Raw genomic sequence first — 72,089 nt, forward strand, 5'->3', positions numbered from 1 at the left:
AAGTTGACTAAAAATTTTATATAGGATTATTTTTGTTGAAATTTTTCTAGTTATTTTGATTGTTTTCAAATTAATAAACGAAAATTATATTAGTCTTGCATTAGATGCATATTTATTTCAGAATAAATCATGTTATATGATATATTTATGATTAAAGTTATTTAATATTGATTAAAACTAAGGCGTTGTCATATCTTATTGATTAAATATTAGACACTATCAAATATTGATTATAACTATTAATTTATGTTATTTATTAATTTTTATAATTAAAAAAATTATTGATATTTAAAAACTGAAATTTAAAATTTAATTTTGTAAAATTAAATCTAATATTGAAATAAAGAAACAAAGTGAAGGATGACAAAAGGGAAGAAGAATAATAATTTTGAAATAATTTCAGATTTAGTAAATAACTGTAATAATATCAGATTTAAAATGTTAAAAGTGTAAAAAGACCAAATTGCCCAAATCCCCCAAAACCCCTCAAAAGGGCATTTTCGTCTCAAAACAGTGCAAAATGACCATTTTTTATATTAACCCTTAGTCCAGGAACTACTGGTGATATTTTTTAAGTCCAGAGACCATTTTCGAGATAAGCCCATAGTTCAGAGACCATTTTTTAAGTTCACTCAATTTAGTTTTGTAAAGATACAATTCTCAGTTACATCTTAATACTTTACATTTTTTGGAAAGCTGACACTTGAGCTCCTCAACTTTATTCAGGACATCAAGAATATGGAAACTTTTTGAAACATACTATCCTCTTACATTATTATAAAAATTAGATTTTCTCTTTTTATTTAACACATAAAAAAGACAATCTCCTAAAATTATATGTCATCCCCAAATATAACTATGATTAATGGGACGGAAGAAGCACGTTACTTTATTTACAAACTTAAATTAGCATGCGTAATTGCATAAAAGATATCTTTATATATTCCTATTTGTAATGAAATGTATAACAATAGACACGTCATCAATGTTTATCATATTAAATTAGATTCCTGGAAAATAGAGTTTGCATCTACTTTAGTCTATATATTAGTCTATATATTTTTTGAAAGAGGAAGAAAAGTGATAAATAATTAAAAATTTATTATTTTTAATGTGATATCTAAAATAAAATTAAAAGAAAACAAAGCGCGTTTAAATGACGGATCAAAAGGAGCAATGTTGCCGTAAAACTATATCCAAAGCCGCAATGTAACGATTGGATTACCTTCGGCCGCTGCCTACGAGGTCAGGTAATCAAGAGCATATAAACCTATTTTTGGGCTAAAAATTAATAACCCTTTCCCTAACAACAATTTAAATTTATTGATTGCTACTGGAATCGTAAATGTTTTGACTTTAATTAAAATTGACTAATAGCCGCCGAAGGTTCTCCTTAACTACTCAAATTAAAATAACATATACCACACTTCTCCACAATAGTAGCTTCCAATAGACAATAAGTCGTGTCTTGCTGCATACATATTAAATTAATGATTAGTCATACTTGCGCACATTTTTATTTCGATTTCTAGACCATATATATACAGGAATTTTCCTTCCAGAAGTAAAATATTCAAACAAGTTTCTTTTTTGAGTTTTGACCGATTTGTTTCTCGTATTGATTGTGATCAACCTATATTAATTAAAATGTTTTACATCTAGTATGTTCGTCTACGAGGTAGCTACAACTAGTTAGGCATCTTGTTCTCAACATTAACAAATGGGTACGCAATATAATTAATATGTCTAATTTAATTGATAAACAGAACTTTGTAGAAGCTAACAAGGATTACTTAATACTTCGTCCGTAGTAATAGAGTTATTTTGCCATTTTGATACGTCGAGGTAGCTACAACTAGTTAGGCACCTTGTTCTCAACATTAACAAATGGGTACGCAATATAATTAATATGTCTAATTTAATTGATAAACAGAACTTTGTAGAAGCTAACAAGGATTATTTTATACTCCCTCCATAGTAATAGAGTTATTTTGGCATTTTGATACGTTCCATAGTAATAGAGTTATTTCCCCTTTTAGTAAAAGTCAACATATTTTTCCATACCTATTTTACTCTCTCTTACTTTACTCTCTCTTCATCTCTATACATTTTTCATTGTCCTCTTAATTCCCCCTTTATTTAACTCACCTAATAATTTTTCTTAATATTCGTGGCGAAAAGAAACGCTTCCATTACTATGGAACGGAAGGAGTATCTAATTGGCGTTGTTAGGATCTAGGAAGATTATACAGTAGTACTTTTGTAAAACTAGCTTTATCACACGATGATAAGTATGTCACACACATAATTACTTTGTTATATTAGTGATAGAACGGAAGGAGTATCTAATTGGCGTTGTTAGGATCTAGGAAGATTATACAGTAGTACTTTTGTAAAACTAGCTTTATCACACGATGATAAGTATGTCACACACATAATTACTTTGTTATATCAGTGAGATTAATAACATTATCCAATGAGAGAGCATAAATTTTCTTCATGTATAATTTCATCGTATGTCTAATTTGCTTCAAGAACTTTCTCTTACTTGTATTGAATCTACAAATCGGTAGTATAATCTTAGGAGGTAAAATTTGGCCATGTTTAATAGCCATTTTGTAATCTTTTATAGACCCCGATGTAAAAAAAACTTTTAATTGACATTTAGAGCCTGGAAACCTAGTTTTAATAAATGTGGTTATAAAGGTTAAATTCTATTGCATTATTGAGCGAAGGGGTTTTGTACATGTATAGTAGGTACGTGTTCCTTTTATTCAACTATTTATAAGAATATTTTCAAGAAAAAAGAGATAAATTGAGAATGTGTATTTTTTATTTACTTTTTTTAAAAAATTTATATATACCTTCTTAAATAATAGTGAACTCTAATGAAAGAAGGTAAATTATAGAAGATACTCTCTCCGTACCAAGGTAGATGTCACACTTGGGAGATGACACATGATTTTAGGAGATGTTATTTTGTGTATTAAGTAGTAAGAGAAAATATAATTTTAGAATTTATGTGAGAGGGAACTTTTTCCAAAAAAGGAAAGTGTGACATCTACTATGGGACGGAGAGTATAAAAAAATAGTAACACAATTATCTTTATCTTAAAAAGAGGTACACATACCACTTTAAAATTAAAGAAATTATAATATCTTCTCAAATACTATTTACATAAAAAAAAGGTAAATATAATAGTTATTTCTCTTTAGCTTTCTATTTGCATTCCTCCCTTGGAGATGCTCTAAGTTCTCACATTCTAAAATACTAATGATTAGGGATGTCAGTGTAGCTCGCAACCCGTGGGCTGACCCGAATAGCCCGCCAAATTTATAGGGTTAGGGTTGAACTTTTATAACCCGAAAGAAATCACAACCCGACTAGCCCGCACCCGATTAACCCGCAACCCGTTAGGGCCAGACCCGAAAACCCGATGGGCTGACCCGAAAACTCGATAAAATTTTTATTATTCCAAGTTTTACTCCTAATTCGACACTTCATTGATTGATTTTATAATTATAGACAACTAAAAAAAGTAACTTTCAATTTTATATTAAATATATAAATTATATATTGAATTTTTATTAATATAATAATGGATAAATAAACTAAAAACTTTAAATTCGCTAAAAAATTATTTAAATTTCTAAAATATGCATTAAAATTTACGAAATATCTCAAATATTTGTATTTAATTAGGGGTGGGTAGGTACGGTATACCTTACCAAAACCATCATACCATATACCTTACCAAAAATTCGGTATGAGAAAAAATCATACCTATACCTTACCAAAATTTTCGGTATACCGAATTTCGGTGTAACTTATTTTCGGTATGACGAATTTCAATATCGATACGTACCATACCCTATTTTCAGTATGTCATACCTAAATTCGGTATACCGTACTTTTGCGGTATACTAGAATTTTACGGTATATCAGACTATGGTATGACATACTAAAATCTCACTATTTTGCAAATAATTCTAAATACAAAAACAATGAAAATAATATTTCAAAATACTTAGAAAACATCCTATTTAATAAAACTCCAAACATATTCAAGTAATGTACGTAATACTTATTTAACTAAAATCTTATATTTGTTTGAAACTAATTGATTCAAAGATATCAAGCTTTCCTAATTGAGTTTATTTGATTTTATATTTATCTGATTAGCCATCAACTCTAATGAGACAAAATTTGATTTCTACATGTAAATATTTATTTGTTTGGTAAAAATGTGATTTACTTGATATAATTTTGTATATATATTGATATCGGCATATACCGAAAATTACGGTATATACCTGAAATTACGGTATATACCATATTTTCGGTATACCCCGGTATACCTCGGTATATAAAAATTCATACCGTTATCGTACCGAAATAAAACGGTAAGGTATCATACCTTACCGAAAATTGCGGTATACCAAAAATTTGGTATTTTCTGTATTTTTTCGGTACGATAAGGGCGATATTTCGGTATTTTTACTCAGCCCTATATTTGATCATGTTTATGATTGAGTTTAAACATATATCTCAAATTTATCATTATTAAATATTTTACATTTTATGAGTATAACTAATTTTCATCATTATTAATGAGATTGACCGCATGTTAATCTTATCGGTAGCAACCCGATTAACCCGCTGGGCTAGCCCGAAACCCGAGCTTTTAGGGTTAGGATCGAACTTTTATAACCCGAAAGAAATCACAACCCGACTAGCCCGCACCCGATTGACCCGCAACCCGAATAGGGTTGGCCCGAAACCCGGTGGACCAACCCGATTGAAATCCCTACTAATGATTAACAAATGGTAAATTTGGGTGTCGAACCAACGTGGAATGTCGTATCCGTCATGTATTCCACACTTAAAGGGTTTGGCGATATACGGGGATGGGAACTAAAAGTGGAAATAAAACGAAATTAAAGTGATTCAATTAAACCGGAATGCAGATTGGCTAAGTTTACAAACTGAGCAACTTGACAGTGACAGGAAATTTTTGCATTTAGCGAATAATAGAACTATTCGAAAATAAAAACAAAGCTGAAACTTACACGAATATTAGCACCTAAAAAAAGCTAGAAATTGTAAAAGAGACATGCAAAACGATGGTCTAAAAGCCTATCTAATTAGCCTAAGTGTATTGACTTCTAAAATGCTAATTGAAATCAGATGTAATGGAAGTTGAGTGCAGAGATTACTAAGCTAATGGCCGCCACAAGTGAAAAGAAAGTACTGAGCTAGAGCTAGTTGTCTCCTAACTGCTACATCTAATGTGCAAAAACAATGCATAAAAGACTGAATTTGGCTCCTAAATCTATATTAAAGGCTCGAAAATTAAGTATATAGAGATTAAATTGTTGCTAAACAATTAGCAATGCATGAGAAACACCAACTCAACACTTAAACTACCAAATGTGCATTGAAAACTCCAAGCTAAAAGCTAAAACTTGAAGATTCATTGAGGGAGATAAAAACAAGTTTAAGAACACTTAACAATGCTGAAAAAACGATACCCACAAGAATCATACAAACAAGCAAATCAGACCCGTCTAGGCAACAAAAATCTCAAAGCAATCGTATAGACTTCTAACACCCTTAAACACACCGAAATGAACAAGCAATGCAATAAGAACAAAAGGTAGGTGAAAACCCGAAAATTGAATATTAAGAAACAAGATTTTTGGATCTTTTTTCACACAACACAACAACAAGAAAGAAATCTTAACACAGTAAAACATTCTTAATGATCAGCAAAACATTAACTAGAAATTTAAGATTTTGGGAAATGAGTACTAAATAAGTGCTAAAAGAATTAGTAGTACTAAATAAGTGCTAAATTTTCAGCCCATGACATCTGAATAAAGAGCCCAAAGGTAAAATCATTTTAAATATAAAGCCCATCTCAATTCCACTCCATCAGTTTCAGTGAATGTTTGAATGTATATTGACAGTCCAACATGGTACATTTACTGTGACAGCCCTCCCTCCTAGGGTACAATAAATGCGGCGGCTGCTACCCGAAACCGACTCCAAAGAAGTAAACACAGACTAGGGTTTCATTTAAAGAGTACTGACCAGAATTGGAGGAAATATCAGAGTATTTAATGCAACAACTTAACCTAGAAGTTCAAAGAAAAGATAGGTATCATAAATGAAGGTCAAAACCTTAAGAGTACGACATAGTATCCCAGACAAAATCACGAGAAAAGGGCTAAGGCCACAACCGGAAGTAAGATGCAAATATTCCAAAAAGAAATTCTAGAGTGTATCAAAAATTCAGCGGAAAACGACCAAGAGAAAAGCATAGCTATGTATGGTGACACAACTACACTTAGAGTTCCACATATCCATATTAATTAGTTAAGCTGCTCAACACCCGCCACCGCTCGTCATCATTCAACCTGCACATAAGGAAAACACATGCAGGGCTGAGTATTTTGAAATACTCAGTGAGCTCGTTGCCAAAACATTTTATAAGTTATGCCACCCTTACCAAGTGAACTCGAGTTTTAAGCAGTTTAAAAGAATATCACGAGTATCACAAAATATTTTCATAGACTGGCCAGTCAAAATAACCTCCCATTTTCTCATCAAATTAACAATCACAAACATTCCATGGTGCGACGAAAGTGTGGCCACACTTTTCGCCCACGAGACCGGCCGACTAGCAAGGACGGCTCTCGATCCCATTGTGTACACAGCCTGGTAGGGCTTGCGACCCATACTCAGACCCGAATTCGTATAAGCATATCCAACAATCACATTTAAACAAACATAGGCATGGCATAACAGTTAAACCACCCTTATAACACCGAATAACATTTTGACAAAATAAAAGAGAGTTTTAAGAGTAAAGCCCACCTCGACTGCTTAGTTTTCAAGTAGATTCGCTTTTCCGTTATCCGGCTTCGCAACCAAAGTTTCACCTTTTAATCACATAGGCACATATCACAAATTAGGTTCAATACTACTCTTACTCATGCATGTCTCATTACTTTTCCCTCTTCCCAACGATTTATCTTATCATTACTAATTAATCAAGATCATGTTTATCGCACACGAAGACTTAACCATCAAATACACACTACACAACACATCAACACACACACACGCCACACACACACACACGCCACACACACACACGCCACACACACATACACATGTCCCCACATCCCTTTTATCCCTCTTTCGCTCAACCAAGATGCATGAGGGTTCAAGAAGACCGATTAATCGGTTAGAAGAAGAAAAAGAAGAGGTAGAAGAAGAACAAACATAACTCTTACACAAAAATACCTTTTTAGCGAAAAACAATCGGTAGAAAACAAGTATTAGCCTTGATTCTTCAAAGTTCTTGGATTAAACTTCAATTTCTTCTCAAAGGATGAAGGATTAATGGAGTAATGTAGAAGAAAAATTGAGAGAGTGTGTGGGAGGGTGGGGGCCGAAAATATGGGGGCTAGGGTTGGGGTTTTGGTTCTTATTTATAGAGTTCAACAAGATCTTTAGGTAATTGGAATAGAATATTTGGTAAGATTTCATTCTCCACAATTAAATAATAAATAAAATGATATTGTGAAGTAGGGAAGAAGAATTAACAAAAATAGATCCTAGGGCAAATATCTCTAGTTTTCGAAAATTAGGCTCTCAAAATAGCCAATACTTTGTTTTGGTATTTTTCCATATAGAATAAAATATCATGGAGCAAAATAAAATAAGAAAAATCCTCCATGAAGCAAGGTAAGGGGCGATTTCTATGCCTTTTAAATAAGGCATGGATTTTTGAATATTTGACTAAAATAAAGTAAGGCAAGATCTCTTGAAGTATGGAAAGATTTGGTAGAATATTTAAATTCTAGGTATGGAAGGAAATCAAGTAGGGAGTCAAATAAAATAAAATAATTCCTTCCTTCCCAAAAATAGTGATTTTTGAAAATCACTAGAAAAATAAGGGGGCTCGATTTTTCCATCTCTAAACAAGGAAATAATTGGCTCTTGGAAATAATTTGGATAAATATCCCAAGGATTAAATAAATTCCGGAAGAAATAGAATTTCTCTTCAAAGGGGTCTAGGGTTCGAAAATCACAAGAATTAGGGTGACAAGTATTTATGAAAATTTTCTCTAATATTCTCACTCACCCTTAAACAATTAATTTACCACATAAATCACACAAATAAATAAATCACATGCCACATCATAAAGTCAATAAGTTTGACTGTTCAAACTTTCAACGCAAACCCTAAACTCAACTCGGCCATAGCACCACATGCAATAAATACATTCACGACTCCACGTCATCAATAATAAATTTTAGGGCTCTAAAATTAGGGTTCTAAATTCGGGATGTTACATTTATAGTCACAGGTGCTTTACTGATAATTGCCCTTAAACAAACATTATGATATACGTATAAATTTGGGCCTAGCAATCACATACATATGTGCTCATTCTTTTATCACAAAACAAGTTTACTCTTATCAACTCGGTGCGCGATTTAGCAGACTATTCGAAGACGGCGAGCTTTGATCACTCTGCCACGACTCCGCTGCAGAAACAGGACTACAGTCGGTGACCGTATCCATCGAATTCGTGCTGCTAAAGAAGCCGACGACGTCGTACTCATGCTTCTTAACCATCACATTCATTAATCCCCATTTACTCATCCTTATCTGCTCCAACTCAATCGCCACTTCCATCATGGTAGGCCTCATGTCCCTATGGAAAGCCAGGCATCTGAACGCCAGCTCAGCCACCTTATGGACTGACAAATCAATGCTCGGTCGAAGAAACGGGTCGATGATCTCATCCAAACACCCTTTCCCAATCCGATCCACAGCCAGAGCAGCCAGATTGACCTCATTCTGAGGCCGGGCGAAGTCCACGACTCTCAGCCCGGTGATGATCTCGACCAACACCACGCCAAAGCTGTACACGTCGCTCTTGTCCGAGAGATGGAAATGCTGATGGTACTGCGGATCAAGGTACCCTGGGGTACCTTGAGGCGCGGTGGAGATGTGGGAGGACTCGACCATCCCAAGCCGGGAGAGTCCAAAATCCGCCACCTTGGACCGGTAGTCCCCGTCCAAGAGGATGTTGCTTGACTTGATGTCCCTGTGGTATATGGGAGGATTCATTTCATTGTGAAGATATGAGATGGCCTGGGCCGTTTCCGCGGCAATGGTGAGGCGGACGGGCCAGGGCAGGACGGGGCCCTTCTCTCGGTGCAGGTGCTGAGAGAGGGTCCCGTTGGGCATGAAGTCGTACACGAGGATCTGCTCCTCGTTGTCGATGGAGCAGCCAAGGAGGCGGACGAGGTTGGGGTGGCTGACGGAGGAGAGGAGTTTGATCTCGTTGATGACTTGGTCGACGCTGTCTCTGTGGCGGATTCGCTTGATGGCGACCGTGGTGTCGTTGTTCAGTTTACCGCGGTAGACCGTACCATAGGCGCCGTTGCCGAGCCTTCTCTTCTCGGAGAATGAGTCGGCGGCCTTCTCCACTTCCTTGTAGGAATAGATGGGGATTGTTATTCCACTTGTTTCCAATAGATTTTTGCTTTTCTTGCTTCGGCTTTTTAGTTTTGATCTTTTACGAATGAAGTAGAACAAGAGACTTAAAGTCACCATTAATGAGGCACCTGCTCCGACACCTAAGAAGCACAAGGTTATGTGTTAGTACTTCAGTTTTGAAATTGCAAGAGAGAGTGGTAATTTTATGCCTCTCAAATTGGGTACCCGCGGATACCCTATCCGAAATTTTCGGGTATCCGATCCCGAAATTCCCAAAATCCAATACCCAATACCCAACCCGAATTTGATTTCGGGTACCCGGATACCCGACTCTGGTATCCAGTCCCGAAAAATCGGGTATCCAGTCCCATTTGTGATTTTGATTTTTTTATTTTTTTTGAAAATTAACTACAAACTTTTAGAATTTATTTAATATTATTTAATTCAAATTCAATACAAAGTTGAAGTACTAGTATTCAAGTAAAAATAACTACAAACTTTTAGAAATACTAAATTTTTATAGTAGCTCGAATTTAAGAGAAAATAACTACAAATTTATAGGAATACAAAATTCTTGTAATAGTTCGAATTTAAAAGAAAATAACTACAAACTTTGAAAAATACAAAATTCATAAGTTATACATATTAACATCTTTTATCCATCCACAATAATTCAATAACCATCAAAATTCATAAGTTCAAACATTCATCCTTTATAAATTCACAATTTAATAATTCATAAGAATCAAGATCTAACAATAATATCATTAAAAATTCAAATATCACAAGTCAAAGAAATTAAAATATAATTAAAAAAATTAAATTACATATCTTATACACTAACTATTAAGTTTTAATTATATGGTGGTTAAGAAATTAAATTACATTTAATTATAATAAAAAGTAATTTATTAATTTTAGAAAATAAATCGGATAAATCGGATAATTCGGGTATACCCGATCGGATATCGGGTAACCCGATACCCGAGAATCCAAAATTCTCACTACCCGATCCTGATCCGATACCCGAAAAATCAGGTTTCGGGTATCCAATTATCCGACTTTTTCGGGTTTGGATATCGGGTATTCAATACTCGATATCCATTTTGACAGGCCTAGATAATTTAGTCAATTCATACCTCCAACTAGAACAACAACTCTGGTTGTTCCTCCACATCTGCCGGACAAGTAGTTCGAAGGATTACATGCTTGTGATTCTGTCGTGCCACATATAATTAGTTTCATTATATAGAAATTCATAATAAATATTAGAACAAGTAAATATATGAATAAACACCTGGTTTCAATTGAAGTAATGTTTACTAGAATAGCATGTTTACTAGAATAGCAAGTTTACTATACTACTCCCTCGTCCCCTATTATTTGGCATCAATATCTTTTTTCGTTCGTCCCTCATTAATTGACACTTTTAGTTTTTACTACATTTAATAATGAATCTCACAATTCTACTAATTCATTCTACTCAGATTTCACTAATTTTTTCTACACACTTTTGACTATATTTTCTTAAGACACGTGTCAAGACAAACGAGGCCATTTAATGGGGAACGTGAGGGAATATTGATTATTAACATAAAGAAGATAAACAATAGTCCATTATATTATTTTAACTCTTAATTGCAAAGAAATAAAAAGAATTTCTCAATCAAGCTTATGAAAATGCCCTGAAACTAAACTTAAATCCGTAATCACCAACTTATAAACTCATAAATTTTTTCTTAATCAATTTTACAGTTAAGAACATAAACCAGTACATTGACTAATTTCTACTTACTTCATTTTCCAATACAAGTGATTGATAATCATTTTCTGATTGTCTCACTATAAATTACACTTTTAGTATAAAAAAAACACATTTACTATCTCATACTACTTATTATCTTATCCAGTTTATTTTGTTTTACTTATTTATTTTATTCTCTTATTTAATTTATCTTTTCTCAATTTAATTTAATAAATACTACTCCTTCCGTTCCTTGTTAATAGAAACATAAGAATAGTGGGTTAAATGGATAGGGAAAAGAGTAAGGGAGAATAAAGTGAGAGAGATGAAAAGAGAATAAAGTAAAATGAGAATTACTCTTTGCGAGAGGAAGTAAAAGAGTAATATAGAAAATGACTCTATTAACATGAAACGAAGGAAGTATTTTCTAAGATCACATGCTTAAAAGAATTCAAACACTATAGAATTCAGTCACTTATAGTGAGATAGATGGGGTATTTCTGATCTTTACATAGAAATGTTTACAATAAGAATATTTTTATCAAGGATATTTAAGGTGAATTAATTGCATAGCCAATTATTACAAAGATAAAAATAGCTACTATGGTGAAAATGATAAGGATTATTATTATTATTATTATTATTATTATTATTATTATTATTATTATTATTATTATTATTATTATTATTATTATTATTATTATTATTATTATTATTATTATTATTATTATTATTATTATTATTCACAGCTCAAAACTCATTAGCCGTAAATTGACCATATTTTACCTACAAGGCTACAACTCATAACCACAATGCTTAGTTCTTAACCGCAAATTAACTTTATTTTGCCTATGTTTTACAAGAACTTCTTACAACGTAATTATCATTTTATTCATAGAAACAGATATCAAACGGTCTAGACGGATTGATGCTGAATCTAATTAATCATCAAAAACTCTCCTAGCATAATAAACATCACAATTCAACTGCCCCATTTTAATGACTTTTTCTCCGGAAACCTTTTATGATTGTAGTAAATAACAGTAGTATCAATTAAATTATGTGTAGTATGATGAAAATTACAAAATTTCAACAATAGGATGATGGAAGAAAATTTGTCATATTAGATAGTGGATCAGATTTACACAACCACCAAATCACAATATCAAATTTTAAAATGCGCGTAGACTTCCAATACCATATATGTCCACCAGTCAATATTCCACGACACTCATGATATATCTCGGTGACAATTCTTATTATTAAACAATGAGAAATTTTAATCAAAATAATGATTTTAACTTTTGGAACTTAACATTTCCATTTAACCTTAAAGATGCTAATCTCAATCTTTATCTAACAAACAAAAATAAGCAATTATAAATGTTTCTCGAATTAAATTGTTAACATCTTCTGATTATGAGTGGTTACCTAATAAATTATCACATGTCATAACAGCAAAAGGCAATTGATTGGTCAAGTCAAATATAAAGAAAAGAAAAGCCAAAAGAAAGCATAATTAACGGAAACAATAAAAAAAAAAAAAAAGACACGTCAGATTTTACCTTTCCGGCATCCAACTCCGTCGAGAAAGCCATCACCGTCGAAGCCCTCAAAGCACTCGCACCGATACGCCGTCGTTTGATCAGGCGGCGAGACACGAACGCACCTGGCATTCCTGGAGCAGCGGCAGCCCCCGCGGAGCCACCACCCGACTCTGACGACCTGAACATCCAGCGAAACCGACGAGCTATTCGAATAAGCCTCCATCGAAATCGCCGAGAACAGCGATCTGCATCCGCTCCTCTTGAGACTAGCGTAGTCGATAAACGACGTCGTATTGCCAGGCTCCGAGTAGCAGCTGACGGTGGCGTTCCCGGCGTCGCAGTCGAGCCGCTCGAAGTGAGTCTGCACCATCGTCGTCGGGATCAGGCAGCCGCTGCTCTGATTCCGGCAGTCGTGGAGGAGGACGGCGTTGTGGGAGGTCGGGGCGAGGTTCGCCGTGAAGAGGCGGCGGAGGGCCTCCACGGGGCGGCCGCAGACGGCCGGGAGGTTGACTAGGATGGTTTTTGAGTTGACCGATTGGACGGGGAAGTCGGCGGCGAGGATGGTGCCGTTGCCGGAGCAGTTGAGCTGGATTTGGCAGGCGGAGGAGAAGCCGAAGGGGAACGGGAGTTTCCGGTGGCCGCATGTGTGGTTGCACAACGCGGCCGATGAGTGTGCGATCGTCAGGATTGTGTGAATTGCAATCAAGAGGATACAATTGTGGAATCTTAATTTCATTTTTTGAGGAAACAAGAAAGTGTGTACATGTATGTATGTGGACTCAATTGCAATATGTTTAGGTAGGTGGAATTTTTAATTTGAAGAAGAATCAATGGAGAAATTTGGACATATCACATATTCATCTACATCGCATCTGGATCGATGTTGATCAGGTGGCGAGATTAAAGATAAAAATATATGATGATAAATAGTACTTCCCCTCCGTCCTTATTGAGTGATTTAAATTTCATTTTTGATGTCCTAAATTGAATGAATCATTTCCTTTTTATTTTCACTCGCTCTCTTATATTTTTCTCTCTATTTTTCAATCTATCTTACTAATTTTCCTCTCTATTTAACTAACAAAATTTATACTCCATCCGTTTAATAGTAGTTGAGTCATTTTGCCATTTTAGTATGTTCTACACTAGTGGAGTCATTTTTCTTTTTAGTAAAAGTTAACATATTTCTTGTCACTTACTTTTGCCTCTCTTTTACTTTATTCTCTCTACTTTTTCATCTCTCTTACTTTATTATCTTTTTGTTTAATACATTACACATCATTTTTTAAATTTCCGTGCCGGAAATAAATGCCTCCACTACTATAAAACGGATAAAGTATATTTTTAAAACTCGTGCTAAAAAGTAACGTGTCACTTAGGGAGGACCGAGGGGGTATTTAGTATGTATATGTCAATCAATGAAACTTTTCTTCCTTCTACACTCCATTGTCGTATGTTCAAACTTAAACTTTGAAATTTAACAATAGTTTCCGAAACAAGCTTAAATTTCAAAGGCGATAGCAATTATTTAATTCATTAAGCTAAAACACACACTAACAACATAATTAAGTTAAGAGTTAATATGTTGAATCGACACCATTTTAGCTAAAATTAAGAGTTCACTTGCAAGATATTAACGAGTCTTTAGAGAGTATTTAGTAACGTTATTCACCTTAGTTCTACCCCGTAGCTGTTGAGTGGATGCCCTAGGACAGGACAACTATTTGAACTCTTGATTGAATGTATAATATTTGACACATGGTAACAAAATTGGGGAGAGGATCCCCTGCCGTGTTAAAAAACACAGCAGGGAGTGCTGTGGTTAAAACGCAGCCAATTCCACATGAAACGCAGCAAAGCTTTAGAGAGAGAAAGATGCAATTCCGATTATTATTAATACCGCCCACTTTTCTTTCTCTGATTTTATCCTTTACCCTATTTCTTTGATTAATAATTTCAGGTGGGGCCAGGTTAATTTTACATTCATATTAAAAACATTACACAAATTAATATTTATAGCATTAACTTCATTCGTGTAATTATTAACTGATTTTCAAGTGGATCATATTCATTTTTCACAAGTTATTAAATGCAGCGTGCAATTTTTTTATTTTCCAATATTTCTATAATTTAGATAAACATATTATAAAAATCAATTAAGCTTATAAATTATAACACTTATAAATGTAGATCATATAATAAATTATTTATACATTTTATGAATTGTATCATTTATTCTATTTATATTTATATTTATTTTTAAACAACTTTTATTCAGAAATATTCAAAGTCTAGAAAATCTACAAATAATTTATTATATCTGAGGTATATATCTAGATGTACCAATAATGAATACAAATAATGAATTAAGTTGTTAGATTAATTAACTAATACTTATCAGTAATTAAATTAATTTAACGCTATGTTTGTGTGTTGATGCATCAATAACAAAACTTACAGCTAGTGTTTATATGTAGGATTTAATAAATAATTTATTCATGATTATAGTAGAGTATAAAATACAAAGCCGTGCATATATTATATTGATACAAAGTCCTGCATAATATAAGTATGATTGTAAACATGACCTGGCCCCATCTGAATATATTTAAACAAAGAAATAGGATGAAAGAAAAGTGGGCGGTATTAATAATAATCGGAATTGCATCTTTCTCTCTCTAAAGCTTTGCTGCGTTTCATGTGAAATTGGCTGCGTTTTAACCACAGCACTTCCCTGCTGTGTTTTTCAACACAGCAGGGATCCTCTCCCCAAAATTGTGACTCTTAGTAATTAAATTTAATTAAAATGAGTATTTATGTAACGGATGAGATTTTCGATTTTTACCTATTTTCCTATTGTTTCGCCCTTCATTATTTTCAGTTATTTATTAGAAAGAGTTGATATAATAATTGTAGTTTAAAAACATAAACAAATACTTCCTTCGTCACACTCTAAGTGACACCTTTTTTGTTTAAAGATATTTCCCCTCTAAGTAACTCATTTCTAAATATAGAAACATCACTCTTTTTATTTTTTCCTTCCTCTTACTTTATTCTGTCCACTTTATTCACAAAACAACAGTACTTAAAGTCTCGTGCCGAATTAGAAATATTCCACTTAAATTGGGACGGAGAAGTGTAGAATTTTAAGAGGAAAGGTCGATGTTGCATTTTATTCCCTCCATCTCAGCTACTAGGATGATACATTTCCAATTTTGTAAACAGTCAATACACCTACCATTTTTTCTTTCTCAATTAAAGTAGTTCATTCAGTTCCTCTACCATATTTCATTTCCTCTATCAAAAAGATGTTTCAAGTCTTCTCCCCCCATTCACGATCTGCATTCCATCGCTAATAAGTGGTCCCTCGGCTTATCCCAAAGGTCATATCTTTGTTCTCTATTGTGCTTGTCTTATACCCTTTCATCCCATTAACTATAAAACATTAGCTTTTCAATACTGAAATTTTTATGTAGCGTCATTTGTGAATTGATATAGAGAGCATAAAGTAAGATAAAGAGGAAAAGAAGAGATCATATTGTTTACATATAAGGAAAATGTTATATTTTTAATGAAAAAATTCAAAAAGGAAAACATTTCAGTTTAATGGGGACAGAGGGAGTATAACATAAACAAATATCATGAAGGAAAGATAATAATCCCTCTGTCTACCATTAAGTGTCTCATTTTGCCAATTTCGTCAGTCCACCAATACAAGTAACATTTACCTTTTACCATTATTTAGTAATGGACCCCATATTCTACTAAATTTATCTCACTAACATTTTATTATAAAACTAATATATAAACATAGGACCCACCTTCTACTGACCTTTACTCATCAACTTTCTATTACATTTCTTAAAACTCTTGTCCGATCAAATGTGGCCTTATAAAGGTGGATAGATGGAGAGCAGTTATCTTTATCTTTACATGAATAACCTGCTATGGGTCATCCACAACCTCAATCTTTCATCTCTCTAAGCAAAAATCCAAGTCTTCCCACTGACATTGAGCATGCAAACTAAAGACCTAGCCGTCTACTATAAGTAACCGCCTAGGAATACGTTAGAGGCTCAATCATTCTAACAAATAAAATCTTATAATCCTAATCATGTTCTTAGATGGATACGGTTGTTCATCACGCCCTGAGCATTCTATATCAAGAATTGACTCGTCACGAGGATACCAATCTAATGGTGCAAGGTAAAAAAACCTTGCTTTCTTCAATATTATGTGTGAGCTGAACGTTGAATAGTATGACATGTGCCAGTCAAAGTTGAACATTGAGGAGTACAAGGGAAATTGCTCCATGATGCACATAAGACATTTGAAGAACATTAATACTCATTTAAAGTTGACCATTAAGTTGTGCAAGAGACATTGGTCTATGAGGCACATGAGACATTTGAAGTCCAAGAAGTAATTTCCTAGAGTTATGAGTTGGGTACCTAAAACAAAATATTACTCCAAAATAGTCTAGGTACAAATTTTGCTAATAGTAGTGGACAAATTTGCCCCTGGGACTGAAAAGAATAAAATGAAAAAAATAAATAGCGTCAAGAGTAGAAAAGTAGTTCAAACGAATTAAAGTCTTTATTAGAAAACATATGTAGTTATCCAGTTTTACAAGGTACCACAAATATGAAATTTGCATTTACTATATACTCCTAAATTTTGTAATTAACTCTAAAATAACAAAACAGAGAAAGAGGATTAATCAATACTCCACCTGCATAATGACAAATATTTTTATTTACCAGGACGGAACGAGACTAAGAAGAAAAAACAACCCACAAAATATTAAAAAATGATCATACGAACATGCCTACAATATATTCCCCTCGTTCTCAAAAAATAAATTAGTTTGATCATTTTGGATCGTCCCCTAAAGTTATATCAATTCTAAATATAAAAAGTTTTTAACCAATTACACAACATTAATAATATGGACCCTACAATACAATAACACTACATTTACTAATATTTTTTCCTCTTTTTTTATTTTTTCTCATATTTTACTTATTTTACAAATTAGACATTAAAAGACATGTTATTTATAAATTTGTCTATTCTAACGGAATGAGTATTAGTTCGCTACCTTAGTTGTGAAAGATTAGATTATAGCAATCAAATCAAATCATAACAATTTACAAATATCTATTTTCTGTAAATCAGGAAACTGAAAGTCTTTGGTATGGTAGTTATTCAATATCCAGTCCGCATAGACCGAACAGAAATTCGTTAAATTTTAACTTCATTCACACACACAATAAATCAATAACTCATGTAGTTGTGGTCGGCCGATTAGCAATGCCCAACACGGTAATCCAATGTATTTTCAAGGTCACATCACATTAAATAAAATGTAGGCAGTAATTCTATAACAGTGAAGTCGTTTTGTCATTTTGGTATATTGTCCAATATATTTATTCTTATTTATTACTATCTCTTACTTTATTCTCTCTTCATCTCTGTACTTTTCGATCTACTTTGTTTTTTTTACATAACTCACTTAACACAATATTTCTTAAATGACGTGCCGAAAAGAAACGCCTCAATTACTGCAAATCGGAGGGAGTATAACATAACATGTATTTCATATTTGTATCCATTTCTCTTTCAAGATTAGTTCCCTTCGGTGGAAGTTATTCAACAATTGGGATGGGAAGAGGAAAATGAAAAAAAAAGAAAGACATAACATTATAGAGTATATATAATATTTTCTTTGTCCATTACTAATAATACTACTCCATTTATTTCTTTAAAAATAAAATATTTTTTTTAGATTGTTTCGTTAAATGTAAAATATTTCATAAAATAGAAACAACACAATTTCTATTTTTCATCTCTTCTACTTTATCCCCTTCTCATTAATTTATAAAATAATTCTATATAAAATCTCGTGCTTAAAAGTAAATATTTCATTTTTAATGAAATGGAGGGAGATAATATTTTTTGAAAGAATGTAAATTTTAGTAAAGTGAAAAAAGAATATGAGAAAAATAGTTGGGTGTGTGTACATGAACTGCTCGGCACGTTTTAGAGTAAACTAATGTTTTGTTATGTAGAAACTTTTTCTTGCTTCATCTTTATTAATCTAATCATCGTCGATTTTCGTCCATATAATTCGTTCAAAATTACAATTTGTTTTCGTTTTTTTTTCAAAATCTTTATCTTATGTCGTTGGACTTTTGTTGCCAGCTCTCATGCATATAAATAAGTACGCTTCCAACATATAGTATACTCCTATTGTCCAATTTTAAATTTGCATTTTTTTAGTCCATAGGCAAAAGAATAAAGTATATTTCTTTCAACCTTTGACCACGAGAATTGTTGGTATCGTCGACAATAAAGTTTGATAATATGTCACTTATGGGTCAAACTCGCACAGATTATGTTTTTGTGCCACTTCTAAAAGGCCTCAAATTAATTAGGGTTAGACAAGAATTATTGATATGCTTAGATTTTACACTGTTTTAAGCCAATTATTAGATTCACTTTGAGTGTCAAAGTGCACATGTCCATTAATTACATATTTTATCTATTTTGGTATTTTGACGTGTTTTGTTAGAAATGTGCAAAATAGAACCTAAAAAGATAACAAAAAGTCGAAGATGGAAACTGGTGTATTCGAGCCGTCCATCAGTCTGCTGCAACTCAGCCAGCGACCGCTGGCTGCCAACGAACGCTGAACCAGTAGGCGTCCGCTTCGGAAAAATTGAGCTGACCAAGTCTCCACATGGAAGGATATATTTGCGACTTGCTTGATAAATACTATCCACCTGGGACCAGACATGGCCACGGTTCAAAAACCGCCGGTTCCGGTTCGTCGAATGCTTGAACCGTAACCGGCCCGGATACTGGTTATCCGGTTCCGGTTTAACCGCCGGTTACCGCCGGTTCCGGTTCCGGTTACTAACCGCCGGTTTTTCAGCGGTTCCGGCGGTTCCGGTTCTTATTTTTTTTTATTTTTTTTATTTAAATCTTATAGTTATAACTTTTAAATTCTATAGTAAAATCCAAAGAGACTTTGAACCGGCCGTTTCCGACACCTTTTCAGACCCTACGCTGCAACCCTACGCCTACGCCTGCAACCCTAGCCCTGAACCGTCGAGAACCGGCGGTTTTGTGTCAGAAACCGGTGGTTTTCCAACCGTTTTCAGCCCTACGCCTGCAACCCTAGGAACCTACCGGCGACGGCTACATTTTCCCGGTTAACCGCCGGTTCCGGTTTCATATTTTTTGAACCGTAACCGGCCCGTTATAAATCCTAAACCGGATTTCGAACCGGAACCGTCATTCGGTTCCGACCCGCCGGTTATGAACCGACGGTTAACCGCCGGTCCGATTGGGTTTGGCCACCTCTACCTGGGACCATCCTTAAGCTCAGGAGTGAAATCTTCCAGTTCGTGCAAGGACATGACAAACCCCTCTATGAAGTTGTCGCATGTTTTAAGGGTCTCCTTCGCAAATGCTCTAACAATGGTTTTCCGTGGACCATTCGGTAGGCATAATATATAATGGATTTACAGAAAAGATTTCTGTCATGTTGGATTCAGGAGCTAACGGAGGATTCATATGGAAGAGTGGACCAGACGCCATGGTAGTCATTGAAGAGTTTGCTGCGAATTGTAAGGGTGGTCGAAGGAGAGACACAACTATAGGAAAGTGGTTGTTGTTGAAGCCGAAGAAAGTTCCTTTGTTAAGGAATTGGCAGAACCGAGAGTCAGAGTTGAGAAGATGGGCATATCAAAGAGGGAAGAGTCGGTCCCACCGACGTCCATCATTGTTCTTCCCCAGAATGACGCCCCTCCTTCTGCTGAGGCCGTCAACTATGTTCAGAATGGGGTAGTCCCAATAGGCCATATAATAACAATTACTGTCCTAGTCAAGGGGGTGGTAATTTTAATAGTTTTAATGGTAATCGTAATCGTCCTCATCCAAACTTCTCATATTCTAACAGCCATTTCCTTGAACCCCCTGCAGGATTTAATGTAAGCAAATGAGGAGTGATAGAGCCACTCAAGCAAGAGGATAAGGCATGGCAAGCAACCAAATCGAAATTGGGGTCAGATTGAAACTATTCTTTGTCTGTCAAGTTGATGTCCAAATGCAATCCAAAGACAACAATTGTCTTTATCTTCGAAAGAGCTTCGCGTGGGTATCTTGTATGCCTCAATCGAAATCCCGATGAAGAAGTTATGACCGTTTGACGAGGACTGCGTAGAGCTGTATGAACCTGATAGACCCGCCACTTTTGCACGGCGATTTCAGTAACAGCTCTAGCTAGCTTCTTACACTGACGAACCCAGTGACTCGCCGGAATAGGAACAGGCATAGGCATGATTTTTTTGAATATATTTGAGTGCCTTTTCATATTCAATCCTAGTTTGAATATTGTTGAGACTCTTTCCATTCCACCTTCCATCTATAAATAGGGCCTTTGCTTCTTTTATACATAGATAGATTAGAGTTGAGTTTAAAGAGCGTCTCCTTTGAGAGAGTCCCTTCCCATGTTGGGTGAGATGAATGTTTGGAAAAATTCATGGCCGTGCTATGGTTACTTGGTGGTTGGCCTGAGGTTAGCCACTTGGTAAATTAACAACTAGCACAATATAGCTAGTGGTGGAGCTTGAGTGAGAGTATGCCCTAGGGGCAGAGCTCGAAAGAGTATACCCCTAGTGGCGGAGCTCGAACGAAAGTATACCCTAGTGTCGTGTAGCTAGCGAGAGAGTTGATATAAATGGTTGCTTGGATGAAAGTTGCCAAGGGTCTCCAAGAGGTCATTTGTTCACTCCTTAAATTTCTTCCATTTCAATCTCCCCATCCAATATATTTTTGTTCTATCTTTTGTGGATGGAACACCTATCCTTTTTAGTATAATATTTGTTTATGTTTTAATATAATGTGTTTTTATGATATTGTTGTAGTATCTTTAGTTTGTAATTTAATTGTGTTGCTTTTACAAGAACAAGTCTTGGCCTAATTTTGGAGATTCTCATCAATAAGATTCATAACTTTTTCACTCCACTTTTTTTTACATTTCTTTGGAGCGGTGTTAGAGACAAAGTGGGAAACCTATTGGGAGATTGAGAAATTATTTGTCAATAAACATAGGAGAATAGAGTACTTCATTTTTGTTCAAGTTTGGAACCGAATCATACATGTGTATATATAGGAATATAAAAAAAGATGGAAATGTATAAGTTCGAAACATGGAAAAAGTTTGGAAAGAAATAATCAACTAATACAATATCGATAGCAGTAGAGAAGCTCAAATTCTACCATCACTTTTGATCGTATATTCACCTGAAAAAGTGAATCATTCCTCAATATTTGGCTGATGGTATTGAACTAGACTCCCAATCAAAATTGCTGTTTTGCATCTGCTGCATGTCCGGCGCCATCTCCGACACACTCCACACCTTAACCGACTTATCAAGGCTCCCACTGTACACCACCCATTTGTCGTCCTCCTTGTCCTTCTCCACTGCCAAGCACTTCACCGGCCCTGTGTGCCCCGTCAGCACTGATAGGCACGTGTGCGCCTGACCCTCCCTCCTCCACACGCATATCGTCTTGTCCGCCGACCCACTGAACACCAAGCTCCCGGCTGCCGCCAGGCATAGCACCGCCAGCTTGTGCCCCTTCAGAACCCCTCCGTGTGCCAACTGCTTCTCTACCTCCCAGAAGTTCACCACCCCGTCGGATGATCCTGAGTAAACTACCTGTTGACAAATGAAAAAAATATAAATATATCAATATCCCACGTCGGTGTGTAAAGAGATAATTTGAAATAAATGATTTTAGGATGAAATTCTATAGATTTCTATTAATGTATCAGAGCGGACCACCGACTTAAAAAGTGAAAAAATGGTTAACCCAACAGTATATTATGGCTTAATTCGGGCTAGTTCGATAAAGGGTGGATCATTCCAATTAGAAAAAAGTTCAACCACACTAAAATTCATTTTTAAGGGTTTAAGGTTTGAGGGAAGATGTAGACTGTTGAACGAAAAGTAAATACTCCATCCGTCCCACAGGCTATATTTCGTTCATAGAAATAGTCCATATCTATTTACAGCAAACTTGTTCTATTACTTTATCAATTACGCATTGAAACCCGTGTTAACCCGAATCTATGTATGGAAGGAGGGAGTATAATAATATCCCATATTTGTATATAGAGATAATTGAAACCACTTTATAAGTCTATCTTCATGTAACCAATTAGTAAGAAGGAAATTTTATGTATTTCTATCACTACCTTATCCGTGTCGCTGACGGCCAGCGCCGTCACCGCCGACTCTTGCGTAAGCAGAGTCTTCACCAGCGTATGCTTGCACGACTTCCCCTTTTGCTCCCTCTTCCACGCCTTCACCTTCCCATCGGCAGAGCCCGTATACACCATCGCCCCGGTGCTCGCCACCACAGAATTAACCGCGTCGTCGTGCGCCTTAACAGACTCCACACATTTCGAATTCTCCGGCCGCCACACTTTAAACGTCTTATCCCAGGAAGCCGAGTACAGCATCCCGGTGTCCTTATCCATGCTGAGGCACGAAATGGCGTCCGTGTGCTTGATCCACACGGCGCTCTTCTTGCGCCGGGTCTCAACGTAGTTCCCGGGCTTGATGGACGCTTTAAAGATGTCAAAGAAAGTGGGCATTGTGCCTGAGCGCTTGTACACGCTCGGGTTCTTAGCACTAATCTTCCAGACGCGGATCTTTCCGTCCTGGTGGCCGGTGAAGATCTTGTTGTCAGCGATAATGATGGCCTTAACGAGGCCGCTGTTGGACTTGAAGGCGGAAAAGTCCTTCATGCTCTTCCAAACGCGGATGTTCTTGCTGTCGGAGCCCGTGTAGAGGATTTCGTCCTTGGCCGCGAGGGAGTAGATGTGGCCTTCCTCGCGGACGAGGGAGCCGATGAGGCTGTTCTGGAGTTGCTGCTGCTTGGTCGAGGCGGACCAGGCGCTGCCGAAGGGGCCGGGCTGGTTCCAAGGGGACATCATCATTGGGGAGCCCTCGCCGCTGTTGCGGTTGGGGTCGTAGCCATTGAAGCTGCTGTTGCGGTAGTCATCGGTGTCGGCGCTCGAGGACGACAGGTTGGGATCTGGGTGCACCATGTTGTTACCTGCCATGCTCTTCTTCTCGGATGACATTTTGCTTTCTTATTTCTTCTTATGAGGTTTGGGATGATGAGAAGAAAAGAGGGAAAGAGAGAGTGATGGGGAGAGATTTCAGCGGAGATATTAACGGCCAAACTAATTAATTTTATCATCATAATTCTAACGATCGTTGCTATGTCTTAATTAATTTTGTCATCATAATTCTAACGATCGTTGCTATGTCTTAATTTTGTCGACCATACCATTCCCACAACTTGTGATCATTGTGATACTACCTTATAAGTTGTATCAGGGCGTTTCCTATATAAGATAGTAGTATTAGACAAAATTTTAGAGGCTAAGTAAGTTATATTTTAAGTTTTATTTATTCCTAGTTAATACAATTAATAAATAGAAAAATATTAGGAGTAATTGTTCCTTCTACTAATTCTATTAACTAGTAAATAATGTCAATGATTACCAAATGATGCAAAAATGTATGGAGAATGACTGAATTAGTAAAATAAAGAACTCAAACTTATTGAGAACTTTAGATTATAAAACCCAAACTAAATTTTAATATTCAAAGTTTGTCTTTTAAGTTCAACAATGAGGACTTTATATAGGAAAAAGATATTCTTAAACTTGTAGAAAATAAAACTAAAGGAAAATAAGCAAAAAAGGAAAGCTTAATTTGGTAGAAGGAAAACATAATTTGGTAGAAGGAAAACAATTACTCCTAATATTTTTCCATCTACTAATTCTATTAACTAGAAATAAATAAAACCTAAAATATAATTTACTTGGCCTCCAAGTCTTATTTATAGCATCAGATGTACTCTTTTCCCTCCGCCATTAAATGTCCTTTTTTTTTCTTTTTTAGTCCGTCCGCCAATAAGTGTCTCATTTCATTTTTATTATATTTTTTTATTATATTTAGTAAGTGGATCTCACAATCCACTAACTAATTCCACTCACATTTTATTATAGAGCCAATATATATAAAAGTAGAACGGAGGGAGTAATAACTTAGGGTTTAGGACTCATTCCACTCAATCCACATTCTACTAACTTTTTCTACCACATTTCTGTTGCTAAGTCATACAATTTCTTAAAATCCAAGCCGATCAAAAATAGGAGTTTATTCATAGACAGAGGGAGTAATAACTTAAGGCATGGACGGAGGGAGTAATAACTTAATGCGGAACATAATTTATCTTGAATTTACAAGTTAGGGTAAATTCAAAATATTATTTCGCAGCTCAAACTAAATAAAGAAGAGACTGTTCTTTTAAGTATATGTTTTGGAGGCCAAGAATATACTAGTATTATAGACTATGTGTCGCAAGCATTTGTATTATTCTTACGATATAAATATATTTATTTCTTGTTGATTGCGTTTATTTTTCTAATGGTTGGTGATACAAGCTTAATGAAACATTAATTATGAAGTAAAGTATTTTGTTGAATTTATGACGAGTTAATGCGATTAATGCTTGGAGAAAGGATAACGAGTTTGATTTCTGTAGGATGCGGCCGAGACATTCATGAGCGTGGAGTGAGCATTTGGCTCGTTCATTGGTTCATTGGTTGAGGGTGCATGATAGTGAGTTGCATGGGATCAAGACTTGAGAGAGGAGGAGTCAGTTGGTAACTAACTTGAGCTCTCTACAAGTGTGATATAAAAGGCAGTTGCCTCATTGTAACTAACTACGAGAAACAGAGAGTGTGAGTAGAGAAGGAAGAAAAGAACAAGCTGTGAGTTCACCATTGTAGAGTGCAGTAGCTCGAGACAGTTTTCATCTTCTTGTTTCCATTTCTGTGTAATCCACCGAAAGAGTGAAGTAATAAACATCTCATCCCTTCCGTGGACGTAGGCAAATTGCCGAACCACGTAAACCGCGTGTGTTATTTCTAGTTTCTTGTTTCGTTCTTATCAATCTTCGATCAAATCTCAACAAGTGGCGCCGTCTGTGGGAAGCGAAGAAGATAGATCGATGGCGATGGCGCGGTTTGAAACAGAGAAATTCAACGGGAGGAATGATTTCGGTTTATGGCGCATCAAAATGAAGGCGCTGCTCATTCATCAAGGGCTCGATGAGGCTCTCGAATCGACTGCAACAAAGGAAGAGGAGTCGACCGATAAGCAGAAAGAAATTATGAAGAAGGCTCGTAACGCAATCATTTTAAATTTGGATGATAAGGTTCTTAGAGAAGTTGCGAGGGAGGAGTCCACAGCTGCGATTTGGAAGAAATTGGAGGAGCTCTACATGACCAAATCGTTGGCTAACAGGTTATATCTTAAGCAACGTCTATATTCCTTTAAATTCGTGGATGATAAGGCTATAGGAGATCAGTTGGATCAATTCAACAAGATAGTTGATGATCTTGAAAATGTCGATGCAAAAATGGAGGAAGAGGATAAAGCAATTGCGTTGCTCAACGCTCTTCCCAAGTCTTTTGAGCAGCTGCGGGATGCCATGCTATATGGTAGAGAGAAGGCTATCACCTTGGTGGAGGTACAGTCAGCTCTTAAGTCCAAAGATCTGCAAAGATCTGGAGGTGGCCAAAATGATGCCTCTGCAGAAATCTTGAATGTCAAGAAATTCAAGAATAAGTTCAAACCAAAGGCAGGAGGATCCAAGAATTCTCAGGATAAAGAAAAGGGGGATAAGAAGGAGACTCGTAGCTGCCATTATTGCAAGAAGCCTGGGCATATTAAGAAGAACTGCTTTTCTTGGAAGAGAAAGCAAGCAGCCGAAGGCACTGATCAAGGATCCACTGATGTTGTTCAGGAAGAGCAGCAGATGCAAGTTATGAATATTGTGGAAGGAGAGATGGGAGAAAGCTGGATTGTTGACTCTGGCTGTAGCTTCCATATCTGTTCACACAATGATTGGTTTGACACTTTTGAGCCATCACAAGGCTCTGTCACTTTGGGGAATAATCAGATGTGTTCCATAAGAGGCATAGGTGATATCAAGTTAAGATTGAGGGATCAGTCAATCATCAAGCTGACTCAAGTCAGATTTATACCTCAGATCAAGAGAAATTTGGTGTCTCTGGGTGTTCTGCAGTCTAAAGGCTATGGATTCAAGTCTGAAAATGATCATATGCAGATTTATAAAAGCTCCAGAGTTGTTACGAGTGCTATCAAGAAAAGAAGTCTTTACTACTTGGAGGCACAAGTGATCACAGGCAGCTCTGATGTTACTGAATCAGTGGTCTCTGATATGAAAAATTGGCATGTGAAGCTGGGACATCTAGGTCAGAAAGGGCTGATGCAGCTGGTTAAGAAGGGAGTCATTCAGGCTCAGGAGAGTGGAAGCATCAAGAATTGTCAGCAATGTGCATTGGGGAAAAGCACTAAGCAACCTTTTCCAAAAGCTAAGCATACCTCCACATCAATTCTGGAGTATGCCCACAGTGATATATGGGGTCCATCTCAGCCACCTACAATGAATGGAGGTAAATATTTTATCACCATAATAGATGATTTTTCCAGAAAATTATGGTTTAAGATCTTGAAGGAAAAATCAGAAGCTTTTAAGTTCTTTAAGGAGTGGCACACCATGGTTGAGAGGGAAAAAGGGGCATTAAAAGGTGGAGATTGTAGGATGCGGCCGAGACATGCATGAGCATGGAGTGAGCATTTGGCTCGTTCATTGGTTCATTGGTTGATGGTGCATGATAGTGAGTTGCATGGGATCAAGACTTGAGAGAGGAGGAGACAGTTGGTAACTAACTTGAGCTCTCTACAAGTGTGATATAAAAGGCAGTTGCCTCATTGTAACTAACTACGAGAAACAGAGAGTGTGAGTAGAGAAGGAAGAAAAGGACAAGCTGTGAGTTCACCATTGTAGAGTGCAGTAGCTCGAGAGAGTTTTCATCTTCTTGTTTCCATTTCTGTGTAATCCACCGAAAGAGTGAAGTAATAAACATCTCATCCCTTCCGTGGACGTAGGCAAATTGCCGAACCACGTAAACCGCGTGTGTTATTTCTAGTTTCTTGTTTCGTTCTTATCAATCTTCGATCAAATCTCAACAATTTCACTATGGAACAGTCTTTAAAATTTATGTTTATGTTGAGAAAAAGTATTTTATTGAATCTTATTAAAATATTTAAATTGTCGATATAGTCAATAATGAATTTGTTGATTCCATCTAATTAAAAAATGAAATAACTAAATTAATACTCCCCCAGTTCCACAGTAATGGAGTCATTTTGCTTTATACGTTCCATAGTAATGGAGTCATTTTCCTTTTTAGCAAAAGTAACACATTTTTCCACACCTACTTTACCCTCTCTTACTTTTTTTCTCTCTTCATCTCTCTACCTTTTTAATTTTCTACTTTATTCTCCATTTACTTAACTCACATAACACACTTTTTCTTAATCTCCGTGCCGAAGAGAAACGCTTCCATTACTATGGAACGAAGGGAGTAATTGTTAGTTAAATCAAATAAAAAGTGTATTATCCAGGTTTTTATCGACGGTGTCACGTAGAAATCAGAAGTTGCGGAAGAACAAAATACTAAAACGCAAGATCTGAGTGTAAAATTTTTCAAAGATGAAAACGACCAAACCAGGTAAAAAACAACACCGTAGAAACAACCCAAAGTCGTATAATATAAACATCAAGTTCTATTGTTCAAGAGCAAGAATCCGAAACGAAGTTGAACCCAACCTAACTTATTGATAATCGTCGACTAAGACCATTATTCATCAACAAGATGTTAGAGTTGGTATACTGTAAAAGCTTGTCATTTGGGTCTTGTAGACTCTGAATCCTGACTATGAGGCGACGACAGAGAGAGGGGAAATTGGATCTTAATAACTTCGATGAACTCAGGTTTGATACTTATATGAGTTTGGGTCTTTATAAACAGAAGACGAAGAGAATTAACGTAGATGCAATTAAACCAAAGCAATTTAATGTAAAGCAACAAGTTCTTCTTTACAACTCCTGTCTAAAGCTTTTTCCTTGTAAGCTTAGAACGAGATGGTGGAGACCTCTTGTGGTACAAAAGATATATCCATATGGAGTTGATGAAGATCATATGGATAATCATGTGCATCATGTTCGGATTGTTATTGTATCGTGTCAACAATTATATCATGTTCTTCATGCGTTATGTCATGTGTAGATTCTGTTTGATTTGAGGTTGTAGGTTGGGTGGTTTCGTGTGGAGAATTTTCTTAAAATGTCGAATTCGAGTTAGGTCTTATCGTATTTGGTTCTTATCAGGTTGACCTGATAACAACCCTAATAACAACCCAACCTACATGACTTTCCACCCTTAACAATGACAATGTTCCATTTGGTTTATGTTGTTTATCATTGACTTTAACCGTTTTTCCTAAATGGCTCGTTACATAAAAGTAGAATAAAAACAATTAATGTGAATAAAGTTAAATGCTTAAGATGACACATTTCTTAGTAGACGCAGAATTTTAGGAGTTGTTGATTAATATATTTAATTGAAGATAGAAAATGTAGGTGTAAATATTATATAAAGAGACAAAGATGATTGAATATTTAATTAGGTAAAGAAAAAGTAGTTTCGTGCAGTCATTGAAGAATGGAGAGATAAAGTTTCTACAAATAGAAATGAATTATTTTATTTGGGATAAACTAAAAATGAAAGTGTCATCTTAAATTTGACGGAGAGAATAGAATTTAAGTTTGTATGTTAATATGATTTTAGTGTTTTGATCATCGATTAATTATTTATTATCTCCAGTTAAACATCGATCGAACTAAAAGTAAACTAATGTTAAATATACTGTTTAGATAAACACTCCCTCCGTCTATTATACATATACACATTTTGAGTTCACACGTGTTTTAAGAAATCATTTAGTTTTTGTTAAAAATTAGTGAGAAGTGGGTTGTGAATTCTACTTTCAAATATATAATTTTATAATAGAATGTGAGAAGATAAATATAATGGAGTACAGGTCCATTACAATAAATGGAATAATGTAAAAGTGTTTTTAAATGAAGAATGTACAAAAATAGCAAAACATATTAGGTTTTGACGGGTGAAGGTAGCTGTTATTTGATAGTAATTGTAGGAAATCAGGTTGTTAAAGAGAACATCACTACTAGTATTGATTTCCAATACTCTCTTCATCTCAACTTAGTTAGAAACTTGGAATGTTATTTTAGTACGAAAATTAAGAAATTGTGTTAAATGCAATAAATGATGATAAAATTAAACCTGAGCGAAAATAAAGTATGAAAGATAAAAGAGAGTAAAATATATAGAAGGGAAAAGGAATACGACTCAATTAAGTTGGGACATCCTGGAAAGAACATATGACTCAACTAAGTTGGGACTTCCTAAAATGGAATACAACTCAACTAAGTTGGGACGGATGGCGATCGTTTATTACAGAAAACATGTGGGTATGACAACGCAGAAGACAAAAATAAATAACATGTGAACATAAACAAGTCATGCATAATGTATAGGACTCATCCTTGGCTTGAGGCAGACTTGAATTGGAGAAAAAATCATGTTTGTAGTACCAAAACCAGCAGCCATATCAATGGGTTCACCAGAAGACGTGTCCACATCAAATCCCTGCAGAAAGCTCGCGAGGGCGAGCTCCGCAAAGCGTCGAGCAGAAGACACGGCCGGGCAGACCCTCCGGCCGCCACCGAATGGAAGCAACTCGAAGTGTAGGCCTTGAAAATCGATATCCTTGTGGCTTGTGAGAAACCTCTCCGGCCTAAACTCGAGAGGATCGGCCCAAACACGAGGATCGCGTTGGATTTTCCAGTTGTTTATGAAGAGGCGTGTGCCTGCTGGTATGTGGTAGCCAGCCACCAGGCAATCCACCCCGGCCTCTCGAGGGATGACTGGTACGGGTGGCTGCAGCCGCGTTGTTTCCTTGATCACGGCTCGGATGTAGGCTAGGTTTTCGAGGTCTGATTCGTTTACTAGTCTCTCTCGGCCAACGTGAATGTCTAGTTCCTCTTGGGCCTTTTTGAGGGTGTGGCGATTGTTGAGAAGTAGGGTTAGTGCCCATGTAAGAACTGCGGCAGTGGTTTCACTTCCTCCTACTATCATTGTCTGCATATATAATGGAATATGAATGTTAAGATATACTGGAATAGGAGATTCACTTATCCAAAATGAAAAACATGTACTCCCTCCTTTCAATTATAAGTGATCTACTTTCCATTTTGCATTTTCCACAATAAGTGATTGATTTCCTTATATGACAAAAACAACGCCTTTATTTTCTCTTACTTTAATTTATTCATTCTCTCTTACTTTATTTTCTTTCTTACTATATTCCATCTTTATCGCTCTTATTTTTCATCTCTCATACTTTATTCTCTTTGCTTAACTCAATAAATATGATTTTCTTAAATTTCGTGCCCAAAGGACACTCCTCACTTAGAGTGGGACATTGGGAGTACTAATGAGATATTATTTTGTAAATTGATGGATCATAACAAAAATACTAACAAATTACTTAATTATAAGGATGCAAAGAGAGAATTGGAATTTATATATAAGTCATCTGTCTGCTAATCATATCACTAATTGATTTTAAATGGAACTACATGAACCTCCGTCATTTTATCAAGGTGGATCGTTATTTGAAACTTTATATATGTTCAATTTTCACTTAATATTAGTCCCTTCATCCCACCTTAGTTGGTACTCCCTCCGTCCCAAGGTATTAGACCAACTTTCCTTTTTGGGATGTCCCAACATATTAGACTCATTTCCTTTTTTAGCAAAAAACATCTATCTTATTTTATTCTCCACCTACTTTTTTCTCTTTTCTCTCCCCTACTTTTTCCCTCTCTCATACTTTACTCTCTCCACTTTAACTATTTAAATATCAATTCCTTAAATCATGTGCCCAAAAGAAGTGAGTCTAATACTCCGGGACGGAGGGAGTACATTTATAGAGATTAAGTAGGAAATAAAATGAAGTATGTAGAGAAAAAAGAGAATAAAGTAGCAAAGAGAATAAAAGTTTCACCAGAAAAAGAAACGACTCAAATATCATGAAACACGGAGGAAGTAGTTTATAGTGTATCAAGTACGTACCAGACACATAGCTTTGTTAATGGTATCTGCATCATAGTGAGGGAACTCCTGAGTAGCAGTGTGTGCAGCATCCAACATCTCGTTCATGAAATCATCATCTTCCCTTGCTCCATTCCATGTATCCTTATGTTCCTGAAGCCATCCCTGCAGCATGGTATCAAATTCCTTCCCTGTATCAATGAAAGCCCTCTCCATCTTCCCGAATCTGTCCATCCACCCAAGACAAGGAACAGCATCGGATATGGTGTGAACAGTCATCATCTTGAAGAAATCCCTGACGCTCCGCCTCCACCTCTCCCTCTCCTCCTCCCCCATCCTCGCCTCCACGTCCCCCGCAACTGTCCTCACCATCATGCTCAACGTCAGGTCTCCCAGCACCCTCTTCATATCCACATTCGGCATCGAATTGTAGCACTGCTTGTTCATCGCTCTCACTTGAACCTCCCGCGACCAGGCCAGGGCCGCCACCTTCCGGTTGGAGAGGAGCCTCAGCACCGCGATCTTCCGCATCTCGCGCCAGTAGGCGCCGTAGTTGCTGAAGCCGAACATGGCGAAGTTGTAGCCCATGAGGCTCATTGCGGCGGTCCTTTGCCTGTTTGCAGGGACGAAACCAGAAATTTATATGGAGATGGGCAAAAATATACATAAGCTAAATTTAAGAGTTTTAAGAGAGGCCATTAGTGATAAATAAAGTAAGAGAGATGAAAAAGATCGTATTGTTTCCATTGTAGGAAAACGTTTCATTTTTAATGGGAATGAGAGAGTATAATTTATGCATGATGAAATTTGAGGAGGGGCACTTGCCCATGCTAGCTATAAGCTAGCTCCGTCCCTGCCTGTTCGAGAAGGCTACGTCGTTCGTCTTCAAGCACTCCTCTGCCATCTCGTGGCTGTTCACGATCAAGCCGCGGCGTGTGCCTAGCTGCACGGTGAATATCGGGCCGTTTTGATCGGCCATTTTGGACAGGGTTAGGTGAAGCGGCTCCGGCCCCCTTATAAGAAAGAGATGTCCGATTATGGGCCATCCGCCGCCGGCATGTGGTGCTACTTTTTGCTTCTTTCCATATTTTGATGGATAAAATGAGTAGAAACTAGAAATTATTATCACTATAGTAGTAGCTACCACAACAAACCATTGGGGTAGTAAGAGTAATTCCATCGAAAATTTTGTTTATTCCTGAGCTATCATGCAACTGTATAAATAGTTAAAAGATGTGTTTCGCACTTAATGTCCCACATAGTTGTGAAAGCAACTTAAATGAACTATCTCTCCTACTCTTTTCACCCCCCATTAATTAGCAACAATTTTCTTTTTCTCAGTCTATAATTAATAGACTCCCTTACTGTTTACTACTTTAATTAATTTACTTTAATTAATTGACTTCGCATTTCACTAACTTATTTCAACACATTTTATTAAAAAAATAATATATAAAAGAGATTCCACTGACTTTTTCCATCCACTTATTACAATATCTCTTAAAATCTGTATCAAGTCAACCGGTACCAATTAATGCGGACCGAGGATTGATCTACGTATTGGTAATTGGAATCCGTCAATGACTCAATGACCCATATTAGCTGTGAAAGCAAATGGTGTAATTTTATAGCAAAATTATCTATTTCTCTTAAAAAGACTGATCTTTTGATGAGTTCTACTATTTACTCAGTAAAAAGAAGCTTTTATGGATAACAATATTGCATAACCTACTAGGTTAACTAAAATCTAGAATAAATCTTTTTGGGATTATGCTGTCTTTTTCGTATGGATTTGTTTATACAATCCAATCTAAGGTGTTTTATACGTAAATATTGATAACGCCAATCTCGTCATTTATCTCGTCCACATAAACTATGTCCATAACATTTCACGCTTCACTTGTATCTTTATAATTTTAGTAGTTTTTGTACGTCAACCAATTTCGTGTAACAATAAAAAAAAACATCAATTAGTGGTACTAGTGGTAAAATACATTATACTATCCTCATTAGTTGTCTTATTTTATTTTATTTTTGTCTGGTTTCTATTAATTATCATAATTACTATAAATCTAGTACTCCATCTGTCCAACTAGATGTAACGCCCCACTTTTTCAAACCCTAATTTTCGGGTTATAAAATTTTTGCATTAAATGCCTTAAATGCTATGATATGTGGATTATTTGATGAGTAATTAATTGCATAGTGTCTTTGTGACCTAATTGCGTATGAGAATTTAGATTGAGTTGAATAGTCAACTTATTGAAATGTTGACGTGGCTATTGAATAGTCAAAGATGGGAAAAATATGACATGGCCGTTGAAAGGTCAATGCGTTGAGAAAAAGAAGAGGAAGTTAAGAAATGATTGATTGGGTGTGAATATTTGATGCGGAGAAATATAATTGTGGTGGATTATTTTTCCTAAGGGATGAGTGAGGATTAAATAGGAGCACTATTTAATCATGTGGAACTATTCGATCCCTCCTATTTTATTTGGAGAAGAAATCCTATTTTTTCTTGGATTTAATTATTGCTTGGGATAGTTATCCGAATTAAATCCAAAGTCCGAATATTCCTTATTTGTTGATGAAATTTTCGAAAACTCCACCTTTGTTTTTCCATGAGATTTTCGAAAATCTCATATATTGTGGGAGAAGGGATTATTTATTTATTGATCTCTTATTTATTCTATTCCATGAATAAATATAAATATGCTAATATATCCTAGCATATCTTGCCAAATCTAGGAAGATATTGCCATATCCTAATTGAATTAGGATTTGAAATCTAAATCCCTTTTGAGAATGAAAAAGTCACGCCACTTTCCTTTTAAATTGGGAAGACTTTAATTATTTAATTCTTGCTCCGTGATATATTATTCTACTCCGTGAAATATTTGAAATAAATCATATGCTAATAAAATAGCCAAGAATTTCGAATTCCCCTTATTTCTCCCCTACTTCACGCCAAGTTCTACTATCAAATCTCTCCATATCTTCTAAAATCTTTAATTTATTTAATTAAAGATATTATATCCTACACTCTATAAATAAGAGAGAGACCCTAACCCTAGAGATCAAAAACCGGCGCCCCCACTCTCCATTATTTTCGAAACCTCTCTCCACACTCTCTCTAAAATTTCTTCAAGTTTTCTTCAAGATTTCTTCATCAATTGAGAAGAATTCAAGTTGAAGTTCAAGAGTTTATTGAAGAATCAAGGCTATAACTTGTTTCTACCGATCGTTCTTTTGGAAAAGGTATTTTAATTTTTGATCTTCTCTTCTTCTACCGATCAATCGGTGTTCTTGAGTCCACATGCATTTAGATTGAGCGAAGGGGAAATAAATTGATGAATTTTGGGATTCATGGATGTGTGAGTGTGTGTGTGCGTGATCGTGTGTGTGTGTGTGTGCACGCCTCGGTCGGCATGCACATGTGTGGTGTGCGTGTGCGTGTGTTGTGTGTGTAGAACACTCATGCGTAACACGATTTAATGGTGAATTTGGAGTTGTTATTTGAATAAAAATGATATGCTAATCATACCTTGATTTTGGATGATGATATTAAAGATTTATCGATGGGAAAAAGGGAAACATGGGAACATGCATGATTTTGAAATCAATGATTGAAACTGATTTGTGATACGCCTAATTTAAAGGTGATACTTCACGCTCTCAGCGTGATAAACGAGGAGAAGAGAATACTATCGAGCTAAGCCGACGAGGTGGGCTTTCTTTTAAAATAAGGACATTGTCCTAAACTGATATTGATGAGAATGAGATATGTGTTATCATGCCTTGATTTGTTTTGTCGTGCCTATCCCTCGTGGCTATGCCACTATTGATTTAATCGAATTCGGATCCTTGTAGAGCCGCAAACTCTACTTGGGTTAGTGTACACCAATGTTAGACCGAGTGTCAGCGTACGGGTTGGCCGGTCTAGTGACCTGGATTGCGGCCGCATTCCTTGTCATGTAGAATGAGGATATGGTAAACGTCGATGTGAAAAATGGTTGCGCGACCGTGATATTTGAGAAAGAATATATTTTGGTGCCTCGGGTCTTTCTAAAGTTAAAATCCCGATGGACACTTGAAAGTGGCATGATAACTATAATTGTGATAAAACTGTTTTCGGCACGAGTCCACTGAGTATGTTTATAGTACTCAGCCCTGCATGTGTTTTCCCTATGTGCAGGTTGAGCGGTGACGAGCGGGCGGCGGTGTTGAGTAGGAAATAATAAGATGATCTGTTGGTACTTAAAGTGTCGTTGTGTCTCCATACATAGCCTCACTTCTCTCTTGATCGCTTCCGCTATTTTATGAAAAATTGTTATCTTTTGGTTGGGATGAAACAGTTGGAATTATTTTGGAAACTCTGATGAGCATTTATTGCGATAACCTTTTGTTGGATTTCTTTGCTAAAGCATTATTCTTCTCCTATTTAATTGTTCATTAAATGCTTTGGTTAAATCCCTTTTTAAATGGAACCCTAGCCTATGATATTTGATGCATTTAAGTCTGCCTAGTTAACGCTCGCCGCATTTATTATACCCTAGATGGGCGGGTCGTTACAGTTGGTATCAGAGCGATCGTTCTTTCCGCTCTGGACCCAAGAGTCTTGTTGAATTAGAAATCTGAAATTTGTGTAAATTGATTAATTGATAATCGTCGAAGGCTCAACACCGCAACTCGTCTCCGCTCAACCACGATGAATGAGGTAACAAGTATCTCTTGAATATTGATTTGAATTATGAAATATTGGAAGTTGAAGCGAATGGAAGTTGTTGTGATATTTGAAAATTTGCGATGGAGTATAAAATGATGATTATGCATGCATGCGAAATTGCAAAATGTGATTTATGCACAACAAATGATAAATGTTGTTATGCAAGTGATTATATGTTGAGACCATTATGAGTTGAACGAATAAAACTCTATGAAATTCTATATGAATTGTGATTTTCGTGATATGTGATGAACGACATCTATGAGAATGAACTTGAGCATGCTGCTATACATAGTTGTAAGTCGTGCCGTGAATGAAAATTTTGTGATGATATCGAACTTGGAGGCATCAAACGCCGAATGCGAGGCGATCGACTTATGAGAACGAATTACGAAGCGTTGAAACGCGAAAATATATATATATATATATATATATATATATATATATATATATATATATATATATATATATACACACCTTTTGGCACGGAAAGGAAATTCCGTTATTTCTTGATATGATACTATCTTCACACCTCCGTCGTTCGACGCATACATATATATATATATACATATATCCATCGTACTCTCAGCATCAGTTGAAATCTTATACACTATTTGTTAGAGTTTGTATACTAGAAATCACGTTTCGAGTGATTGAATACTGTAAAACTCTTATTTTATTTTCCAATGAATAAAACAGATTATTTTTGTCATAATGTTGTTATGTTTTACATTTAATGGATGTTAATGCATGTTTAAATGTATAAGTTAACTTAACAAAGTCTAAGTCTTTGTTTTAGTAGACCGGTTGTGGGCGTCGTCCACTTTAAGGTAATACGGTCAGTTCTAAACAAAGAAAAATATGAATTTCACAACCTAGATGGAATTAGACTACCCATCGAGAAAGGTTGCAATGTCAGTCCGTATATTTCTAAGCCTTACTGAAATAAGATGACATTGGTGTGGTACAGCACTGAACGGATCTAACAGCAAGACTTGCCTTGGGCTATCTACTGAAAGGCGAGGTCTTGATAAATATTTATTTCTTAATCAATGTAGGTTAGCATTGAGCATACGGTATTGATTATGCATTGCTTTGACTTATCAAATGGTGCGGGTTTTTCGTAGCCCAATTATCCTGATATATTGGGCAGTGGTGATCGATATCTAGCGGTGCTAGGATTGCTATTATATTGAATCGTGCACGAGGTGAGTCTCGTTTGATAATGTCCTCAAGAGGAGCGCGAAACTAAGTTTTATTATTCGGAACCTAGCTAGTTGGAGTATGATTACTCTATGAATAATAAATGAGTGTTTCATGCTAAGTCCACTCTTGGAATTAATAAGAAGTTAATTAATTAAGTCAATAGCAGACATTAATTAATTAATGGACATATTAATCTTAAGCACGGGAAATGAAAGATAAACGGAAACCCGGATTACTTATAATTTCGGATTTGGATGGGGAGAGTTCAATATTACTTCTGTAGTGGCTGCTCGTAATATTCCAATTATAACTTATATTAAATTGTGGGTTCAATTTAATTAGTAAAAAGTAAATTGGATGAGCCCATATCCAAAGCCTTCCATAGATCCCTGTCTGGGCCCAAAAGGAACTTAATATAAATAGGAGAATAAAGGAGACAGAAAATACACAATATCTCATATTGCAATTTTCGAAAATTTCGATCTCTCCCAGCTGTAGGAGATTTCGAATTTGAGTCCTATTCCAAAAAGGATTTCTTCTGTCTTCTTTATTTAAGTCCTAGTATTCTAGTAAGATCAGCCCACACTGATATTAGAGTACAGTTCGGGAACCAGAGAGAAGATTTGTGGTCTAGTACTTAAAGCTACACGTGGAGAAGTCGCTAGCCATCTTCAATTCTTTGGAGAATTAATTAGGTATTATTCTACTCCGTAGAAAAGCATGTTTTAGGTTTTCAATATTCTTAAAGCATGATTAATTCAAGTTATGAGCATGATACATGTGATAATTACGCGAATAGATTTTGTCTAAATAATCTGCTAAATAGATCTGATTATTATGTGATTTATTTACATGCTCTTCCGCTGCGTGCACCAAGAACTGGTATCAGAGCCAGTCTTTGGCTCTGATTATTTGGATTTAAATTTCGCGAAATTCATGTATGCATGTCTTATTTGATTACGAAGCATGTTCTTGTGTTTTTGTTATTTTTGATTATGCATGATGAACTCAAGAACTTTCGAATCATAGAACTTGAATTATTCGAACGTACTAGATGTGTGATTCGTCGGCGCTTGCGCCGGGACGAATCACACTATGTTCGATCGAAGTAGGGTTGTCGAATTGAGTGGGAGCCGAGAGTCACGGGCAAGGGGCGACGCGCCGGCGAGATTGGACTCGCGCGCGCCACCGGCCGAACCCGCAAAACCCTAGCCGGCCCCGACCAAAACTCGACTATCGCCGACGTAAATTAGGGAGCCGAAGGACGCGATCACGCGGCGACACGCCGACGAGCATGGGCTCGTGCGCGTCGCCGGTCGAGACCACGATCCTTGGCCGGCAGCCTGCGACGTCGTGCAAAGGAAAACGGCGTGGTGGCTCGTCCGAGAGCTGCCGAGGCGCCAAGAATCCGACGAAACCCTAACCCTAACCCTAGAATCCTAGTCGACCCAGCCCTAACGAGGCGCAACCGAGAGCAGCAACGCCGGCAGGCGGCGTCTGCTGGAGCGCGCGAGCTCGTTGGGCAGTGGGAGATCGCCGGAAAGTCGCGGCTCCGGCTGTGCTTTCTGGCTTGACGTTGACGGAGGGAGATGCGGCGATGCCGCGGAAGGGAGAAGGAAGCAGCGCGCCATCGGTGCGAACTGTCGGCGGTGGTCGGGCGGCGAACACGCCGCTCCGGCGAGCATCTCCGGGAGGAGTCTTCAAATCTTCGTCGTGTTGATTCGTGCAAACCTCGAATCGCAAGATAATGACGAAAGATTATTTTAATGATTATTTAATTCCTAAATTAATAGAAATCATTAAAAATAATATTATTTAATGAAATAAAATATTTTGGGAAGATTTCCCTAGATTTTAGGAATATTTGGATTATTTTCTATATCTATGAATATTTTATATCCTAGATGATATAGATAAGAATAATTTAATAGTTTCCTAAATATAATATATCTAGAATCTATAATAAGATAAGATATATATAAGATTACATTAAATAATATATTTTAATTTTCTTCCTAATCTTGAACTTGGAAATTATATGAATTTAATTTTTCATGTCTAATTAAGATTATAAATAATGTACTTTATTTTAGATATATCTTATAGAATGACGTGAATAAGAATTAAATTCTAGAACAATAATTCCTAAACTAAGATATTAAAGATAATAAAAGATTTAATTATCCAGTAAATTAAATACCAACAGAATTTAATTAGTCTTAATCTGCCTTAAGGCTAAAGGATAATTAATTAAAACCATAACCCAAATGTCTAAGCGATAATTATGAACTTATAGTTTATATATGGTCTCCATCGGTTGGACTGCCACATTTTGTGAAGCTGATTTTCTAATATTATCGCCACCTACAGAGTAGGGACAATAATCCTACGAAAACAGTAAGTTCATAAGGGCGGACTTCTCAAATAATAAATAGAATGAACTAGAAAGTGGTTCCTAATATTATCGCCACCTACAGAGTAGGGACAATAATCCTAAGGAACTGCGAGTTTCAGGGTTCAATCAGAATTTATGAGATAGCTTGGTTTTGTTATCAACACATGAACATTGTTATGGGAGTGTGTTGTAGAAATAAAATTCTGTAATGCTAAACCTGATGGTCGTGCTTAGGCAGCATTAGATATGTCGACCTCCAGAGGAGGAAGCTATTGATATGTCGGTGTTGTGACCAGTAAATTGTCAAAATTTTAATGCGTATTAACCTCCAGAGGAGGATACAATTTATTAATTTGGCTGTTGTAAGATTTTGAAAAGTTTTATGGTTAATCTACTCAATTTCCTTACATAAGTTTATGACAAATAGTAAAATCTTCTGTTTGCAGTGCAATAAAATTCGTCAAGATGTCTTTTAATCCTCTTTCTGCCATTCTCAAAGAAAACAAACTCGAAGGCCAAAATTACATCGAATGGAAACAAAACTTGGATATCGTTCTCACAGCAGAAGAGTACAAGTTCGTACTCACTACTCCACGCCCAGCTGTCCCGGCTGCTAGTGCCAGCCAAGCATTGCGAGATGCGCATAGACGGTGGCATAAGGCGAATGAGATGGCTAAGTGCTACATGTTGGCTTCTATGTCATCAGTACTCAAGCATCAGCATTCTGCCATGGAAACTGCCGCCGAGATCATGACAAATCTCGCAAATCTTTTTGGTACTCAGAATCGAACGGCTAAGTCTCAAGCCTTTCGGAGTATCATGACGAAGTCTATGAAGGAAGGCTCGTCTGTGAGGCAACACGTCCTCGAGATGATGAGTCACCTCAACCAGATTGAGGTATTGGGAGGGACGATCGATCCCGAGTCCCAGGTTACTATAATCCTTCAGAGTCTTCCCCCTAGCTTCCAGCAGTTCAAGCTCAACTTTGAGATGAACAAACGGAATTATACTTTAGCAGAGTTGCTGACTGAACTTCAGTCGGCGGAGGACCTTATGGTTCAAGCTAAAGTAGCTATGATGAGTATCGCGCCTAATTCCTCTGGCTCTAAGGCTAGAAGAGGAAAGAAAAAGGCACCGAACCAAGTAGCAGTCAACAATGCTAAGGGAAAGAAGAAACAGCGGGGTGACAAGAAGCAAACTGGAAAATGCTTCAAGTGTGGAGAGAAAGGTCATTGGAAGCCAGATTGTCCTAAAAAGGGCAAGGCTACAGGTATGCACCATGCTCTAGTAGTCGAGTCATGTTTGGCTTTGACATCTACTCATACTTGGGTTATTGATACTGGAGCAACTGATCATATATGTTTTGATCCTGACTTGATGCAGGTGACAAGACGGCTACATGATCGTGAGATAGAGGTCCAGCTGGGCGACGCTACGAAAGTGGCGGCCGTTGCAGTGGGAGACGTTTATTTACGTTTTTCTAGTGATAGATTTTTGATTTTGAAGAATGTTTTGTTGATACCCTCTTTTAGAAGAAATTTAATTTCAGTTTCTAAATTGTCTTATGATGGATATTCGATTTCTTTTAATGACAATTGCGTTATTAAGAAAGATGGTTCTTATATCTGTCGCGGTATCATGGAAAACAATCTGTACACGATCACTTCTACACAATTTAATCAACGTAAATCAGAACTCAATGCTACATCGAAAATTTCTAAGAAAAGAAAAGAACCTTCAACTTCAATGAATGAAACGTACTTATGGCACCTTAGACTTGGTCATGCCAACGAAAGAAGGATTCATGCGATGGTTGATCAAGATCTTATTAAAGGTCTTGAGAAGGAACCGTTTTCGAAGTGTGAGTCCTGTCTCGAAGGCAAGATGACTAAGAGATCTTTTAGATCAAAGGGGAATAGGGCCAAAGAAGTACTTGAGCTCATTCATACTGATGTGTGTGGACCAATGTCAACCGAGGCAAGGGGCGGTTTTCGATATTTCGTCACCTTTACAGATGACTACTCGAAAATCGGATACATCTATTTGATGCGCTACAAGTCTGAAACTTTTGACAAGTTCAAGGAGTTTAAGGCTAAAGTAGAGACGCAACATGGTAAGAGTATCAAATGCCTGCGATCTGATCGCGGAGGCGAATACCTAAGTGCCGAGTTTTTGGACTATTTATCGGTAGCTGGGATTGAATCCCAAACGACTGCGCCGGGCACACCCCAGCAGAATGGCGTGGCTGAAAGAAGGAATAGGACCTTATTAAATATGGTCAGATCGATGATGAGTTATGCACGGTTACCTGTTTCGTTTTGGGGTCATGCTTTGCCTTCTGCAAACTATCTCTTAGACGTCTTACCTTCTAAATCTGTTCCTACTACCCCATATGAGTTGTGGAATGGGCGTAAGCCCAATCTAGAACATCTCAGAGTATGGGGGTGTCCGGCTCATGTATTGGAAAAGGATCCAACTAAGCTGGAATCTAGGACTGAGGTTTGCGTGTTTATAGGATACCCTAGAGGAACGAAAGCTTATGAATTCTATAGTCTCAGAGATCAGAAAGTGATTGTGAGCACTCATGCCACATTCTTAGAGGAAGACTATGTAATGAATCATAAGTCCAGCAGTGAGATTGCTCTAGAAGAGCTAACTCAAGTTTCAACTTCCATTAACCAAGAACAATTACCAAGTGTAACAACAATTCCAGAAACTTCAACTAATACTCCAGATATTGTAGTGCCGCGCCGCAGTGGGAGGGTCTCTCATGAGCCCGATAGATACATTGGTTTGGGTGAGTGTATGGATCACTCCTCGGACAGCAATGTACTGGATCCCTGGAATTTTGCAGAGGCGCAGGCTGATGTCGATCATTGCGAATGGGTGAAAGCAATGGATTCGGAACTACAATCTATGTTAGACAAAGACGTCTACGATTTGTCTGTCCTACCCGAAGGCTGTACTGCCATTGGGAGCAAGTGGATATACAAACGTAAACGTGGACCCGATGGACGAGTTAAAGTCTTCAAGGCAAGACTAGTGGCTAAGGGGTATACCCAAAAGGAAGGTATCGATTACGATGAGACCTTCTCCCCAGTGGCCATGCTCAAATCGATCCGTATACTTTTGTCTATAGCAGCTTACATGGATTGGGAAGTATGGCAGATGGACGTTAAGACTGCGTTTCTAAACGGGAGTCTTGAGGAGACCATCTACATGGAACAACCCGAAGGCTATGTAGTGAAGGGCAAGGAACACATGGTTTGGAAGCTTAAGAAGGCCATTTATGGTCTCAAGCAAGCATCTAGATCATGGAACCAGTGTTTCGATCAAACTGTTCAAAAGTTTGGATTCGAAAAATGCCCTAATGAAAGCTGCGTGTATAAGAAGGTTGAAAAAGGAAATGTTGTGTTCTTAGTTTTGTATGTAGATGACATTCTTCTAATTGGAAACAATAAAAAGATGTTGTCATCAGTGCGAACTTGGTTGTCCAGCCAGTTCGAGATGAAAGATATGGGTGATGCGGGACACATTCTCGGTATCAAGGTTCTTAGGAACCGAGGTAAGAAAATGTTGTGCTTATCCCAAGAATCTTACATCGAAACGGTACTTAGACGCTTTAGCATGCAAGATGCCAAGAAAGGTTTCCTACCTTTTAGACATGGCATCCAGTTGTCTCAAGAGATGTGTCCTAAGACAGCATCTGAGATAGCAGAGATGAGAAGAATACCATATGCCTCGGCAGTTGGTAGTCTCATGTATGCTATGCTTTGTACTAGACCCGATATCTGCTTTGCTGTTGGCATGGTAGCAAGATATCAATCAAATCCCGGCCAAGGACATTGGACTGCCGTAAAGAACATACTCAAGTACCTTAATCGGACTAAGGACTATGTTCTAGTTTACAATGCAGCCGAGCTCTGTCCTTTAGGATATACAGATTCAGACTTTCAGGCTGATCTGGATTCGAGAAAATCAACTTCCGGATATGTGTTTACCTTAGGAGGTGGAGCTATAGTTTGGAAGAGTGTAAAGCAGAAATGCATTGCAGACTCTACCATGGAAGCCGAGTATGTAGCCGCTTCGGAGGCTGCAAAGGAGGCTGTATGGCTTAAGAACTTCCTTCTGGACTTAGGTGTGGTTACGAATATGCCCAAGCGCATCACCGTTTATTGTGATAACTCTGGTGCTGTGGCAAATTCGAGGGAACCACGGGCTCATAAGGCGAGCAAGCACATAGAGAGGAAGTATCATATCATTCGAGATATAGTGCAGAGAGGAGACATACAAGTGGTCAAGATTGAGTCAGAAAACAACCTGGCAGATCCTTTCACGAAGGCGTTAGCGGTAAAGCCGTATGAAAGCCATGTTGAAGGAATGGGAGTTCGACTAATTCAAGACCTCAATCCGCTTTCAGTATAAGTGGGAGATTTAGACGTTAGCACATTTTGTATACTCGAAAGTGTTTTGAGTATAAGTGGGAGATTGTTAGAGTTTGTATACTAGAAATCACGTTTCGAGTGATTGAATACTGTAAAACTCTTATTTTATTTTCCAATGAATAAAACAGATTATTTTTGTCATAATGTTGTTATGTTTTACATTTAATGGATGTTAATGCATGTTTAAATGTATAAGTTAACTTAACAAAGTCTAAGTCTTTGTTTTAGTAGACCGGTTGTGGGCGTCGTCCACTTTAAGGTAATACGGTCAGTTCTAAACAAAGAAAAATATGAATTTCACAACCTAGATGGAATTAGACTACCCATCGAGAAAGGTTGCAATGTCAGTCCGTATATTTCTAAGCCTTACTGAAATAAGATGACATTGGTGTGGTATAGCACTGAACGGATCTAACAGCAAGACTTGCCTTGGGCTATCTACTGAAAGGCGAGGTCTTGATAAATATTTATTTCTTAATCAATGTAGGTTAGCATTGAGCATACGGTATTGATTATGCATTGCTTTGACTTATCAAATGGTGCGGGTTTTTCGTAGCCCAATTATCCTGATATATTGGGCAGTGGTGATCGATATCTAGCGGTGCTAGGATTGCTATTATATTGAATCGTGCACGAGGTGAGTCTCGTTTGATAATGTCCTCAAGAGGAGCGCGAAACTAAGTTTTATTATTCGGAACCTAGCTAGTTGGAGTATGATTACTCTATGAATAATAAATGAGTGTTTCATGCTAAGTCCACTCTTGGAATTAATAAGAAGTTAATTAATTAAGTCAATAGCAGACATTAATTAATTAATGGACATATTAATCTTAAGCACGGGAAATGAAAGATAAACGGAAACCCGGATTACTTATAATTTCGGATTTGGATGGGGAGAGTTCAATATTACTTCTGTAGTGGCTGCTCGTAATATTCCAATTATAACTTATATTAAATTGTGGGTTCAATTTAATTAGTAAAAAGTAAATTGGATGAGCCCATATCCAAAGCCTTCCATAGATCCCTGTCTGGGCCCAAAAGGAACTTAATATAAATAGGAGAATAAAGGAGACAGAAAATACACAATATCTCATATTGCAATTTTCGAAAATTTCGATCTCTCCCAGCTGTAGGAGATTTCGAATTTGAGTCCTATTCCAAAAAGGATTTCTTCTGTCTTCTTTATTTAAGTCCTAGTATTCTAGTAAGATCAGCCCACACTGATATTAGAGTACAGTTCGGGAACCAGAGAGAAGATTTGTGGTCTAGTACTTAAAGCTACACGTGGAGAAGTCGCTAGCCATCTTCAATTCTTTGGAGAATTAATTAGGTATTATTCTACTCCGTAGAAAAGCATGTTTTAGGTTTTCAATATTCTTAAAGCATGATTAATTCAAGTTATGAGCATGATACATGTGATAATTACGCGAATAGATTTTGTCTAAATAATCTGCTAAATAGATCTGATTATTATGTGATTTATTTACATGCTCTTCCGCTGCGTGCACCAAGACTATTGATATTTTCTTCGATCCTTGTTCTGATGCTGAGATTTCTTTTGTAGATGCCTAATCATTATTACGCACCGATGCGCGACCGTTACGCGAAAAACAAGGTTTTCCCTGTCGAAACCTACCAAGAGTTTGAGTGGGATGGAAAGTCCTTTCTTCTAACCTACGTCACCGAATTCTACGATCGCTGGATGGATGCATACGCGTATGGAGGAGTTACCCATCACGCGGGGATCTCGAGATTGATCCACACTCTGCCGAGTCCTTGGAGCGAATGGACTGCCCAAGCTGCATTGCCAAATACATGGTTCAGTCCGCCAGAGTACAAGCCTCGAGGCGATATAATCGGCTTGATAGGAGTGCTACTCCCAGCCATGGCAGTTGCAAGGGATGGACCGCCGCTTAGTCCCCCACCGCACAAGTATCCGCCGGGACAGGCTCGCCGATGGAGGTATCGTCGCGATAAGGAGCCGCATGTTGATCGTGTTCCTACTAGGCCAAGACTTAAGGCTAACGCGGCTAACCCTTTGATTATCCATGGAAACGTTGAGGACATGCGTGCAATCACTCCGCCGCCCCCGGATGTTGGTGAATATGGCGAGAATGAGGGACCGGACGAGGAAGGACTCTGCAAGATCTAGGAACTCAATAACTAGAAAATCACGGTCGTTGGACTCACCTTCAGCCCGCTGTCAAAGAAAAATAATACCTCAACCCACTACACTATAACTAGCATAGAGAAGTAAGGGTCGAACCCACAGAGACAGATAGGACGCGAGCGAGAGTTAAGAGGACCTTGGACTGGTTTGGCCGCTACCACGCAAATTTGGGTTGAGAACTTAACTACTAGACTCGGGAAATGCAAATGATCTATTCTAACAGCTAGACCTAGGAAAAGGAAAACATAACGAAAGCATGCATGAAGAAACAGAGATTTAAACAGAGTAATGCTTCAGCGAAGAAATTTACCAGACCTAGTGAATAACTTTCCTAAAATGACTAGACAGATGAAGAACAGACCGTGGGGACCATTTCCAAAAACAACAAAGGCACGAATGAAAAGTTGCAAATAACTAACTATGAATTTAACTAACATCCATCTTCATATCTTCAACCGATTCAAGCATAAACACAAATAGAACAGAGCAACAACCCAGATTAAAACAGAACATGACAAGTCGAACGTCGACAAAACACAGATCACCGGAAAATGCTCAGATCTACAATAGCTAGACGAAGTAAACTAGGAGCAGTAACTAAAAACCCATAACCATGCAGAATTCAACAGATTTAACACCGGATGCTTCATCCGCTCCAGATCCAAGCCATCCACAACAAACCACAGCAAATTCCATCTCCGATCACTCCGATCTAACCAAATCCAACCCATCAACTACAATTCCAACACAATCCCATTCCAACAAAGTAAATCAAGTGCGAAAAGTAAACAAGGTAAAGCAACAATCAACGCAAACATAAAACGAAAACAAAACATAAACTTTCATAGCTAAACGATTAAGAATTGAGCAAGGATTCAACAAAACAAACGCCGAGCTTCGAACAGCGAAGACTCGGGGAAATTCAGAGCAGAAATTTAAACTAAAGCAGTAAATTGTTTCTTCGCCTCACGTGGAGACAGTGGTACACAACGGTAATCTCAAAATACGAACCCCAACCCCATGAATTTCTGGTATCCCCCAAGTGTGTGTAGAAGTGTGTGAAAATGAGCTAAAAGCAAAAAGTTGAGAAACAGGGAAGTTGGTGCATACAACAAAAAAAAACGCAGAAAGTAAAACAAATCCAAAAACATACTAAAGAAACTTCTCACACTTAGACCGATCCTAGTGAAAGGGAGAAACAGGGAAGTTGGTGCATACAACAAAACAAAACGCAGAAAGTAAAACAAATCCAAAAACATACTAAAGAAACTTCTCACACTTAGACCGGGCACTGGGCTAAGTGGGAGAAGACACAAAAACAAAACATAAAACAAACATGCTAAACAAACAAAAACTTCCCACACTTAGACCAAGGATTGGGCTAAGTGGGAGATTGCACACATAAACAACTATAAACATGCTCGGCATATAAAAAAGACACACAAACATAAATAAGAAAAGAAAACAGAAAAGTAAAAACTGAAATGTAAAATTACTTGGTCATCTGGGGGGTATCAATTCTGGGTCTGGCCCCCTCGGGAGCCAGACTTGGGTGGTACACTGGGGCGGTTCTTCTTAACTTTCTTCTTAACCGGCGACTCCGGTTCCTCATCCTCTATCAGGGGTTGCTTTGATCTGGTCTTCTTCACTGACATGGGCGCTAGGGACTTCGATGCAGACTGGGCTACCACAGGCTTGGACGCGGATGGGGGTCGCTGGAGAGATGAGCTGCCTTGACCGGGCTACCTGGCCGCACTACCGGGTCCAGGAGGCAACCATCTGCTGGGTCTGGGAGAATTTCTCCTCGAGCCACTCCCCTCTATGGCTTGGATCTTCATTCGGACCCCGCCGAGTTCTTCCCGCACCGATGTCATCTCTTTCTTCAATTCCTCGTAGTATGCACTCATCACGGCCTCTAACCCATCCGGCCCTCTCTTCACCTTCTCCACCAGCGTCCCTACATCGTAGAAACACACCTCCTGGCCATCCATGTGTTGGGGATAATCGCAACGGAAAAAGCAAGATTAAATAAATCAACAAAAGAATCTATTTAGGTGATTGTGTGGGTCGATTCAATTTCATGCTTGAACATGTAGAGACATGTAACTACGCAATTAACAACATAATTTAAATTAAATTATGATGTTGAATACTTACAACAATGATTCTCCAAAGAATCGAAGTGGCTTGCTACTTCTCCACGTGTAGATCTTGAAGCTTGATTGTGAATGCAAGACCAAAGATCTTCTAACCTATGACCCTTAACTCTATAGATCTAAATTCCTTATGGGATGAATCTTTTAGAAATTATAAGGAACTTGAAGGAGAAGACAAGAAAACCAAAGTGTGGAGGGTAGGGTTTTGTGTTGTGTGTATGTCTCCTCTCCTCACATCCTTATTTATAGAGTTTATGATGGGCTAGGTTAGGGATCTACGGGCTTGGATTGGGCCTCCCCAATTGGACCTTCTTTACTAATTAAATTATAACTCATAATTCAATATAAGGCCAATGGAATATTTCTTGTGCCACAATCGAAGAAATACTGACCGCCCATCCAATTCGTGATTACAAGCAATCCGGGTTAACCTCTTTAATATATTATTTCCCATATCTAAGACTTTCTATATCCATTAATTAATTTGTCGTCTGCTATAAACTTTAAATTAATTAATATCTTTTTATTTCCAAGAGTTTGTCTAGTACGAGATGTATATCAAAATATACTTTTCATTTTCTATTTATTCTTGGATTAAATCCAAACTGGCCGGGTTTTCGAATAATAGAACTTTTCTCGAACACCTCTTGGGGATATAGTCAAAGCACGCAGACATACGATTCAATGTAATAATAAAACTGACACCGTACTAGTTATTAATTACTACTACCCAAGATATCAGGAATATTGGGTTGCGAAAAACCCGTACCTATTGATAAGTCAAAGCAGCGTATGATTAAATAACATGTGTCCTATATTATTACAAAGATTAGGAAATATTAAATCCTCAAGACATCGTCTTACAGTAGATAGCAACAAAGACGTGTCTATGCTTTAGATCCTTTCAATGCTATACCACACCAGTGTCATTAGTCATTCTCAAGGTAAAGACGACTTTCAGATGGACACTGCAACCTTTCACGATAGGTAGCCAAAGTCTATCTGGGTTGTGAAAAAGTTTTACTTCTACAAGGTACCGGTTGGGTCACCTACTGTGATGACCTGTTCCACGACCCAACCTTCAATGTAGAAGACTTAGACTGATTTTACTTTCCGGCGCTTTAATTATATAATTTAACATATAATTAAATACGGTCAATACCCATTAAAGTAAAATACACAGTATGAAGAAAACATTTATTATTCTCATTAAATGAAGAGTGTTTACAATATACAAGCAATTTTTAAAATTCAAAATAAACTCGAAAAAATGCTTTTTAGTATATATGTTCCAACAATCTCCCACTTATACTCAAAACATGCTTTCGAGTATACTACTGTCAATTTTCTTCAATTTCTCCCACTTATAGAGAAAGCGGGTCTGAGTCTTTAATGCATCTAACACCTATCCCTTCTATATGACGATTGAACGTCCCCCCCGATAGGGCTTTCGTGAAAGGATCAGCAAGGTTGTTTTTTGTTGCAATCTTGACTACTTATATGTCACCTCTCTGTACAATCTCTCGAATGATATGATAATTCCTCTAAATGTGTTTACTTGCCTTATGGGATCGTGGTTACTTTGAGTTTGCAACAGCTCCAGAGTTATCACAATAGACCGTGATACTCTTGGGAAAACTTTGAATCACACCCAACTCCTTTAGGAAGTTCTTGAGCCATACAGCCTCCTTTGCAGCTTCAGAAGCAGCTACGTACTCGGCTTCCATGGTTGAGTCCGCAATGCATTTCTGCTTTGCACTCTTCCATATAACGGCTCCACCTCCCAAGGTGAACACATAACCAGAAGTAGACTTCCTCGAATCACGATCAGATTGAAAATCTGAATCCGTGTGTACCCCATCGGACATAGATCAGATGCCTTGTAAACTAGAACATACTCTTTAGTCCTCTTCAGGTACTTGAGTATATTCTTTACTGCAGTCCAATGTCCTTGGCCAGGGTTCGACTGATACCTAGCCACCATGCCTACGGCAAAGCATATATCAGGTCGCGTACACAACATAGCATACATGAGACTTCCAACTGCCGAGGCATATGGAACCTTTTTCATGTCCTCTATCTCTGTGTGTGTTTTAGGATACATCTCCTTTGATAGATGGATTCCATGTCTGAAAGGAACGAAACCCTTCTTGGAATTCTCCATGCTAAAACGTTGTAGTACAGTATCGATGTAGGATTCTTAAGACAAGCACAACATTCTTTTCTTGCGATCTCTGATCACTTTGATTCCTAGAATGTGTCCCTCATCTCCCAAGTCTTTCATCTCAAACTAGGTAGACAACCAGTTTCTTACGGACGACAACATCTCATTATTGTTTCCAATTAGTAAGATGCCATCCACGTAAAGTACCAAGAACACCACATTTGCACCTTCAACTTTCTTATATACGCAACTCTCTTCTGGGCACTGATCAAAACCAAATGATTTAACAGTTTTATCGAAACACATGTTCCATGCTCTGGATGCTTGTTTGAGTCCATAAATGGATCTTTTAAGCTTCCACACCATGTGCTCCTTGCCCTTAACCTCATAGCACTCGAGTTGTTTCATGTAAATGGTTTCCTCAAGACTGCCATGCAAGAAGGCAGTCTTGACATCCATTTGCCAAACTTCCCAGTTCATGTAGGCTGCAATGGATAGGAGAATTCGAATTGACTTAAGCATAGCGACGGGTGAGAAGGTCTCATCATAATCGATATCTTCTCTTTGGGTATAACCCTTTGCCACTATTCTGGCTTTAAACAATTTAACCTTCCCATCCGGACCTCGTTTACGCTTGAATACCCACTTACTCCAATTGGCAATGCATCCTTCGGGTAGGTTTTCAAGGTCGTAAACGTCCTTATCCTCCATTGATCGTAATTCGGAACCCATTGCCTCAATCCAGTTGAGACTATCCAAATCATCTATTGCTTCTTTGTAGTTCCAGGGGTCAGGTTCTAGATGACCGGAAACTGAGTCTAAAGACTCTCCCAGACCAATCCACCTTTCTGGTTATTTTGAAACCCTCCCACTACGACGAGGCTCTACAATCGTAGGTGTAGAAGTTGTAACACGTGGTGCAATATTTTCTTGTGGAGTTTTCTCTTGTGTAATTGGAACGTCATCATCTCTCATTTCATCAAGAGTGATTGCACTTCGGGGTTTCCGATTCTTTATATATTCCTCTTCCAAGAACTTTGCATTTGTGCTTACAAATACTTTGTTGTCTTGAGGACTATAGAATTCATAGCCTTTTGTTCCTTTGCCATATCCAACAAACAAACATACCTCTGTGCGAGAGGCCAATTTACTTGGATCTTTAACTAGCACATGCGCCGGACAACCCCATATCTTGAGATGTTCTAGGTTGGACTTACGCCCAGTCCATAACTCATGAGGTGTTTTAGGCGCTGACTTTGTAGGTAAGTTATTGTGGGTATAACACGTTGTTTCTAACGCAAACCCCAAAGGAATTTTGGCAACTGAGCATAACACATCATTGATCGAACCATTTCAAGAAATGTTCGATTTCTCCTTTCCGCAACTCCATTTTGTTGAGGAGTGCCAGGTGCAGTCAATTGGGATTCAATCCCAGCTTCCGCTAAGTAGCTCAAAAATTCATCACTAAGGTACTCGCCTCCTCGATCAGATCGTAAGGCTTTAATAGTCTTACTATGACGCGTTTCTGCAAATGCCTTGAATAGTTTGAATTTCTCAAAAGATTCCGATTTGCGTTGCATCAAATAGACTTGGGCTAGTCTTGAATAATCATCAATAAAGGTGATGAAATATACATAGCCTCCCCTAGGTTGAATTTGGAATGGACCACACACATCCGAGTGAATGAGATCCAGTACTTCCTTGGCTATAATTTCCTTTAATCTTAAAGGATCTTTTGGTCATCTTGCCTTCCAAGCAAGATTCGCAAGTTGGAAAAGGGTCTAAGCTTAGTCCCTCAATTGAGCCAAGACTCGCCAACTTTTGGATCCTTCTCGGATTGGCATGCCCAAGCCTTAGATGCCATAAGTACATATCATTCACATCGTGTGGTGAAGTCTTTCTCTTGCGAGAAACAGATATGTTATTCGACTCAACAAGATGATGCGTAGAGCGTATAGTATACAAGTTTTTATCCATGATACCTTGACAGATAAAATAATCATCTCTCCTTATAATGCAAGCATTATTGAAAGAAATAGAATATCCGTCAAAAACTAGTTTAGAAACCGAAATTAGGTTCCTTCTAAATGAAGGTATTAATAAAACATTGTTTAATACCAAAACTCTACTACTAGAAAAGCGAATATAAACAGCTCCCACTGCAATCGCTCCCACTCTAGTAGCATCCCCCAGATGGACAGTGATCTCCCCTTCACTTAGTTTCCTTGATTCCTGCAATAAAGCGGGATCGAAACACACATGATCAGTTGCTCCCGTATCTACTACCCATTGATGGGTAGAAACAGTTGCTAAGTGAGTTTCAAGAACATGAGCTTGGTGTTTACCTTGACCATTTGGACCTTTACCCTTCTTGGGGCAATCAGGCTTCCAATGTCCCTTTTCACCACACTTGAAACACTTTCTAGTTTTACTTGCTTTGACCTTCTTCTTGCCCTTCCTTGCCTTCAATCCCTTGGCAGCCTGCTCTGCCTTGCCATCCTTCCTAGGTTTAGTGACTTTGGAACTGGAGGCGTGGTCAACCAACATAGTTTGCTTAGCTTGGGCATAAATGCCTTCAGCGTTTTGAAGCTCAGTTAGAAGCTCATCCAAGTTAAGGGCTTGCTTAGTCATCTCATATTTGACTTTGAACTGTTGAAAACTTGCCGGAAGACTTTGGAGTATTATGTCTACTTGAGAATCTAGATCTATTGACCCTCCCAAGACCTCAATTTGATTGAGATGGCGCATCATTTCAAGGACATGGTCCCTAACAGGCTTGCCCTCCTTCATCGTCTTATTCATGAGACTCCTAATCGCTAGAGATCTAGCAGATCGACTCTGAGTCCCAAAAAGAGATCAAGGTTCTCCATGATCTCATAAGCGGACTCATAGGAATGATGCTGATGTTGAAGTACATTTGACATAGAAGCCAAAATATAGCACTTCGCCATCTCATTTGCCTTTATCCGCAGAAGCATTATCAGCAGGTTTTTCGGGGCAAACAGTTTCTAGCACAAACTTATAATCATCAGCGATGAGAACAATGTCCAAATTACGTTTCCTGTCTACATAATTTGGCCCCTCGAGTTTTTTTTCTTTCAAGATCACATATAATGGATTGAGCAAAATAATTGATATTGACTGAGAAAATAAAAGGTATCCATCACACAACCATACATGATAAAGGAATGTAAAACCATAAAACATTCAAGAATCACATATGCTATTAAAACGCTAAATAAACAAGCACCAAAAGATGTTATGGTTTATTTAGATTTAAAAAAAAAATCTTGGTCACAATACCAACAGATAGTCCAGAGACTATAAGAATGGCATGGCTGCCTAATATTGCCTAAGCTAGTACCATAATTCTAGTCCTCAAGAATCTTATCTTGCTTTGAATACTCCTCTAAAGAAAGGTCGCATGCCACTCAATGAGATTCTAAGACCATGGTTAATATCTTTCAAACAATGCTCACTTCATGATAATATCGCTCCCACTAGATACAATATTTCTTCAGAAATATGCCTTTCATTTAAAAGAACAATTTTAGTTATTCAAATCTTATGAAAGCTGTAAATATTACTAATAACATAACTCCTATAAAGAAAGGTCGAAATGTTATCTAATTTACTTCACATTTGAATACCATTTATGGAGACCATATACAACATGACTGTTCGTAATTATCGCTTAGTCATTTTTAGATAAAAAGGTTTTCATTTGATTATCATGCAAGCAAAAGGTTATTTAACTCACATAAGATGTAAATCACTTAGGCAAATAATTTTGTACACTTTGTCACATCACATATAATCAAATAAATCATTTGATTTTAAACCACTAAGTGTCTAAAACCAAATAATTAAAATAAATCAAAGTTTATCCTTTCCATGAACCATGGTACTCCGGATAAAAAGGATTAAATAAAATATATACCCCATTTGAAAAAATCAAATATCTAGGGTGTAAAAATTAGGTCAAGACCACACATTGGGCCTTGCCTATTAATCGGGCCACCTAAAACCCTAATTAGGGTTTTGCCCTAAAATAAAAACAACTAGCCGCCGCCGCCTTCTAGGGATCCACGCCGCCGTCGTCTTCATCGTCGGGACTGCCTTGCCGCCACCAAGCTCTGGGAACCACAGCCGCCGCTGCTGCTGCCAGCCGCCAGCCACCGTGCCGCTGCCTCGATCTGTGCGCGGCTGAAAACCCTAGGGGTTCCAGCCGTCGCCGAAGCTGCCTGCACAGCCGCCACCCACCTTGCTGCTGCCCGCCGACGTCCGCTCCTGCCCAGCCACTGCGACCGGCGACCGCCACCGCCAGCCGCACTGCCGCCTTGATCTGCGCGCGGTTGAGCCCGCTAGGGTTTCAGCTGCCGCCAAGGCTGCCATGCCACTGTTTTGCCGCTGCCGCCAGCCCTTGCCGCTGCCAACCCAGCCACCTCCGTCGCTGCCTAGATCTGCGTGCGGCCGAGCCCGCTAAGGTTTCGGCCGCCGCCTAGTTCTTCCCTCGCCGGATTCATTCTTCATCTGGATTGCTCCATTGTATTACATTTCTATGTATTCTAACTATTACATTTGTTTACAAAAGAAAATACAAGCAAAAACAAGACCTAATCTACCACGGTCAACCCCTGCGGGTTTACAATAAAACGAAGAAAAACAAGATTCAACAATCACGCAATATTACAAGCATGAAAACAATCATCCATCACATTTTTCAAACATGTAGATCTACACAAGTAGAACACAATAAACATAGATCAAGAATAAACTGTTATAGATCTACAATATTCTTAATCAAGAATATTCTTATATATCTAGAATATTCCATTTATCAATTATATAAAATAGATCTAGAATATATTCTATAGATCTTGGAGTACTCTATTGTAGATCAAGACATTCTTCATCAATCTTGAATAAAATTTATAGATCTAGAATGTTCTTTAGCCGATCTAGAGTATTCACTTATAGATCTAAAATATTCTTCATTGGTCCATGTAATTTTGAAAAAACAAGATTAAACCCACATAATCATAGCCTAAAAGCATGGCTCTGATACCAACTGTTGGGGATAATCGCAGCGGAAAAAGCAAGATTAAATAAATCCACAAAAGAATCTATTTAGGTGATTATGTGGGTCGATTCAATTTCATGCATGAACATGTGGAGACATGTAATTGCGCAATTAACCAACTAATTTAAATTAAATTATGATGTTGAATACTTACAACAATGATTCTCCAAAGAATCGAAGTGGCTTGCTACTTCTCCACATGTAGATCTTGAAGCTTGATTGTGAATGCAAGACCAAAGATCTTCTAACCTATGACCCTTAACTCTATAGATTTAAATTCCTTGTGGGAGGAATCGTTTAGAAATTATAAGGAACTTGAAGGAGAAGACAAGAAAACCAAAGTGTGGAGGCTAGGGTTTTGTGTTGTGTGTATGTCTCCTCTCCTTACATCCTTATTTATAGAGTTTATGATGGGCTAGGTTAGGGATCTATGGGGCTTGGATTGGGCCTCCCCAATTGGACCTTCTTTACTAATTAAATTATAACCAATAATTCAATATAAGGCCAATGGAATATTTTTTGTGCCACTATCGAATAAATACTGACCGCCTATCCAGTCCTTGATTACAAACAATCCGGGTTAACCTCTTTAATACAGTATATTATTTCCCGTGTCTAAGACTTTCTATATCCATTAATTAATTTGTAGTCTGCTATAGACTTTAAATTAATTAATATTCCCTCCGTCCCAAGATAAGTGACTCGTATTCCTTTTTGGGACGTCCCAAGATAAGTGACTCATTTCCTTTTTTGGTACCCTATCTCTTACTTTTTCTCTCTACTTTAGTAACTCTCTTACTTTATTCACTTTCCACTTTACTAACAAAACCTCATTCCTTAAATCCCGTGCCGAAAAGTTTGTGGTCACTTATCTTGGGACGAAGGGAGTATCTTTTTATTTCCAAAAGTTTGTCTAGTACGAGATGTATATCAAAATATACTTTTCCTTTTCTATTTATTCTTGGATTAAATCCAAACCGGCCAGGTTTTCGAATAATAGAACTTTTCTCGAACACCTCTTAGGGATATAGTCAAACCACGCAGGCACACGATTCAATGTAATAATAAAACTGACACCATACTAGTTATTAATTACTACTACCCAAGATATCAGGAATATTGGGTTGCGAAAAACCCGCACCTATTGATAAGTCAAAGCAGCGTATGATTAAATAACGTGTGTCCTATATTATTACAAAGATTAGGAAATATTAAATCTCCAATACATCGTCTTACAGTAGATAGCAACAAAGACGTGTCTATGCTTTAGATCCTTTTAATGCTATACCACACCATTGTCACTAGTCATTCTCAAGATAAAGACGACTTTCGGATGGACACTGCAACCTTTCATGATAGGTAGCCAAAGTCTATCTGGGTTGTGAAAAAGTTTTACTTCTACAAGGTATCGGTTGGGCCACCTACTGTGATGACCTGTTCCACGACCCAACCTTCAATGTAGAACACTTAGACTGATTTTACTTTCCGGCGCTTTAATTATATAATTTAACATATAATTAAATACGGTCAATACCCACTAAAGTAAAATACACAGTACGAAGAAAACATTTATTATTCTCATTAAATGAAGAGTGTTTACAATATACAAGAAATTTATCAAATTCAAAATAAACTCGAAAAAATGCTTTTTAGTATATATGTTCCAACACCATGTACAAGAGCCCCTTGTTGAAGAAGTATTCCATGCTGAACAGCTCGGGGGGCTTGCACATCAGTACATCGGGTTCCGCCTTACTTATCTTCATTATGATGTTGCGTTGAAGGTAGGCACCGAGTAGATGGCATGTGTACATGTGTCGGGAGGGGTTGGCAGGTCATCTGGTGGAAAGCTTGGACCAACCAGTAGCCTAGGTGGACTTTGATTCTCTTTGACATACACCAAGTAAAGTAAAGTTCGGTAGTGGTGAGAGCTGAACTAGCGGTACCCATGAGGTTGTAGCTGATGAACTCCTGAGCAATTCGGAGGAGGTGGTTTGTGATGTGGAAACCTTTGGAAACACTGGTCTTGAAGTTCCCACTCCTTCTGTGTGTTATTGCCTCCCATGCCGACTGCGGTGCAAACCCTGGAGTGTTCTTCGGTGGGCCGAACATCCTCTCATTCCATATTCCTTCTTCGTCCTCTTCGTTTGTAAACAACCCCATTCGAAGGGACCACTCTTTTATACTCATTAGATGCTCAATGTTGAACAAGCGGAAAGAGATTGAATCAGCGTTTGGGTCCGTAGTAGCCTTGAATCAAAAGGTAGAGAAAAACTCCCTCGCCGCGACCATAGGTACCTCATGGTCACTATGATTCAACAACCATTCGAAGCCGATGTCCTGAATATAGCGCTTGCCAGACTTCGCCAATTTTCCAGCTGCGCTCCTTTCTTTATAAGTTTGTGCTCTCTTGGAGTCATCAAACTTCTCCTTGGACCCTAGCAGCTTTTTGGTGATCCATATCTCAGTCCGTTCAAAGTTGGGTACCTCTTCCTGCTCTGACTCTTCTTCTGGCTCACTCTCAGCGGCTGGAATTTCGGTCTCATGGGTTGGTCGAGGTCATCTACCTCGTCCAGCAATCTTCGTCGCGTCCTTCGCCTAGATTCCCTCAGATCTATCGGCGCATCCTGTGCTTTTGGTACATCCACCAGATCCACAATTTCCTTTAGACATTCCTCCTCGGGCTTCTGAACATCAGTATTCACGGGGATCTCCTCCTCCACAGACTTTCCCGGGGTGGCCCCCTCAACAACCAGACCCGGGGTTTTCCCTACAGCAGACGTAAACGGGGTCCTCCCCCAACATACACAAACGGGGTTTTCCCCTCATAATTTCTTGGGGTTTCCCCCACAGCAACCAAAACAGGGGTTTCCCCCTCAGGATTTCTTTCAACACGGGTTTCCCCTTCAGTCGCCTCTTCATCATTCCGTTCATCCACCACCATGCGCTCCGTCTCCTCTGCCAGATCACCACCATCCTTCTGTCCACCGGCTCCCTCCACATCTCGTTCTTCAGTGCTTGGGTTCGGCCCGGTCTCTACATGTGATTGATCACGAGCGAGGGCTCCGATTGAGACTTGAGGCTCTTCGGTATGTGCGATCGAGGGTTGGGCCATCGTTTTTTCAGGAATTATTAGTAGCGGTGGTGCTGCTGTTGTAGCTCCGGTAGATTTCCCTTGTTGCATTGCCGAGAAGAGGGCGAAAACTCTCCTTGCCTCTTCTTCACTGCTGAATTTCTGTGTCAATTCCTCCAAGAATGCTGCCTCTCCGGGATCTGTGGTGGTGGTCAGCTTCTCCGTCGAACACTCCGGAACAGAATCCGGTCTCTTTTCGCCCTGTACATCATGAATGGGAGCGGTTGCTTGCAACAACCGTCAATTTCGCGACTGGTTCTGCCGGTGCTTTGGATGAATCACCGGCTGGTGGCTTCGGGGTAGGGTTTCCCTTCTTTGTGGAGTGCGCTGGTACTTTCTTCATGGCTTAATTCCTGCAAAATCACGAGAACTTGGGAGAATTTTGGGTTAGGGTTAGAAGAGTGTGGGTATTGTGAGAGAGATTATTTGGGAGAGAATAGAATAGAGAGAGAAAATTGGTTGTGTTATGAATTTGGAAAGAAAAAGATTATTTTTTTTTTTTGTTTTTAGATAAGGGAAAGGAATGGTTGCAGGGGTGATGTAAGAAACCGTACGCCTCCTCGAAAAGCGAATTTTGAATTTCAAAAGTTATCCGACTTTCCTCCGAAAATTTCGATCCGAAAATCTTGCCTCCCCCTTGCAACTCACAATACCACACAATAACAAAGGTGAAACGCCAAGTTCCCAGGTCAAGGATTCATAGATGAGACAAAACAATTTCCCTGAGGAGCTTGGTGTTTCGAAAATATTTTTGGAAGATTAAATTTTTTCTTTGTTTAGATTTTTTTTAGTTTTTGAAAAAGCAATTAAACTATTTACACTTGCAGCTGAGTATTCTCGAGATCCCCTAGGTCAGTGCATAGATAAAAAAAAACATTCCCAATTTACCTAACCTAAGAATTCGCCGAGAATACTCACTTGCTTGACCAGTTAGGCTATAATAGAGGGTGTGAGTTGTGGCACTTCTTCCACTACACACAACTCTGAATAATCCCTAAATACTTTCACTCGAAGACCATTAACAAGGAAAGGAACAGAGTTAGAGGCGCTTCCCTGGATTTCAACAGCTCCATTCGCTCGAATGCCAACAATGGTGTACAGACCTATCGACTTGGACTTCAGCTTCCCAGGAATTAGCTTGAGCCGGGATTGAAAAAGGAGTACTTTCTGCCTGACTTGAAGTTCCTTGACCCGAAGGTTCTTGTCATGCCAGAGTTTTGTTCTCTTCTTGTACCACATTGATGAATCATATGACTCCAGCCTTAGTTTCTCCAGCTCCTGCAGTTGCAACTTCCTCTCTTTTTCACGGGTTTGTGCCTTCATATTCATCTCCTTGATTGCCCAATAGGCTTTGTGTTCTATTTCCACGGGTAAATGACATATTTTTCCGAAGACCAACCTGTAAGGTGACATCCCAATAGGAGTTTTGAATGCATTCCTGCACGCCCACAATGCATCGCCGAGCCTCCTGCTCCAGTCCTTCCTTGACGGGTTGACGGTCTTTTCCAATATTGCCTTGATTTTTTTGTTAGAAATTTCTGCCTGGCCATTAGACTGAGGGTGGTAAGGAGTAGATAACCTATGGTGGACACCATATTTCCTCATCAATGCTTCGATGGTGCGATTGCAGAAGTGTGTTCCTTGGTCTGAGACTATAGCTCGAGGCACTCCATACCTGTTGAAAATATTTGCCTTCAGAAACTTTGCTACTTCTTTCGATTCACAGGTGGGTGTAGCCTTAGCCTCTATCCATTTGGACACCTAATCCACCGCGACCAATATATAAGTGTTACCATATGAGGATGGGAACGGTCCCATAAAGTCCATCCCCCATACGTCGAAGATCTCGCAGACGATTACTGGAACTTGGGGCATTTCATCCCTCCTTGAAATTCCTTCCGTTTGCTGGCATCTCTCGCAGCATTGACAGAATTCGAAAGAATCCTTGTTCAGCGTCGGCCAATAGAATCCATTATCCAAAACCTTCCTAGCAGTCTTCCTAGGTCCAAAGTGACCTCCACACGCCAGGGCATGACAGTGGTTAAGCACGTCCTTTTGCTCCCATTCTGGAATACACTTCCTGATTACTTGATCTGAGCACATCTTCCAGAGGTAAGGATCGTCCCAAAAGTAATACTTGGCCTCGCTCTTCAACTTCATCTTCTGGGCCTGGGAAATTTCTTGTGCACTCAGTACCTCTCCTGTGACCAAGTAATTATCCAGGTTGGCAAACCATGGTTCTGTATTTAGCGAATATTTCCCTTTATCAGATTCTCCTGGGCCGGTTACTGCCAGTACTGTTGGGGTTTGTATACTAAAAGATGTTTCGAGCGTACATGCCTTTGTACAGTCAGCTTGTGCATGTATATGAGAAACGCCACGTCCACTTGTTTACCTATTTATGAGAATAAATAATATAATATAATGGTTTATTATTGAAATATGATAAACAAGTCTAAGGCTTTTTACTAAGAAGGTCAAGTAGGGAAATTCGATGAATCTCCTCATGAGTTTTCCAGTAGGGGACTTGGCCAGATCTAGTAAGAAGAAAAACGTATTCACAACCTAGATAGGCTTTGGCTACCTATTGGTACGGTTGCGGTGTTTGTGATAATTCTCTCTTACCTAAGAAGAGATTAGTAACACCGGTGTGGTAAAGCACTGAAAGGATCTAATCCGAAATGTATTCTTTATTGCTATCTACTGAAAGAATATATTTCAAAAAGTTTAGTATTTTCTAGTCTATGATATTAATATCAATATTGTTTATTCAATTAAACGCCACTTTGACTTATCAATATGTGAGAGTTTGTACGTAACTCAAGTTCATGATATCTTGGGTGGTAGTAATTGAATAACATGAAGGTATTGGAATATTATTTCATAGAATTCGCGTGCCCGGTGTGGTATGATTAAATCCCTAAAAGGGTGATCCCCAATGAGGTGTTTGAAAGAGGAATTTATTATTCAGAAATCTGCGCAGTTGGAATTTATTCCACGAATAATAAATAAAGTTTCAAACTAGAAAAACTCTTTGGAGAATTAATTTAATTCTAGTCACATAGCAGACAAAAGAATTAAATTGATGGATCAAGATAATCTTAAACGCGAGAAATATTATAAAATAAAATGGACCCAAGTTATTTGTAATTTGGTGATTTAAGTGGGAGTGCAATATTATTCTTTAGTGGAATAAAATAATATTCCATTGATCATATATTAAATCATGGGTCATTTGATTTAATTAGTAATTTATCTAATGGGTGAGCCCAACACTTGAGTCATTCCATGGATCCCCTTACTAGCCCAATAAGGTCCACTATAAATAATGAATGAAAGGGAAACCCTAGCACACAATCCAAGACAACACAAAACCCTAACCCTAGCCTAGAAATCGGCGCCTCCTCTCCTCTCCCTCTTGGCATCGATTTTCGTGCCTAGCACGTGGGAGAATTAGGGTTTTGATTATTGTTCTTGATCTATCCTAATTCATAGGATTAGATCTAGACAATTTGGTGTTTGTATTGGGTTTCCTAGATCCATTCAAAGTTATTTAATTGATAATCTAAGATCCGCCCACACGGATGGAGAATCAAGGACAAGGGAATAGTACGGAAGATTCGTGGTCGATAAACCAAGGATCTCCGGGTGGTGCAGCTATCAACGTCAATCCAATGATGGATTATGAGGTAACAATCGAATCTACATCGAATATGCATGATTATGTGTTTTTTTGATGTTATATCTATAGATCTATGTTTATTGCATGAAATTGGAGTCGAATGCATAATCACCTAAATAGATCCGTCTAGGACCTGTTTGGTTTCCGTGTCATCCGCTGCGGTAGTCCCAACAAGTACTACTTCTCAGCTGATTGGTCTAGCAGATTCCCCTAGGTAGTAAAGATGTTCCTCGGGGAAGGCATCAGGTGTGGCTTCGTCCGTGTCCCCTTGAAATATCCGACTCAGATGATCCGCTACCTTGTTCTTTGTACCTTTCTTATCTCTTACCTCCCAATCAAACTCCTGTAGAAGTAACACCCATTGGACTAACCTTAGCTTACACTCCTTCTTCGCCAGTAAGTACTTTATAGCTGCGTGATCTGTGAAAACAATCACCCTTGACCCAAGCAAGTACGGTCGGAACTTCTCAAAGGAATACACAACAGCTAACCTTTCATTCTCCGTGGTATCGTACTTTTTCTTAGCTTGATTAAGAGTCTCTGGCGCATAGAAAATCACATAACTCTTCCCATCAATTCTTTGACCCATCACTGCTCCTACTGCGAAATTGCTCGCATCGCACATAACTTCGAACGGATGATTCCAGTCAGGTGCCCTAATTATTGATCATATGTTAACATAGATTATTAATTTTTAAAGCCTATAATTAAGGATGGACCCGATATAATAAACTCACATATTATAGATAAATTATCTGGTCTCTATGGTCTAATTATTTATCTTAATCAATTTTGAAACCTGACAAAACTATGTTCTTACATAAATATCCTCATATTAACATTTTTTTTTACACAAATATCATTTTTTTTTTATTTCTCTACATCTATTCCATCATTCACAAAAAAACTAATCTTGACTCCACGACAAAGAATGTGCAGATTAGAAAAAAAAATGGTATATGAATTTGCAACAAAACAATCGCGATTCTCAATTCCATCATCCTACGTCAATAATTTTTATGATTTTTTCCTAAATCATGTTCCTTGATTATTTCTGTCATAAATCACATCGCGGCTTGGCGCAATTCTGCTGTATGAATTAGGTTTGCGCTCAAATTGTGATTCTCATATTCGAGCAAAATTGAGTAGCACACCCGACGTGCTGAAATTGTGGTATGTAGGCTTACTCAAATACTCCATTTGTCCTATTAAAAATAAAACATTTTCCTTTTTTGGTCGTCCCATTAAAAATGAAACGTTTCCTAAAATGGAAACAACATTCTCTCTACTTTTTCAACTCTCTTACTTTACTCTCTCTTCATTAACTTACAAAACAACACTACATAAAATCCCGTGCCGATTTTCAAATGTTTCATTTAAGTGGGACGGAGGGAGTATAATTTTTTTTTGTTTCCATAGCATCGATTTCCAAACACTACAAATTTTGTATACTTCCGGTTGTAACTTTTGTTGGACTGTAAATTAGACAAATAAGAGGAGTCCTATTTATTGTAAACTTGGAGATGGAGACCTGCTTCATGAATTGTATATGGAGAGAGTGGGATTAAAATGGCTGAAACACTTGAGAAGTGGATGGAAGGAGTAATGGAGACTTGAGAGTTGAGAGAGTGGAGGGAAGAAAAAGGAGGCTGCGTTAACGGATAGAGGCTAGAATACGCATTTTTCGCTAATTTTAAAAGTAACCTTATCTACTATGAAAGTTAATTAAAAGGATAATATTGCCATTACTTCTTTTAATCTATTATTTTGGTAATCCTATCTAACAGCATAAAAAATAAAATGAATATTTCCTATAGGCTACCAAACATGTAGAGTAAACTATTAATCACATTTATTAAAATAATTTATATGAATGAATTTAACTTAGGATAATTTTATAAATCTACCAAACTATGTCTAAATGATTATTTTGTACACTTGTTAGGCATGTGTCTTCTCTTTTACTATCCTTAGTTTGTAGGCTTTAGCTTGTCCAATTTGTCAGTTGACATGGATCCTGAACAACTCGATGAGGTGGTAATAGAGGCGAAATCGGCAACCACAAATCAGATGGAGGCCATGGCCCAACTCCAGCTGTAGGGTTTTGGGGAAATTAGTGAACTTAACTAAACTAATTGTTGTTATTGTTTTTTAATAAATATCTGTTCACATTACTTTTGCACAAGGAGTAAATCCATAGTCTCTTACAATTTTATTCTTAAATAAAATAATTAATAAATTCAGATAATTTGATTTATTGTTAAATAAATTAATTATAATGTATTATCACGATATACTGGTTACTATAATTTCAGCACATTTTTTATCAGGATAATAAACATAATTATGAATTCGTTAAGATGAAATATAGTTCAAAAATTATTAAAACGATGCCTAGTACAATACCTAGTAATGTTGTACTACGTAATACTCCCTCCATCCCAATAAAGATGACCTACTTTTCTTTTTGATTTGTCTCAACTAAGATGACTCATTACTAAAAATGGAAACACATTTATTTCTATTTTATTTCATCTATCTTACTTTACTCTCTTCACTTAATACACAAAATAAAATTACATAAAATCTCGTGACATCCAAGAAAGGGGTTATCTTCCTTGAGACGGAGGGAATATTAATTATTAAAATATCGTCAAATAGGCAGAGCAAACATGTTCTCAAAAAATGTTTCAAAGATGGTAGTTGTTTGAAATTTGAAGGACATAAAATTATATCCTCTATATACAATAAATAGTCTTGTTTTTTAAAATGGAAAGTTTCTTTCTCATACTTTTTCTCACTTTTTATCTTCTATCTCATACTTTATCTATTTTTTATCTCCACCTTTCTTATTTTATCCACTTTTATCTTCTTTCTCTTACTTTATCTATTTCTCATTACTCGTACCATTAACAAATAATATTATATTTTTTGGACGGAAGGAGTATCATCACTCGCTTGGTATTCGGACATTTACCGAGTAGAGTTGGAATTTGTCAATAGCTCAGTAAAACGTCGGTACCGAGGAGTTTGTCGAGAAGATTATTGTTTGGAAAAGAGACTATCACCCACAAATAATAGAGAAACAAAGGTTGGAATAGGATATGTATTATGGTAGCGCATGAACAAAGAATTTGTAAATCAATGGGGGTAAATGTTGATTGATAGTCACCGTGCAACAAACATTGACAAAATAGCACAAAAAAGGCTCAGAAAGAGTAAACAAAAACTAAAACCAGATAAATTCCTTCCGCTAACCGAAAAATAGTTTTATTTCTTTCTTTTGTTTTGTTTATCAAAGTTAGTCTAATTTTTATTTAAGAAAGTTTTCCATCGTGTTTTTTTTTCTCTGTTTTCTACTTTATCCATTTTGTATATTTATCTCCCTACTTTATCAGCTATAATTATAAATTGGACTATTTTTGTGCTTGAATGAATTATTAACTTACTAGTCGTTTTCTGGCTGTCAAATATATTTATAGAAAAAGTCTATAACACATTCAAATTTATGTTAGGTATGATAATTAGGCAAAAACTCTGATTGTAATTAAACACATACTTTCATCATGCCACCCGCCACTCCTAGTTTTTGTTATTATACCATTTAAAAATAGGGGTGATAGGTGCTATGAACTACATATCAGCCGCTTTATTACGTTCTCAATGTGTGTGAGATGAAGGTAATTTTCCTATGCATGGTGCCAAATGTTGGATCTTTGTCTTCTAAGGCAATAATAGAGGCAATGGCAGACGCGTCCGCTTCGATCCAGACACTCTGGTCGAATCTCTCTTCCTATCTGTCAGCAATTAGAGCACTCGATCACGAATTATGAGAGAAGGAAATGAAAACGTAGTTGAAGTGTTAGGGTTTTGATAAACACGAGAAGAATGGGAAAAAATATTTCTATTCTTTATTCTCAATGGTTTTTGACCTCTAATGATCTTACACCCTCTGTCCCACGTTACTTAGACATTTTTTTTTTCACAATCGTTTTGAAAAAATGCTTAATAGTTAAAGTGGAGAAAAAATAAAGTAAAAGAGAATATAACGCAGAGAAGAGTTTTCTCAATATTATTCTCTCTCTTACATTATTTTCTCTCCGCTTTATCTATTTATTACTATCATTTCCTAAAACGAGTGCAAAAAGAAGTGACTCAAATTACGTGGGACGGATGGAGTATTTGTTGAAAACGTGTGAAATATAAGAGGCTTTTGGCCTTTCATGTGGCTAAGTCCTTTGGCCTTTCGTGTTCTTGTAACCTCCATTTGGTTTATGATGTCCCTTAATGCTAAGACATTTGAGGTGGCCTCCCCTATCCTATAAATAGGTGGAGTTTGGAAGAGAGAAAATACACCAACAAAAGCATTACATCTTCTCTCAAGCTCAACATCATAGTGTGCATCTTAGGAGCATTGCATAGCTCGATTCTCGGAACTCCATCAAGTTCGCCAGTTCCTAGCGGGTTTGAGGTGCTTCTACACGCTAGGAGGAAGTCGTTTTATCTTTGGGGGCAATACGTCATTCCGTGAGCACTAGCCGGGGCGTAATTTGTCTTGCGGAAAAGAGGGCTTCCCTCGACTCGACTTATAGTTCGGTTTGTTTTATTATTTCCGTTGTAATTTTCATTCCACTTATTGTTATTATCTTCCTTCGATTGTAATAGTTAGAGTACCACTTGTAACGGTTTATGAATTTTTATCCCTTTATTTCTAACAGTATTATTTATAGGATTGATCATGCTCTACGACTTGAGAAAGAATCAAGAAGAATCTTACCTAACTATATAAATGTCTCAAAATAAGGTAACAAAATAATGAAATTGTTTATTGTCAAATTACTACTAATATTATAAAGTTTACATAAAGAATCATAGTAGTATTGTTTAAAGAAATCCATACGAAAAAGACGGCATAATCCCAAAAAGATTTATACTAGATTTTATTTAACTGCCAAGATGTGCAATATTGTCATCCATAAAAAGCTTCTTTGATTATATATATACTCTCCCACGATAGATTAGAAAAAATCAAAATTTACAATGGAATTACTACTACCACCCCAATAGTTTGCCGGTCGCGGGTAGCTACTACTACTATAGTGAAAATAATTTCTAGTTTCTACTCATTTTATCCATCAAAATATGGGAAGAAACAAAAAGTACCACTACATGCCGGCGGCGAATTAACCCAGTCCAAAATGGCAAATAAATACGGCCCGATATTCACCGTGCAGTTACACGCCGTGAGATGTTGAGGCTTATCTCCAACGGGAAGGTCGCGGCACTGGCCGGGTCTCGAGAGGTTCAAGTGAAGAAAGGGAAGAAGACGATTTCATCAAAGCACTCCTCTGCCATCTCCCCGGCTGTTCACGGCGTGTGACTAGCTGCTTCGGCCCCATTTTAGAAGGAAGAGATGGCTGATTAGAGGCCATCCGCCGCCGGCATGTGGTGCTACTTTTTGCTTCTTTCCATATTTTGATGGTTAAAATTAGTAGAAACTCGAAATTATTGTCACTATAGTAGTAGCCACCCGCGACGACAAACTATTGGGGTGGTAGTAGTAATTCCATTGTGAATTTTAATTTGTTCTAATCTACCATGGAAGAGTATATATAGTCAAAGAAGATTTTTATGGATGTTAATATTGCACATCTTCATCTTGGCAGTTAAATAAAATCTACCATAAATCTTTATGGGATCATGCTGTCTTTTTCGTATGGATTTCTTTTCAACTGTACTCCCTCTCTCCACCAAAATACTTCATTTGTCCTGTGCACTTTCTATTTTCGTCCGTCCTACAACTTATACCACCATTAACACTACTAATCATATGGGTCTCACTATTCACTAACACTACTTTAACTATCATTCTCTTCATCTCTCTTACTTTACCAATTTTATCTTAATTCCCATGCCATATCAATTGCTTATATTTTTATGGGACGGGGGGAATAGTTTTATTAGTGGACTATACGAATTTTAATGCAAAATGATAAAATGTGAGCGAGAAAGGCATAAAATGAGCTAACCAGAAGATAGAAAGAAATACTATATACTCCTACTGTCCCATATAAATAGGCCATTTAGGATTGTGATGAGTTTTAATGTGTAACTGGAAAAGTAAGAGAGAGAGAAAATAAATAGTTGAAATTGTATAGTGGATAGTGGAGCCATAAATGATACAGTAAAAGAGAAAACAAAATTGTCATAAATGGATATGGACTATTTCTATGGGAGGACAAATAAGGAAATATGGTCTATCTTTATGAAACGGCGAGAGTAAAAAGTAGGAAAGATGAAGGTAAAAATGAGGAATAAAGCATGATAACTTTCTGTTTTTAGTACGACACCCGTTCTTGAAAAATTGAAACTTTTGAAACGGTACATGTTATTGTGCAAGATGGTAAAGTAATACTAGAAAATAATTGGTCAAGTAAAGAGAAGAATAGAGAAATGGATAATGTATGAAGATGTAGTAGAAATTGGAGTCTACTTTCTAAAATAGAAAGTTTAGAAAGTTTCTATTTTAAAAAAATAGACCAAAATGGAAATAATATTTTTAGGGAGTGTCGATTTGTAAGATTGTATCTCGGGATTAAATATGTAGTGTGTTTGGTTCATGAGATTCAATCTCACAACTTAATCCTAGATGGATAATCATGAGATAATTAATCATAGCTAACTCCCTCCAACTAAAATAATCTCACCACTCAATCCTAAATTATATCTTAGTACTATTTTATATAGCATAAAATTAATTTTGAAAGATGAATGAAAATGAAAAAGGGAAAACTATTTTTATCGACGGAGTAAGTACAGTGCAGTGGGTTCCGTATGAAACCATAACACCAATCTCATTATATTTCTCATCCGCATTAACTAATATAACCCGCTTGAATAGTGTCGTTATAATTTTAGTGGTGATTGTATATTAACCAATTTTGTATAGCAATAAAGAAACACAATATTGTAGTAGTAAAATATACAAAATTGATTTTTATACACCTGTTTAAATTTTAATTACCGATTCTGACGAGCATATTTGATATTAGTCAAATTGCAATTCTTTTTTGGCATATCATATCTTAGCTAGCTCAATGTAATCCCTCTGTTATGTCTTGTACGAGTCACAGTTTTTCATTGTTTTTTAATAATCATTATCATTTTACTTTTTCTCTGTTCTTTTCAAGTTGATTACAATATTTCTTTTTAGCAAGCAATTTGATAAAATAGTGCTTAATGTGTTAAGAAGAAATTAAATAAAATATGATAGAATAAATGAAGAGGGATACTCATTCCGTCTATAAAAAATAATCTAATTTATGGACGACGCGAATTTTAATGAGAAACTGAAAAAATAAGAGCGAATGAGAAAAAATAGGTAAAGTAAAAAGAGATTGAGAGATAAAGTGGTTAAGCATGACAAAAAAACTTTTCATACTATTTAGAAATGTGACTATTTTTGTGAATATCCCAAAATGGAAAAATGAGACTATTCTTCGTAGACGGATGGAATAATAAAATAGTGTTTAATCCAGTAAAGGGGTGAGTTCAAGAAGAGAAAGCTCAGATACGGTCTCAACTAGGGATGTCAGTGCAACCAGCAACCCGTGAGTTGATGCAAATAACCCGCTAAATTTAAAGGGTTAGGGTTAGAAGTATTTAACCCGGTTAGTCCGTAATCCGAGTGGGCTAGACCCGAAACGCGATGGGCTAGCATGGTGGGTTGGACTTAGATACAACTATTGTATATTATTTCTTCATGTTTGACACATAATTTGATATTTCGTTAACTATTTTTATAATATAAATAACTACAAAATGAACCTTCAAATTTATATAATTATTTTATTAAATATAATAATAGATAAATAGAAGAATAATTTATATTAAATATAAGAAGTATTCTATTTCTAAAATAGGCTTTAAAATTTTTCAAAATATGCGTAATTTTTATTTTTTCAATACAAATTTTAAATTAGAATTTAATCATATTCCAGTTTAAACATATACTCCCTCCATCTTTAAAAATGGACAACATTTGAAACGACACGAGTTTTAATGCCCAATTGGTAAAGTAAGAGAGAGGTAGAAAAGAAAATGTGATTGTAATATTGTTAGTAGAGAATGAGACTCACCTCATTAGATAGAATGAGACATCCCAAATTGACAAATGTATTGTATTTTTAAGGGACATCGTAAAATGATAAATGTGATCTATTTTTAAGGGATGGAGGGAGTATCTCAAAATTATCATAATTAAATATTTTAATCCTATAAATATTTCTCCCAATTAACCAATTGGGCTAGCCCAAAAATTCGAACATTTATGGTTAGGGATGATTATTTACAACATGATAAAATCACAACCCAATTAGCACTCGATTAACCAGTAGCTAGTGGAGGGTTGGCCCGAAGCTTACTAGGTTATGATTGACACCCTTAGATGCAGCTACCACCGACTCAAACTCGTTCATCCAAACAGTTAATCTTGATAAATCATAAGGTGGACAACCTACAGTTTGCTCCAACTCGGATGAAGCCACATGGTATGGTAGAAGATGTAAACTGTGTTCACCTAGGGGTGGACAAATAAACTTCAACAACAACTACCTCTCTAATCAAGTGAGTGGTCACTATTAGTAGAATCGTGACATCCCAATCTCTCATATGGGAACCCGACAATATCCTACGGCCCCTTCCAAGATTTTTGGTGACAATGAGGCGATTAATGAGCTCACTACTACATATCCGAGTGACACCACCGATAATCTTTTAAGAGCATTCATGGAAAAAATAAGAAGCAACATGGGGTCAAAGTAGAGGATTGATAAGGTAGAGATGGTAGTGAAAGTAAGCACTCGTATGAACTCACATGTAAATGAGTTATACTCCCTCCGTATAACTCCCTCCATCCCAAGTTACTTGAGTCGTATCCCTTTTTAA

At 37.3% G+C, this 72,089-nt stretch overlaps 3 protein-coding genes across 3 annotated transcripts; all 3 read right to left on the bottom strand.

The window, feature by feature from the left end:
* Nucleotides 1-8,315: 8,315 nt before the first annotated feature.
* Nucleotides 8,316-13,792, bottom strand: LOC125202151 (wall-associated receptor kinase-like 14). Its single transcript, XM_048100503.2, has 3 exons — nucleotides 12,834-13,792; nucleotides 10,664-10,741; nucleotides 8,316-9,664 (listed from the first exon to the last, which is right to left on the bottom strand). Exons 1-3 carry the CDS (start codon nucleotides 13,549-13,551, stop codon nucleotides 8,496-8,498), a joined length of 1,965 nt encoding a protein of 654 aa, XP_047956460.1. The 5' UTR covers nucleotides 13,552-13,792; the 3' UTR covers nucleotides 8,316-8,495.
* An 8,146-nt stretch (nucleotides 13,793-21,938) lies between these two features.
* LOC125192579 (protein JINGUBANG-like) lies at nucleotides 21,939-23,979 on the bottom strand. The gene is made up of 2 exons (XM_048090544.2): nucleotides 23,086-23,979; nucleotides 21,939-22,546 (listed from the first exon to the last, which is right to left on the bottom strand). Exons 1-2 carry the CDS (start codon nucleotides 23,977-23,979, stop codon nucleotides 22,148-22,150), a joined length of 1,293 nt encoding a protein of 430 aa, XP_047946501.2. The 3' UTR covers nucleotides 21,939-22,147.
* A 6,213-nt stretch (nucleotides 23,980-30,192) lies between these two features.
* Nucleotides 30,193-33,163, bottom strand: LOC125196921 (demethylepipodophyllotoxin synthase-like). The gene is made up of 3 exons (XM_048095589.1): nucleotides 32,841-33,163; nucleotides 32,005-32,596; nucleotides 30,193-31,008 (listed from the first exon to the last, which is right to left on the bottom strand). Exons 1-3 carry the CDS (start codon nucleotides 33,161-33,163, stop codon nucleotides 30,388-30,390), a joined length of 1,536 nt encoding a protein of 511 aa, XP_047951546.1. The 3' UTR covers nucleotides 30,193-30,387.
* Between the last annotated feature and the right edge of the window lie 38,926 nt (nucleotides 33,164-72,089).

Source organism: Salvia hispanica, chromosome 2, assembly GCF_029641045.1.
Source record: "Salvia hispanica isolate PSC_SH4W2 chromosome 2, Shi_PSC_v1, whole genome shotgun sequence".
NCBI classification, from domain to species: Eukaryota; Viridiplantae; Streptophyta; class Magnoliopsida; order Lamiales; family Lamiaceae; genus Salvia; species Salvia hispanica.

Excerpts from the sequence above, each read along its gene's own strand:
- LOC125196921 (XM_048095589.1), bottom strand. The coding sequence starts at position 33,163 with ATGGAATTACTCTTACTACCCCAATGGTTTGTTGTGGTAGCTACTACT. Across the intron at positions 32,597-32,840 it reads GACGTAGCCTTCTCGAACAG|GCAAAGGACCGCCGCAATGA; the intron begins GCAGGGACGGAG and ends CCCTGCAAACAG. Across the intron at positions 31,009-32,004 it reads TTAACAAAGCTATGTGTCTG|ACAATGATAGTAGGAGGAAG; the intron begins GTACGTACTTGA and ends TTATATATGCAG.
- LOC125202151 (XM_048100503.2), bottom strand. The coding sequence starts at position 13,551 with ATGAAATTAAGATTCCACAATTGTATCCTCTTGATTGCAATTCACACA. Across the intron at positions 10,742-12,833 it reads CGGAGTTGGATGCCGGAAAG|AATCACAAGCATGTAATCCT; the intron begins GTAAAATCTGAC and ends GTGGCACGACAG. Across the intron at positions 9,665-10,663 it reads AGTTGTTGTTCTAGTTGGAG|GTGTCGGAGCAGGTGCCTCA; the intron begins GTATGAATTGAC and ends TGTGCTTCTTAG.
- LOC125192579 (XM_048090544.2), bottom strand. The coding sequence starts at position 23,979 with ATGTCATCCGAGAAGAAGAGCATGGCAGGTAACAACATGGTGCACCCA. Across the intron at positions 22,547-23,085 it reads CCGTCAGCGACACGGATAAG|GTAGTTTACTCAGGATCATC; the intron begins GTAGTGATAGAA and ends ATTTGTCAACAG.